Source organism: Arachis hypogaea, chromosome 14 (assembly GCF_003086295.3).
Source record: "Arachis hypogaea cultivar Tifrunner chromosome 14, arahy.Tifrunner.gnm2.J5K5, whole genome shotgun sequence".
Lineage (NCBI taxonomy): Eukaryota > Viridiplantae > Streptophyta > Magnoliopsida > Fabales > Fabaceae > Arachis > Arachis hypogaea.
Window position 1 is genome coordinate 37,612,977 of NC_092049.1, and position 72,089 is coordinate 37,685,065.

The 72,089-nt window shown below is 35.0% G+C and overlaps 4 protein-coding genes across 34 annotated transcripts; 3 read left to right on the plus strand and 1 right to left on the minus strand.

Moving 5' to 3' along the window:
• Window positions 1-1,485: 1,485 nt before the first annotated feature.
• On the minus strand, window positions 1,486-3,447 carry LOC112742525 (uncharacterized). The gene has a single exon (XM_025791764.1). It carries the CDS (start codon window positions 3,445-3,447, stop codon window positions 1,486-1,488), a length of 1,962 nt encoding a protein of 653 aa, XP_025647549.1.
• Window positions 3,448-26,266: 22,819 nt separating this feature from the next.
• On the plus strand, window positions 26,267-28,087 carry LOC112741991 (protein C2-DOMAIN ABA-RELATED 7). Its single transcript, XM_025791194.3, has 3 exons — window positions 26,267-26,654; window positions 27,099-27,194; window positions 27,641-28,087. Exons 1-3 carry the CDS (start codon window positions 26,544-26,546, stop codon window positions 27,944-27,946), a joined length of 513 nt encoding a protein of 170 aa, XP_025646979.1. The 5' UTR covers window positions 26,267-26,543; the 3' UTR covers window positions 27,947-28,087.
• Window positions 28,088-28,668: 581 nt separating this feature from the next.
• LOC112741992 (uncharacterized) lies at window positions 28,669-32,267 on the plus strand. Its single transcript, XM_025791196.3, has 7 exons — window positions 28,669-29,478; window positions 29,771-30,034; window positions 30,461-30,977; window positions 31,055-31,260; window positions 31,341-31,453; window positions 31,686-31,826; window positions 31,954-32,267. Exons 1-7 carry the CDS (start codon window positions 28,942-28,944, stop codon window positions 32,033-32,035), a joined length of 1,860 nt encoding a protein of 619 aa, XP_025646981.1. The 5' UTR covers window positions 28,669-28,941; the 3' UTR covers window positions 32,036-32,267.
• A 2,328-nt stretch (window positions 32,268-34,595) lies between these two features.
• Window positions 34,596-41,138, plus strand: LOC112741993 (uncharacterized). 31 transcript variants are annotated; one of them, XM_072214075.1, is made up of 8 exons: window positions 34,609-35,237; window positions 35,322-36,012; window positions 36,099-36,369; window positions 36,470-37,304; window positions 38,263-38,388; window positions 38,666-38,801; window positions 39,161-39,427; window positions 40,577-41,138. In XM_072214075.1, the coding sequence occupies exons 2-4, from the start codon at window positions 35,992-35,994 to the stop codon at window positions 36,571-36,573; spliced, it is 396 nt and encodes a 131-aa protein (XP_072070176.1). In that variant the 5' UTR covers window positions 34,609-35,237; window positions 35,322-35,991; the 3' UTR covers window positions 36,574-37,304; window positions 38,263-38,388; window positions 38,666-38,801; window positions 39,161-39,427; window positions 40,577-41,138. The 31 variants fall into 31 exon arrangements, with proteins under 31 accessions (XP_072070162.1, XP_072070152.1, XP_072070172.1 ...); XM_072214068.1 differs by lacking the exon at window positions 39,161-39,427 and having other exon boundaries at window positions 34,609-35,451; window positions 35,818-36,012; XM_072214066.1 differs by lacking the exon at window positions 39,161-39,427 and having other exon boundaries at window positions 34,609-35,451; window positions 35,818-36,012; window positions 38,288-38,388.
• Window positions 41,139-72,089: the final 30,951 nt, after the last annotated feature.

Genomic DNA, 72,089 nt, shown 5'->3' on the forward strand with positions numbered 1-72,089 from the left:
AAACAACACTTTGCGCTCTTAAATCAGATACACTTTCCTGATAAAAATCATTACTATCAGCATGCTCATTGTTGGGTTCTTCATCTGGATCATGCAAAGTCTCAATCATAAAGAGCTTGGCTCTGACTTTACAAGCCGCCCACCATTCCCCACTAGATTTATACCCACTATGTGGGTATTTTGTGTAATATACCTGTTGTGCTTGCTCAGCCAAAACAAATGGCTCGTTTGATTGTAGTCTTGATTTATACTTTATGTCAACTAACCCATATCTCTCGTCAACTTTTACTCCATTAATTGGGTCAAACCAGCAGCATCGAAAGATAAATACAGTATTTCCATAGCCTAAGTATGACAGTTCCAAGATCTCCTCAAGAATGCCATAGTAGTCTAAGTCATTTTCCCCATAAATATTTCCTTTAACACATACTCCACTATTCATAGTAGCTTTATTTTTGTCGTGATCCTTAGTATGAAATCTATATCCATTAACTTTTAAGCCGTTATACGAAGTGACAGACTTGGAAGGACCATGAGCTATCTGTTGAATCATTCTACTTTCAATGTGACCTGTATCTACCTACAAATGAATATAATAACAATTGAAAGTTATACATTCTTGCAATACAAATAATTTTAATTGTTATAAATATTTAACTTCAAAAATCACTCACCTGATTCTTTATCCATCTACTAAAGTCTTTATCGCGGGCAATTAGTATTTCATCGTCGGAGATATTTGGATCTAACTCTTTCAGGGAATCCTTAAATTGTCTAATAAATAAAGTAATCAATTAACATTCAATTTAGTTGTAAAATTAGTGTGTATATAATATGAATATATTAACTAGTTCTAACTTACTGGAGATAAGGTTCTATTTCTTCGCAGTTGACAAGAATGTATGTGTGGACGATATGAAGCTCTTCATCAGTTAAGTATTTTTTTGAACCTCGCCCGATGGAAAGGCATGGGTATCTAAAAATAGACAAGTGATTCTCATCCATATTTGAACCACCATCATCGTTCCTGGGAACTTGAGTCCGCCTTGTTTGTACTGTTGACTCAAAATACATGGAAGTAAAGTTTGAAATTTCTTCCAAAATATATGCTTCACAAATAGATCCTTCAACTCTTGCCTTATTTCGAACTTTTCGTTTTAAGTATAACATACACCTTTCAAATGGATACATCCATCGATACTGCACAGGTCCTCCAACCTTAGCTTCATAGGGAATGTGGACAACTAAATGCTCCATCACATCAAAGAAAGCCGGCGGAAAAATCTTTTCTAGCTTACAAACTGTTTTAATAATGGAAATCTCTGCCTTCTCCACAGCATCAGGGCGTATTTCAGTAGCACAAATTTCTTTAAAGAACAAGCTGAGCTCTGTTAGCACTCCCCATATGGATTTTGGCAACACATCTCGAAATGCCAACGGAATTAGTCTTTCCATGAAAACATGACTGTCGTGACTCTTCATTCCTTATATCTTCCCATCCGCTAGATTAACACATCGTGAAATATTTGATGCATAACCATTCGGAAATTTTAATTGCTTTATCCACTCACATACTATCCTCCTTTGTTGAGAATCTAGGACATATGTGGCTTTTGGTTTTTTGTATTTTCCATTCTCGAATACCAACTCCAAGTTAGGGCGTTTGCATATTAGCTTCAAATCTTCTCTTGCATTCGCATTGTCTTTTGACTTTCCCTTTACCTCCATAACAGTATTAAAGATGTTGTCAAAAATATTTTTTTCAATGTGCATAATGTCCAAATTGTGTCTTATCAAATTAGTTGACCAATAAGGCAACTCCCAAAATATGCTTTTTCTCACCCAATTATGAATGGTACCAAAGCCACCATTTTTTCCTCTCGAATTTGCCCCAAAGTTAGCTTCATCGAGTTTGTCCAACTCATTTAAGATTTCAACTCCACTCATTCGTTTTGGTGGAAAAGACTTTTCCACAATTGACTTTTTAAAAGAATATCGATCACGACGAAATGCATGACCAACAGGCAAGTACTGTCGATGACAATCAAACCAACAGGGTTTAGCACCATGTTGTAGTCGAAACGATTTAGTGTTCTTCATGCAAATCGGACATGAAAGTCGGCCGTGAGTACTCCAACCAGACAACATTCCATAAGCCGGAAAATCGCTTATAGTCCACAATAATGCTGCCTTCATGTTAAAATTTTTCTTTTCCCATGCATCGTAAGTAGTAACACCATTGTCCCACAAAACCTTTAACTCGTCAATCAGCGGTCTAAGATAAACATCTAATCTTTTTCCGGGAGACTTCGGTCCAGGGATCAACAGACTGAGGAATATGTACTCTCTTCTCATGCACATACTTGGAGGAAGATTGTAAGGTGTAACAAACACAGGCCAACATGAGTATGGAGTCTTCGAGCCAGAAAATAGATTAAAACCATCAGTGCAGAGTCCAAGCCTAACATTTCTAGGTTCTTGGGCAAATACTTCATGGGTGGCATCAAATTGTTTCCAAGCATCAGCATCAGCCGGATGTGTGATAACCGATTCATCGTGGCGTACTCCATCCACGTGCCACTTCATATATTGCGCAGTAATTTTAGACATAAACAAACGTTGAAGTCTTGGAGTAATAGGAAAATATCTCAATATTGAGTATGGCACATCTCTACTGCTATTAACTGTATCCCCTGCCTTTGGCTTAAATCGTGGGTGTCCACACATTGTGCAGGCTACATAACTAGTCTTGTCACTTGTTTCTTTATAATATAGCATGCAGTGATTAGGACAAGCATCAATTTTCTCATATCCTAATCCCAATTCTTGAATCATTGTCTTTGACCGGTAGAAATCTTCTGGCAACTTCTCTGATTCTGGGAGCATGCTCTTGATTATGGCAACCATTCGATTATAACAACTCTCACTCATGTTGAATTCTGATTTCAAGTTCACTAGCTGGGTTACAGCTGACAATATTGTGTGCTTGGTGCAGCCATCCCACAAAGGTTCGTCAGCACTCCTCAGCAACTTATAAAACTTCGACGCTGATGGATTTGGATCCTCTTCTAAACCTTCCATTACGTTTAAGTTATCACCTGCAGCATCAATAACCATGTCTACATATGGATTTGTAATCTCTTCTTCATGTTCTTGGGTAACATTTGTTGCGTCCTGTTCAACCCATCTTTCCTCACCATGAGCAGTCCAGTTTATATAACCCTCCATAAACCCACGATCACACAAATGCTTTTCGACCCAAAATATTTCATCCCTAATCCTGTTCTTACATTTTGTGCATGGACAAAGAATGCGACCTAAACTATCAATGACTGTCGGGTTTCTTTCTACAAAATCTACGAATTCCATAACACCTTTCTTAAATTCCTCACTTAGATGACCAGTGCAATCTTGCCTTCGTGACATCCAACTCCTATCAGGCGCCATGATTATCTGGACTAAAGTTTCATTTTAGTTGTAATACCAATGTTTAACATGCATATAAATCACATAGTCTCGTGTATTTTTTTCCTAAATTTCATTAATGCGTGTTTTTATTCACAATCACATTAAATAACCCCTTCTACAAGTTATAAAGTAACAAACTTAATACATTCAATTTGAAAATAAAGATATAAATCATAAAAAGATAATATACAAAGCTTGAAGGAAATTGTAATAAATAATTTGAACCATTAGAAAGCCCAAAAACAATTGGGTATCATTAATCTCATGCCAAGAACTTCAACTCATGAGGTTAAAAAGTACAGAGATATGCCGGGTTCAATAATCAGAATATCAGTTATATCTTTTAATATAATAAGAATCCAAAAGATTGACAGAACTATCATAACATCAAGAAAATAGGAACTTAAAATTTATGACAATATGAAGCAAGACAGCAAAAAACTCAAGTTCAATCAGTTAGCAAGAAAGTAAATTTAAGTGATCATTTTATTTTAGAACACTAACAAATTCAAGGTTCCAGCAACAAATTTCAGCAGAACATTCAACTTTCAATAAAAATTCAACCTTCAACAACAAAATCAAGTTGCATTCAAGTTCAATCCGTGACAAATTCTTTCGGCAATGAACAAAATTAAGTAATCATTTTGGAACAGCAACCAATTCAAAGTTCTAATAACAAATTTCAGCAACATATTCGACTTTCAACAACAAAATCAAAGTGCATTCAAGTTCAATCAGTAACAAATTATTTCAGCCATGAACACATTTGAGTGATCATTTCATAACAGCAACAAATTCAAAAGGTTTCAAAAACAAATATCAGCAACAAATTCAATTTTCAACGACATCATCAAAGTACATTGATGAATTACAGCAACACAACTAAAACAAAAAGAAAGGGGAAATTAATTATATTGGAACTGACCAAATCGGGGTGCGCCGCAAGAAGCTGACGGCGAGGCTCAAAGTAAGACGACGAATGAAGACCCGCCCACCGGGACCTGCTACTCTGCTGTCGGTGACGACTTGCACAGCGGCAGGGACGGCGTGCTTCTGTGGACGAGGGGATGACGAGACAGAGAGCGCCGGAACCTTCTTCCGCGGCTGGGTGTGAGACGGTGACAGTGAAGAAAGCTAACCAACTGGCGGCGGCGACTGAGCTTGAGGGAGAGAGTGGTGTGAGCGAGGTGAGAGAGCTGGAGGGAGAGGTGGCGTGAGCAAGGTGAGAGAGCTTAAGGGAGAGAGACGTTGGGGCTCTTTCAGATCAGGATGGGTAAGAATAAAAAATTAATTTTTATGTTTTTTAAATCATAAATTTAAAATAAAGAATAACAATTTTATAAATAATAAATTATTAATAAATAAAAAATAAAAATAAAAATAAATTTTTTATGAGTTATTTAATTTTTTGGGCAAAACACCTCAATAAACTAAATACACATCAATGTTACCTGAATGTCTCAAATAATCAGAAAATACAAGTCAAATTCTAAAAGGATATTTCTATATAAATCGAATTGATTAAATTCGATTTAATGAAACACGTAGTAAATCGAATCCTTCCGAATCAGGTGAAAAACGTTAATGGAATGAAATTCGAATCAAGTGGATTCGAATTAAGTGCATGGTTAGAATGTTAATAAATTAAATGGATTGACTTCGATTTACATATTTGTTTCGTCTCCCCTAATTCGAATCTAATAGATGCATGAAATTTTGGCTATAAAGTTTATGTCTTGAAAAATAATTTATTAAATTATTTTTTAGAAGATAATTTTTAAATAAATTTTTAGTATTTATTTTTGATAAATTAAACTAAAAATAATTTTCAATAAGCACAACTAATAATATTTATATTTAATAATAGTTTTTTAATTTTAAAAATATTATAACAAATATAAATATATAAAAATTAAATAAAGTTATATATTTATCAATATATAAAGTAAAATTAAATTTTTTAATTTCAATAAGAACAAATTAATAACTTGCAGGAATATTTCTATAAGAAAGAGAAATAAAAATATATTATACCCACTTTATTATAGACTTATTCACTCAACATACTCTTTTAGTACTCTTTTAAAGTATTCTCAATAATTTTATTATTATTATTATTATTATTATTATTATTATTATTATTATTATTATATGATCAATTTTTTATTTACTTTGTACAAAAAAGTTAACAATTCATACATAATAATCTTATTATTGAGAGTACCTAAAAAGAGTATTAAAATATGTTATTTTATATGTTATAAATATTTATGAGACTTTTTTTTTTAAGTACTCTTTTTAGGTACTCTCAATAATAAGATTATTATGCATGAATTGTTAATCATTTTTAGATAAAATAAATAAAAAATTGATCATATAATAATAATAATAATAATAATAATAATAATAATAATAATAATAATAATAACTTTTTAAGTGCTAAAAGTTTATTTAAAAATTATCTTTTAAAAACTAATTTAATAAATTATTTTTCAAAACAAACACTTTATAGCCCAAAGTCCAATCAGTAACAAATTATCTCAACTATGAACACATTTGAGTGATCATTTTAGAACAACAACAAATTCAAAAGGTTTCAAAAATAAATATCAACAACAAATTCAATTTTCAACGACATCATCAAAGTACAATGATGAATTACAGCAACACAACTAAAACAAAAAGAAAGAAAAAATTAATTATATTGGAACTGACCAAATCGGGTGCGCCACAGGAAGCTGTGACGACGAGGCTCAAAGTAAGACGACGAATGAAGACCCGCCCACCGGAACTTACTACCGCTGTTGCCGGCGACGACTTGCACAAGGATGGCGTGCTTATGAGGACGAGGGGATGACGAGACAGAGAGCACCCGGCACCTTCTTCCCCGGAACCTTTTTATATTTAATATCTTAAATCATCTTTAATACCTTTTTATATTTAATATCTTAAATTATCTTTAGTTTTATTATTCTTTTAAAGTTTTTAATTTTTTTTCATAATTTTTTTAACCATTTTTCATACACATATCTATCGTTATCTTTTTTTCATTAAGCATTAAAAAGATAGAAAAGAGTACTACATGTACTCATTAGAATAAAAAAAAGGACAAGAATAGAAGTTATGTATAAAATAAAAAAGGTAACGGTAAAAATAAGGAAGAAAAATTAACTGATAATTATATTTTTGACCAATTTTTAAAATGCTAGTTCTATTAATCAGAGACAATAATAGTTATATATGTATATACAAGGATAAGAGAAAATGGTAGTGTATAATATGATGAGATAATTTAATAAAAATAAAAATTAAATAATTTTTAAAAATAAAAAAATTAAAAAAATGATTTCGATAGGATTTTTTAGCTATTAGAATTATGGATGGAGATAAAGGATAATTTCGATATAAATTTTTAAATTTGTTTCTAATAAAACAAGATTGAGTAAATAAATAAATTTAATAATATTTATAAATGACTAATCTATATATAATATTAATAAGTGTTTATATTCATTTTGTTACATATAATAATAACAAAATATTTTTTTCATCTTGTTTTTCATTAAAATTTATTTATTTTACACAATTTACATGTTAAATAACTGAATGTATTTTTTTAATATTTATTTTTAATTATTAAAACTAAATCAACTAATTTTAAAAATAAAAATATAAAATTAATTTCTTAAACTCAATAGAAAAGCGGCTGAACAGGCACGTGAGCCACTAGTTAAAGTAGTGAGAGAATAAGGACTAACGTATTTCCTCACAAATTAGTAGCAACATGAAATAAGTGAGGAAAGTCTATCAGTTGTTAAGCGGCAGCTAATTCCTCACTAAATAAGCTTTTGATTAGTGACTCAATTGCGACCAATTACTTCTAACATTTTCTCGGTTAGCTTTGGATTTACTACGATTCTGCGACGGATTTCCAACGAGATTAGCGAGTAATTTACTACAAATTAGGTAGGATATAGATTTTGCTTTGCGACAATATTGCCGTTGCCAAGTCGCTCGCTAAATTAAACTTGCGACAACTTAGCGACAAATGTATTTCGCTCGCTAATCAGCGACTTGAAATCAGCGAACGAAGTGTGTCGGTTGTTAAACGGTCGCAAATTTCTCACTACTTAGGTTCTAGGCATTCAATATCTGTATTTCCCCTTTAGCGACTAATTAGCAAGGAACACTTCCGTAGCTGAATGATTTTCCGTTGCGACGGGTTAGCGATGACTGTTTTCTGTCACTGAATTTTTACAATATTATGCGACAAATTAGCGAGAAACTAGTTGCTCGCTAAAAATAAAAACTTTGGTGACAAATTAGCTAGGAATTTGTCCATCGCAAAATGCATTTCAAGTCTTTGTGACGGATTAGCTAGTAACATTGTTCCTCACTAATTAGCCTTTTCGCACAAAGTTTATTTAGCGACGAACTAGTATGTGAATTATTTCTCGCTAATTGTATATCAAACACTTGCGACGGAATAGTGACAATAATATCCCTCGCTATTTTTCTTTTATTCGATTGAACTTCCAAGTGACTGATTTGCTAGAACATTGTTACTCGCTAATTATTTTGTGACAAATTAGCGAGGAAATTATTCTCGCTCTTTTTTTAGCTACGAAACTTAATTTGCGAGAAACAAACTTACTCGTAAATCTCTCGCTAATCAGTCGCTTTTCTCAAGTTCAGATATTTTGTGACCGCTCATTAATTTTGTCGTTAGTACGTCACTATTTCCTCGCAAGTTAGTGACGGATTAGTGACAAAAAATATTTCTCGCAAAAATTCGTCGCTAATCTGTCAAATTCTTGTAGTGTGAGTTCTGGTTATATATGCTTGTTGATTTTAATAAAAAGTATTTCCGGTTTTTAAAATGAATAGTTTATATGGTTCAAGTTTTGCAAAGACTCCTATTTTATTATTAAGTATGGAAGTCGTCGTAATACTCTTCACTATCAGAGTGGCGGAGACGGAAGCGTGACATTTTGGTAGTAAGGGTGTTACAAGAATTGCGTCAACAGGTTAGGGTCGTTTTTCACCAGCAGCTTCCGCACCTCCACATTGGTGGCTTCATCTGCCTCTACCTCTGCCACCAGCCTTGCTGATCCCGAAAAAGTTATCGACTTGAGAAAAGAGGTGCAGAAGCTCACATAGGAGCTTCACCAACAAGCTTAGCAGTCTGAGGAGAGATACAACAAACTTCTTGCACGCGTGGGAGACACCGTTGCCATCAGGTCGGAGCTGACAGAGAAGCTGGAACGGCTAGAGCATTTGTGAGACCAATTGACGGTGTACTACAAGCAAATGCACACTGGAGGCAATGGGGCATCGACATCAGCACCTAGTCCGCCGCCTCAGCAGGAGGAAGATGAAGATGACGACGATTACCAGGATCCGTAGAGTTTAGGGATTTAATTTATTTTATGTCTATTTCATTGTATTTTATTTCTTTGACTTTTTATTACATTCAGATACTTGATATTTAATAAAATTATTAGTTGATTTCTGGTATTTAAAATTTGTGCACTAATTTTGTAAAAAAAAAATTAATTTGACTACTAATTGTGCAAAAAAAAAATTGCATACTGTCGAATTTATTGGCGGAATAATCCGACGGTAAATGGGTGCCATAAAACATAATACGGCGCTAAAATTATCATAAAAAAAATTCGACGGTAACCAACCGCTTATTTTTATCATATTAATTGTAAAATTCGACGCAAAATTTGCTGGTAATTAACATTGGACAAAATAATCTGACGATAAACTTCGACGGTATTCAGCAATTTTCTTGTAGTGTAAAAAAAATTATAATAAAAATATTTCTAAATTCTAGGAGCAAAAGATTATTATGAAGCTTATGTATTAAAGATATAATTATTTATATAGATATTTTTATTAATTTAAGTTTTTAAAATAAAAAATTTTATGATATTATATTACAATTTCTTTAGGCCAAAAAATCTAGATAGAGTTGGATTCTTAATATATAAAAAAAAGTTACCTAATCTCAAAAGTCAAAAGAGACTCTTATATATACAAAGAAATTAAGTAACTTAACTTTACGGGAACACAGTCTAGTCTCGCAGGCCTCAGCTCCTCCCTCCTCCTCTTTGCCGTCTCGCAGCCTCGCCTGCTCCCCTGCTCATGCTCGTCTCCCAGTGACCTAGCCTCGCCCAACCTTGTCTCATCCTCCATTTGCCGTCAAACCTCCTCCCCTAAGCCTTGCATCCTCACTCAACTCCCTGCTACACCACCTCCTCACTTTTCCGTGACTAGATACTATTGTTTTTTTTATGTAGTTTAACATTGTATAAATTTTAGTTTATATTTAAAAATGATCAATGATTATATAAATTTTAAATTTTAATTTTATTTATTAAATTTTAAAATTAAAGTTATAAAAATGAAGTACATTAGAGTGTAAATTTTTACTATCCATAAATAAAAATAAAACGAATTATACATATATATATATATATATATATATATATATATATATATATATATATATTAAAATAGAACAGATAGAATCAGATACAATAAAAATCTACTATAACTTCTCTCATTGTCATCCCTACATGTAATTTTATATAACACTCTAAAACAATCAAAGAAAAATCCAAAAAATTATAATATAATAGCAAAGTTTAAGTTTATAAATCGTTTCTATATATATCTATCATGCATGCATCTTCTCAAATAATTTTAATTAGTCTACGTGACACAAAACCTTTACCGTACGACTTAGGCATATAAAATCACCCAATAAAATTGAAGGAGTAATCAATTTTGTCACTGTCAAATGAATAGCAAATCTAACGAAATCAACAAGTTGTCTTGTCAAAGCATTGGAGGGCATATAGACAATATGTGTAGATAACCATTAACCTTCCTTCCTTTGATTCAACCATGCATCATATCAATATATCTAGCTAGCTGTGTATCAATAATAAACATTTACAATGCGAGATAGGGTTTTAATTTTATTTGGTACCTTTTGGACTTCACTTTTAATTTCATCCAGAGCCTAACAAAGATATTTTATTATTTTTCTTTTCATTTTTATTTTTCAACTTCTTTTTCCCTACTTGAAACTAAATGGCATACCCTTATGGGTGGTAGCATGTGTCCTACTTGTCCAATTCGATTCTATTCGATTGAGTAAGATTGTCAACTAATCTGCATTGGATAGGATAGAGTGCAGATAAAATTTTTGTGCGGATTGAATAGGATGCGAGTTGAATCTCAATATAATTCTATCCGACCAACCTGTACAGAATATATATATATATATAGGAAAAATTATTCTAAAGGACCGTTAGAAAGATTTAATTATTAAAAAGGATATACTTATATAAAAACATGTTTTAAGTAGATGCTGAATTAAAGATCTCTCATTAAATATAAAAGATCCTTAGCTACTAAAAGAAGATTACTAATTGATAATTTAATACTTTTATTTTTTACATAAAATCAATTTTATTTTAAATTATCATCAAGTTATATAATAACATTATATTCTTTTTATAACCCAATAATAAAATCGAGTACCCATAAATTAAAAACGAATAGAATTAGAAATAGAATATTTTTAATTTATAAATAAAATAAAATAAATTTTATACAAAATTTTTCAACCCGCATCTAACATTAAGATTGGCTTCTAATCACCCCAGGCCTTGCATGTGATCTCACTGCAAAAAGATATGAAGAAAAATAAAAAAGGCAAAGCTTACGTCTCAAAAGGGTCTTTGACTCGAATACAGATCACTGATTCTATCTATATCTACCTGTGAAATTATTACTCGAATTGTTAATTTGGTTTATGTTAGATCCTTCGCTTACAAGTTTTAGAATTTATTGAAATAACAATAATAATAGACATGAACCAATTAAAGGTAGAAAATATTCTACTTGCTTTATTACGTAATCTTTAATCATCTGAAAACTACAAATGAAAGATTCAAAAGTTCTCAATCTCATTCTAATAATTAAGATAGTCTCATCACATTCTTTAAATAAAGATATGACTATTAAATCTTACACATTTCTTAAAATTATATATGGCTATAATACTCTAATGTTAAAAGAATTAAAGAAAGTCTTGAAAACGAATATTGTTGCTAACATTTAATGTAAGAAAAAAATATAAAATTTTTAAAAATAAAAATATTTAAAAGTCAATTAAAGAAACATCAACAAAAGTTTATTTTTAGTGTACTTCGTACTGAACTTATTTACCAATCTGCTACAATATTGATTGAAATTGATTGTCATAATATTAATTTTCTAACATTATTTATAATCTTAATTAAGCTGTCTAATAATTATTCAGTCACTAATTGTTAATTTTACATTTTAGATAGATATCCAAACTTTTATGTAAATGTATGTAGAAGCATGCAGTCAGTAAAAAAATTGGTATTAGTTGAGTTAGTTGGAGGAATGCGTATTTCTGCCATTGATTACTTCTTAAAAAATATATAAAGTTATTTGCAAGTAAGTATCTACTAAGCAATGAAGAGAAATTGTGTTAAGGGGGGCCACTCCATGTAAGTCTTTTGTTAGATAGTCAAATGGTATCTTCTTTTTCTTCCCCTATACTTTATGAGATATGAATCTGTACGTGCAGGTTATTAAATATTTTTCATATAAATTAAAGATGAATTTTGCAATAATAAAAAAACATGCATATAGCTTTTGTTAAAGGAAGCATCATGGGATGGGAGGTTTTTTCATTGCCCTGCACTAAAAAGGAAGTTCCGCACTCCAAAAACACGTTTGTGTTTGTCCAAAGATATTGTTCTTCTTTTTATTAGCATGAGAATTCTTAAGAAATCTTTGAGATTAGTGGGTTGGAAAATCAGTGCGATCTTTATTCTTTCTGTACTGGAAGTTTTCGGTACGAGTTGTGAGATGAATCGAAGACTTGCGAGTTGAAACGGTGGCCAAATCGTCTAATTGGAGCAATGGGGTTAGTACTGCAAAAACACTCAGACGTTTAAGTTAGAATAGATCTAAGAGGTATGAGGTGAGTGGAATGAGTGACGTACCAAAGGGCGTTTAGAGCTCCCCTTTATATAGGTGATGGTAGTTATCTTATCTTATCTTATTTGGCTAAGATAAGTGTTAGTGTTGCAAGTGTGAGAAGTGTTGAAGTTAGTCGCACATCAAAGAAAGCAAGGAAGAGTGAGAAGTTTATAAGATGAGAGACCCATTAACTTGATACCTTAAGATTTTGAGTTGGATATGGTGTCTTCTTATCTTATGTTATCTCACTTGATTCCTCCCCGAAGTCTTCCTGATGGTTGAGAGTTCCCCACGGTTTGCCCAACAAGTGGTATTAGAGCCGATGATTTAATCGGTCTGGTTTTAAGGAGTATTTAAGGTGAAGTATCGAAAGTCTTTCCGACAAAAGTCCCACATCAAAGAAAGCAAGCTCACTTGATTCCTCTCCAAAGTCTCCCCAATGGTCTAAGGAGTATTTGAATTTGAATATGTTGGTTAGAAAATCTAGCAGGCCGGTTGGGGCCTTCTAGTAGGGGAGAACGGGCTAAATTCAGATAGCTGGATTGGGAGGCCGTTCTAGGTGTGGGATTCGAAAATTGGGTCCATAACACTTTCCAATCCAAATATATCTACTAATAAAATTACATTTATTGAGTCTAAGTACAAGTATAACGAACAATTAGGAATAGATTAAAAAATTTCAAAAATTTTGATACAGGAAGATTAAATTTTAGATAATTTTTTAAATTATTTTTTATTATATTTTTTTATTACATAAAAGTAATTTAAACATAATATATAATTATTGAATTGATTTTATTCATATATAAATTTTTTTTAATTTTTTTATAATTTTATCTTTGACATAATAATTATATAAAAGAGACAATAATATCAATAATACATTATAAAATTATAAAATATCAATAATTTATAATGTGTTTAGTTAAAGAATGATCACATATGTTATTAATTAACATTAATTCTTTTAACAATTTTAAGAAAATTAAAAATAAATTATAAATTATTAATTATTTAAAAGACATACCATCTTTATAAAATACGAGATACAAAAATTAAAATAAATTATAGCTGAAATTAGATAAGTCAAAATAAAAAAAAAGGTAATTTTCTCTTTTAAGAATATAAATTTAAAAGAAAATGAATGTCTTTTATAAAAAGAATTTTAAAATTCATAATATAATTATCAAAATATAATTATGTAAGTCATTATTGATATTTTAACTAGATTATAATATAAATATTAAATATGTTGATATTAAAAAGTAAATGAATTTTTTAAAAATAAATATAGAGATGAGTTTATAAAAATTAATTTAAAAAGTATATATAAAGATTTAAGTATATAATATTAAATTAATTAAATAAAAAATAATAATAAATAAAATAATTAGAACATAAATTTATTATACAATAAAAAATAATATATATAAAATTATTAAATTATATAATATTTTTTATTTTCATAAATATATATATTATGTATAAATATAATTCTTTAAAATTTTGAAGAAACCAAGGCCATTAGCCCATTACTCAATACTCAATATCCGTGCTTGACAACAACGATGATATCGCATCTAAGATATATATGCTAAATATTAGAAGAAAAATTCTATGCACATTTTGTCATTTTTTAATTTTGATATTGGGTTTATAGCTAGTAATGTTCTTTAATAATATATAAAATTTAATATATTTTTTTATATACAGATCACAAATTTAACTTTTTAATTTGTAAAGTTTAACTTTTTTTAATTTTTAAAATACAAAATTAATTTTTTAATTTATAAATTTACACAAATTTAACCATATAATTTGTGAACTTTAATTTTTTAAAATTTTTAAAATACAAATTTAATCCTTTAATTTGTGAGCTTCCAAAATTTGAATTCAATTTTTCTCGAATCAGATCATCAGTTTTCTTTTCCCTCCAATTCAATATCTTCGATTTGTGTTTTAGAATTCTTTTAAAAAAAATTGACTCTATATTAATTAAAAATACACAAACTCTCCATATAAACAACGATCCATATAAAAAAAAATGAGGCACATTATGTTGCTATACTTAATATATACTATTTAGAAAGTATATATTTAAGGATAGCTATATATTAGTTAGAAACGATTAATTATTATCAATGAGAAGGATTAATCATTTCTAGAATAGTATGCAACAATCTAGGGTTGGGGTGGAAATATGGATTGATGATTAATGTTTTTTAAAATTATTAGACAAGCCTAAAATTTATAAAGATTTAAATTAATGAATTATTTTAAAATAATTTATTAAAAAAAAGTTAAACATGATATTTTAAATCAAAATTTTAATATTATAATTGTATAAATATTTTAATTATATTATGTATATTAATCCGAATTTCATCAGTGTAATCTAAAAAATATATTTATATTTGAAATTAAAATGACTAATTTATCAATTAGACTGAAAATAAATCAAGCTGAATCAAATTAGGCCAATAAATTAATGAGTTTATTAAAATTTAAATTTGATTTAAGTTTGACTCATCTCAAACTCAAAACCTTAACTTATCCTCTTGTTAACGAGTAATGACAATGACAAAACTTTTCATTGGCATTTGTCATTGGCAATGGAACGATGACTCCCCATATATTTTTAGAAAAATGAGTAGTGCTTCTTCAAAGGTTATAAGTTAGTAACTGGCCCATCTGTCATTGCAAACTCAATTGTATACGTTTGAAACTCACATAATTCATTTACATACCTATGTATTTTTTTTTTTTTACCAAAAATAGAGAGATTCGAACCTACAATCTCTAAATAAGTATAGAAAAATTATGCTATTTGAGTTATAACTCATTGGCACGTACCTATGTTTATTTGAGAGGAAATGAAAAGACAAAAAAAAATAAAGGAAAGAAAATTTAAAAAAAATAAATATTTTTTATTATTTGATTGATAAGAGAAATTAAAGAAAAAAATTGAATAGTATAAAAAAATAAATGAGACTCACCAATTTTTTCTCTCAATATTAAAAAGAAAAGAAAGAGAAAATTTGTTATGTATCTCTATTTTTAATATTATCTCTTTTTTAATATATTTTATAATACAAAAATAAAATTATTTTTTATAATATTTTTTTTTTATTTTCCTTTCATCTAATCACATCTAAAAAAATAAAAAATAAAAATTCATTCAATTTCTTTCTTTTCATTTTTTTAATTTTCTATTTCGTTCCTCTTTATTTCTTTCTTTCTAACCAAACATAATTTTCATCTTAAATTTCGCATAATGAGCTTTTAGACTTTGATTATTTATCTAATTGGTAAGCCTTTTAAGTTGAAAAAAATATTAGCAATTTTTTGTTTTATTGCCAAATTTTTTTTATTAATTTAATTTATTTTAATGTTATTTTAAGTTTTATTGATTTTTAAATGATTTTTTAGACACAAAATTAAGATATTAACGTATATAATGGGCTTTGGACTTTGGTTATTTATCTAATTGGTAAGTCTTTCAAGTTGAAAAAAATATTAGCAATTTTATTTTTATTGTCTAATTTTTTTTATCAATTTTGTTTCTTTTAATATTATTTTATGTTTTATTAATTTTTAAATTAATTCTTTTAGACATAAAATTAAAATATTAAATAAGTATTAGTGTTATTATATTCAAAGTTTCAATATTTCAAATTCCAAACTAAGTTTTAAATAATTATAATTTCATGTATCATTTTTAAAAAATTAAGTAAATTTTTATCTATAATTTAATATTATTTTATATTTGTTAGTTCCTTAATTAAATTTTTTTACTAGTAAAAAAAATTCAAATATTCAATAAGTATATATTATAATTTTTAATATTTATCGTTGTAACTGTAATTTCTTTTATATATTTAACATGTTATATATTTTAATTTTTTCACAACTATAATGATTAAAAAAATTCAAATAATTGATACTTTTTAAAAAGAAGGCTAATGTTCAAGTAAGAAAAAAATACATCTTCTATAATATCAATATCTATTTATAATTTTAATATTTCAATAAATTATAAAAAAATAATCTGATACAATTTTTAAATATTCAAAGAGTCACATTTTATGAGTTTGATCTTAATTTAAAAAAAAAAATCCTAAAAACAAATTTAAATTTAACAACATCATTCAAACGACAACGATGAGATTAAAAGATCTTATCTTAAATGAAATTCATATAAAAAATATTTAGACAATTATTCTTTATCTAGTAAAGATCATTCAAAATAATTTCAGTATATCTAGATTGATGATTGACATATTATTTGTTATTTTTCAAATTATATATCGGTCTCCTAAAAATTCTCTTCAAACTTTACTACTAATTAACGAATTGAACTCAAATAAACAATATATACTTTTCTTGCTTGAAAAACAATATATATATATATATATATATATATATATTCTCAGTAGGATATTTTTCTAGGTAAATGAAACCCGAAGGTGGCACATTGGGATAAGCTAACAGGAAAAGTTTTGTTAGTAAGAAGTTTCAAACACTATTTCATAACAATGGGAATTCATTAAGATGGTAACTTAATCCTTTAATCAATAGATAAGAGTTTGAATTTTGAGAATGGAAAATAATCTTATCAATCTCTATTTTCTATACAGGATGTCGAGTCAAATTAGTCGAATTTATAGTAACAAGACCCGAGTACTGATAGTTCAATTAAGATCTCAAAACATTTATCCTGTTACATTTTATTTTGTGAAATTATATAATCCATGCAGATTGATCATAGAATTTATTTGTATCCAATAACCGCAAATTACTTGAGGACGAAGCAGCCGCAACATTATTGGGCATGTGGGTGCGAGCATCTTCCAATTAAGGTTAAGGTATTCATATAGGGTCACTCATAATTGGTAAGAACTTTTATCCTATCTCCACTTGAAGATCAAAAGTGAAAGTTCCTGAAGAAGAGGAGCAATTGTGAAGATGTGTTATCACTATCAATCAAGCAAGCATGTCTAGATGGTAAATATTGATAAAGCCATGTCTATGTCCTCTAACAAAAAGTTGTATACTTTAATGTCTTTTCCTTGTTCTCTATGTACGAGTACAATAATATGATGAACATTTTCTGCTGGAACCAAGTTGATTATATCCCTTTATTTTGTTTAATGTAATAGGACCAGTTAACCCGGCCTTGCAAAATTTTAAAAAAGGGAACAACATAATTCCAATCTAATGTATGTCTTGTTTGCATTTTCCACAATTAGGAATAATTCAAAAATGGAAAAGTACAGGTAAACAATAAAAATATTAAACAATGTAAATAATAGATATATTGAAAGTTCATTTTACTAGTGTACGGATGATTATTTTAATATTAAAATTTAGAGGGTTAATTTGGAGGTATAATGTGTTTTTATTTAATTGGTAGTTGTTCGTATTGTTCAACAAAATTATTGTCCCCCTAACATTCCTCTTCAAAAATATTAGTGCATGTGAAAAATTAATTAGCAAATCAATCAATATAACAATTATTTCTATCTAGAATGTTTAGTGCTGATAGTGATGGTAATAATGATGGAAAATTATAAAAATTTGGAATTTGAGAAAAAAGTAGTTATGGTATTAGTGGTCAAGGATAAATGGATAAAAATAATTTAAAAAATTTGGTTAATTTTTTAAAAATTCAATGAAAACCGAAGGATTGGATATTTTATCATATGATACTTATTTTTTACGAAATTTCTTGTGTGGTTGGACTTTGATATAGCTTATTTCTAAATTATTATCTTCTAGCTTTCAAATGATACGAGGTATATTTCAATTATAAAAGAACAAAAAGAGTGAGTACCTATAAAAAATACTCTAACACTCAAGTTAATATGTGAATCATAAACTCTTTTTAAAAAAGTAATTTTAGACCCGTATTTTACCTTTTTCTTTTTGATTTACCCTTTTCAATAATTAGAGTATATGGATTAGCTGTTATCAATTACAATCACGCTAATAATAACAAATAAAAATATTTAGAACGTTTTGTATGATATTGATATTAATGGTCGATCTATAATGCATGGAGTCGAATTATAATGTGTAACTGATTTATAATGAACATATCAATAAGTATAAATTTAGTTTCATTTTTTGTGTGGATAAAGATAAATCAACTCTATTTATTGTGGGGCAAGTGCTTCCACTAAAATTTGAAAATAAAACAACTATATTAATTGTATACAAAAGATTAACCACTAATTTAATTATTTATATAAAATATATATTGAAATATAAAATATACATTAAATTAAAAATATATGAAATAAGTTAAATAATATATACATATATATACAAATATATAGTGTTTGATTTAATAGTTAATTTTTAATATATATACATATATTTTAATATATATTTTATATTTTAATATATATTTTATATAAGTAATTGATTTGATAATTAATTTTTTGTGTGTATATAATATTATTATGCATTCGAATATCAGTAAAATCTATATATTACTAAACATCACAATCTAATAATTTTACACAACCTCACGATTTAGTGTTTATATTAGTAACTACATTTTGGTTCTCTAAATTATTAACAAAATCAGTTTTGGGTTTCGTACAAACAAAATATCAACATTTTTCAGCTATTAAATACAAACAACTGAATAAGTACTACCCATTTTTTCAGCTAAATTTTTATAAAATGAATTAAGCATCTCATAAAAAAATATTTTAATATTTTTGATATATTCAATGTATTAAAAACGTAAAAAAATTTATTCTTGTAATAAATAATATTAAAATATATTTTTTTATAATATACTTAACTAATATCCTTATAACATAGAATAGTAAAATCCTAAAATAAAATATCAAATTCTTTTTTTTTTTTGGTCGGTGGATTGGACAACCCCCAATTCTAGGTACCTCAAATGGATTGGACAACCCCCAATCCTAGGTACAACACACACCCACACAGTCCTCATATACTTACCATTTTTTTCTTCCTCGGTTGCAGGGTAGGAGTTGAGCCCGGGACCTTTAATATCAAATTCTTTGTCAAAAGAAAAAAGTATCATCTGGACTGATTGCATTGCTGATCCACTAGCAACCTCAGAAGGGCATATCCAATTTGCATGGACCAACTTATATTCATCTATCAAAGGCAAGCCCATTCGAACCAAAAACTAAAAGGGGCCTTGCTCATAAATATCCTAATCTTCAATCTTAGGTTTGATTTCCGGTCAGTTTGGGGGCTTGGAGCGTCTGTCTTGGGTCTGGGCCAGGTATTGGTCAGGCCCCTGACCAAAAAAAAAAAATGCGATTGACAATGAACAAAACATAAAAATAAAACTGCAATTTAAATACTACCAAAAAAAGGTGCAATTTAAATATGTAAATATGTAATGAATAATCTCTTGCATGTTTTATTTGATTGTTTGGAGTTTGGTCATTTTTTCGATTAATTTTATTATTTTTCGTTAGAAAAAAGGGAAAAAGTAAAATAAATAAATTATAAAAATAAATGAGTTGACTAATAATTTTAAAACGTATAATTTTTTATTTTTCAAGGTACCTTTTAATTGGGTAAAAAATAATTCGTTGTGAATTAGAATTTTATTTAAGAATTTATTATTAATTAATAAATTATTGTTATTATAAAGTAAGATTTGAATTACCAACATTTAATCGAATATTGACCAATCTAAATTAATTTAAACGAGTTAATACTCAAAATCGTCCCCGAAAGATACCTCAATCTCCATATTAGTCCTCGAAAGATAAAGTTAATCAAAAGAGTCCCCGAAAGTTACACGAGTTAATCAGGTTCATCCTTCCGTCAATTTGCTTGATGACATGGCTAACGTCTGCTCACGTGGCACGTTAACTTCCATGCTGGCAGAGAAGGAATACGACGCCGTTTTGAGGGAATGTCCAGATAGACATGAATCGGCGTCGTTTCGTGGAGATAGTGGATTCAAAACGTTGCAGAATGGAGTCACCCTCTTCCCTAACGAGTATCTCCACGTTTGGCTCCAAAATTGTTTCGTCTCCGTCAAGCCATGCCCTAACCCCTTCACGTTGCATTCGAACATCGCCATCGACGTTTGTCCTCGTTGGCTGACGATCAAAGCCGAGTAGCTGTAGGTACTGAGAAGAGCGGTCGTCAGCTGTTAGCAACATTGTTTGTGGAAGAAGCAAGCGTGACGGTTAGAGGTAAGCATTAAAGTTTTTTCCTTTTTTTTGAAGTCAGTTTGTAGGCTGATGTGTTAGGGGTGGCGTTCTGTATATCTCTGTCTTTAGGGGTAGGGGTTTGTGTGAGTGTTGTTTAAGGTTAGAATACATTGCTTTGAATGCCGTTGTGATGATATTGTGTTATGGGTGTTTGATGTTAATGGGAGTTAGTTTTCGTTGTTGCATGTTTGTTTTGGGGTTAGGGTTTCTTATGTTATGATTGAGAATAGGCAGTTGCAATCTGTGTGGGCTAAGGAGGTTTTCTTGTTTCTGCTTGTAGATGGAAGGTCCTCCGATGACCTTTGTGTTTCACCATGGGGGACTGTTTAAGAAGAATGCTGAAGGAGATATGGTATACGAACCCGATAATACAGAGGTGCTGACGGGGGTTGAAGGAGACACGCTTGACGTCTTCTTTGTAAGGGGTTATTATAGGGAGTTGGGTTACATTGAAGCTGGAAGTTGTTGGTGGAAAGATCCTGGAGTTCCTCTTTCATCAGGGTTGAGAAGCTTGGTCACAGACGCAGACTTGGTTGCCATGTGCAGGGATTGCAGGAGAAACCACAATCTGATCAATATCTACCTGGAGCATTGTATCTCTCAGCCTTGTATAGTAGACCAGATTGAGGATGAAGTAGTGAATGTGGAAGCAGCAGGGTTGAAACAGGGGAAGTGCAGCTCCCAACCTGTGAAGAAACCCACAAGAATTGATCCTCAGTCCCAGAAGCAAACCTGTCACCCCAACAGAATAACCCACAGCCCAAGTCACAGCCCAAGTCACAGCCCAAGTCACAGCCCAATCCTAGAATGAAGCCCATATCTGAGTCCAGTGAACCAAAGGTGAAGCCCATGTCTCAGCCCAATAAAGCAGCCCAGCAGCCCAAGAAGACAACATCTCAGCCCAAGAAGACAACTGCTCAGCCCATGAAGCCTGTTTCGGAGGCCAAGAAGACCAGTTATCAGGCCAAATCAGTCCCACCTCAATCAAATTCATCATCAGAGGCAGGCAATAACTCACAAGGGGCAAAGGACAAACAAACTAGCAGTGGATGCAGAGTCACAAGATCTGGAAGACAAGTGAAGGAAGCTCAACTCCAGGAAGATGACACTGACTCTCATGACTCTTATGAGAGTACTGAAGATGAACTGTATAGGCCTCCAAAGGTTGTAGGAGACAACCTCTATAGCAGTGAGAGTGACAGTGACTCTGGAAAGGGAAAAAGAAGTAGAAAAAGGGACAGCAGGTCTGAAGTCAGAGAAAAGCAGAAGCCCCCTAAGAAAAGACTAGCTGATAAAGAGATAGACACCGATGATTCCAACTATGAGGGGTCTGAGGATGAAGAAAGTTCTGAGTCTGGTATGTTAATTCCATTAGGGTTACTTGTTTCCTAAATTATTATGCAAATGTTACGGTTTCTAATGTGTTAAACTTCTTTGTTAGCAGATTTAGAAGATAGTGATGCTGCCTCAGATGCTGACTCCTGGCATTCAGAGGATTCTGATAAGGTGTTGGAGTCTGATGAAGAAGCACCAGCTGTGTTCCCTCAGTTCAATGAAAAAACAAAGTTTGGAGAGTTGAAATTCGAGGTGAGTATGGTATTTAAATCAAAGTCTGAATTCATGCAAGCAACTAGGGATTATACAATCCAGTGGGGTAGAAATATTTTCTTTTCAAAAAATGACAAAGTTAGAGTTAGGGCTGTCTGCAAGTCCGAAGATTGTCCCTGGGTAGTTTACTGTGCATGTAATAAGCAAGATGGTTCTTGGCAAATTAAGACACTAGTAGATAATCACACTTGTCCTAGAAGGAGGAAAAACAGAGCTGCAACCCAAACCTGGACTCTGAGTAAACTAGTTCCTAAGCTTAGAAAACACCCAACCATGAAGCATCGAGAGGTTTATGACTGGTTTGTTAGAAAGTGCAACGTCTATCTCAATAGCACTTGCATTACAAGAGCTTTGAAAGCCGCTAGGAAAATAGTTGAGGGTGATGAGATAGCTCAATATGGGTTGGTGTGGGACTATGCCAATGAGTTGCTGACTAGTAACCCCGGATCCACAGTTCAAGTGTCTGTTATCCCCATGCCTGAGAGTCCTCCCCTGTTTGATCGCTTTTATGTCTGCCTTGATGCCTGCAAGAGGGGTTTTAAGGCTGGTTGCAGACCCTTAATTGGTCTTGATGGAGCGTTTCTGAAAACACTACATGGGGGTCAGATTTTAACAGCTTGTGGGCAGGATGCTAACAATCACATACTTGTGATTGCTTATGCCATAGTCAGTGTTGAAAATAAGGACAACTGGAAGTGGTTCCTTGAGTTACTGCACAATGATCTGGGAGACTACAGGGAGAACAAGTAGTGCTTCATTTCAGACATGCAGAAGGTTAGCACTTTCTTGATTCTGATAAGACAATACTGGGACTATTTTGATTTAATAAAGTAACATTGAGGGATGTATTTGATTTAATGAAGTTATCGTAGGGACGAATTTGACATGTTATCTTCTCGTGTTTGTTTCAACTTGCAGGGATTAATACCAGCTGTTCAGGAAGTATTTCCCAGGGTACACCATCGATTCTGCGTCTGGCATTTATGGCGCAATTTCTCAAAACAGTGGTCTAGTACTGAACTGAAGGATATGGTTTGGGAATGTGCTCGGTCTAGGACAACAGTTGAATTCAACAGAAACATGAACAGAGTGAAGCTCATTAATCAAAAAGCATGGGAATATCTCGAGAAGTGGCCAAAAGATGCATGGACAAAGGCCCACTTCAGTGAACTACCAAAGGTGGATAACATATGCAACAATGCTTGCGAGTCTTTCAACGCAAAAATCAAGCATGATAGGGGCAAGCCGATTCTGACATTAGCTGAGGAAGTAAGAAGAATAATAATGAAGAGTATTGTTGACAATCGGAAGAAGCTAGAGAATTATCAAGGGATTCTCCCCCCTGTTCAGCAGAGCAGACTCGAAGCCATGACAGCGTTGTCTAGCCACTGGGCTCCTCAATGGTCTGGTGATGAGAAGGAAGAACTGTATGAAGTTCATGGCTGGCCAACCAATATGGTGGTTGACCTGGGAAAGCATACATGCAGCTGTCGTTTTTGGCAACTAACAGGTAAAAAATTCAACATTTAGTTACTATAATTTACTTTTATGCACGAGTTTAAAATAATGATTGGTTTCTCTATGTAAGGGATGTCGTGTATGTATGCAATCTCAGCTATACAAGATAAGAATGACAAACATGCTGAAGACTATTGTCACGACTGGTTGAAGATGGAAGCGTACAGGAAGACTTATTGCTTCAATGTGAATCCAGTGAAAGGTCAGGATCTGTGGGAAAAAACTCCACACCCAGCACCCGTCCCACCACCATTTAAGGCAAAGCCTGGAAGACCAACCAAGAAAAGGAGAAGAGAGAAGGACGAACAACCCACTGGGTCAAAAACAAAGATGAAGAGGAAATACAACCCTATCAGATGCATGTATTGCAGTGAGATAGGACACAACAAGCGAAGCTGCGCAAAGAAGAAAGCAACTGAAGCTGAGGAGCATGCTAGGCAGCTGCAGCTGCAACTAGCTCTGGTTGCCCCTGCTGCAGAAGGGGCTGCCCCTGAAGCAACCACTGTCCCAGCTAAACCTAATTCAGCTGCAGCACCAACACAGACCCCGACAGTTATTGATGTTAGCCAGTGTGACAGTATACCACCAACACAAGAAACACAACAGGTAATCAGCCATATGTGATTCATTTTAAACATTAGCTATTTCATAACTCTCATTTATTTAATAAGCTAAATCTAAATCTAGATGTACCATTAATTTGTGTAGGAACAACTCGCTGCTAGGCCATCGAAGCTAAAGGTCATTAAAGGGAAAGCCAGAATTCAGTCGTCTCCTAAAGCTACTGTAGCCGCACCAGTTGCTATCTCTGCTGAGACAATCAAGGGGACTAGTTCAGCCACTGCTAAAAAACTGGCCGACTTTATGACCTTCGTTCCTACTCCGGCCTTCAAGCCCCCAAGAAAGACTGATAAACAACTTTGATTAGTGTTGAATTGTATTGTCGTTGAACTCGTTTTTTTGTGTGAGGATACTTTCTGTTATTTTGCACAGGGCAGTTGGAGTGACATTATGTACATTTTCGTTATCTATGTCAATGCAAGTTGTACTATGCCCTTTTATTTTGGTCTAGGATACTTTAGGTTATGTATCCTCATGTAAAAGCTTATGACTTTGATCTGGTCTGTTTCCTATGTTTACATTATCTACTCAATGTTTAACACTACTTTCACTACTAATTATGTCCATTCCTTAGTACATGTTACTTTAATAGTCAACCGAATTGGTTTGGAACCTTTCAATTGGATTGTGTTGTCTTCATATAAAACAACCAAATGAAACATCTATTCTCATTCAATGGATTCATCTCATTACACCATCAAGTGTTTGGAATTTGCTTTACTTGGAACGACACAACAAACTACAAACAATCACATTAAGCACAACTACCACAAACAGGAAAACTATTAACATTTTCAATGCTTTTACTTCAGCTTCCAAGCTGCCCAGTCTCCATGCCACCTTCAACCTCCATTCATCATAGTCACTATCAACCTGCAGCTCAGCCCCATAATCTTTCTTCGTTGCACCTTGGCCCATCCCTTCATACTCATCATCCTCAACCCACTTAAAGTAGTTGCAGTGACTGCCCTTCTGAAAATTCAGAAATCACAAAACAAAAAATCAAACAAAATCCCAACACACAAAACAACATCAAAAACCCTTAAAATCTTACACCACACTCACCCGGTACCTTGGACATGCACGAAATAGTCTATCTGGGTTCTCTGCTGTCCCAGACTTTCTTATCGCAGCCTTCAACCCACAGAAACATGATTCTTCATGGGGTTTCCTCCGGCTTCGCATTGAGGCGCTGGAACCATTACTCCCGTTCGAGAACAACGACACACCGCCACCACGGCCTCCATTTCCGGCCTCCATCGTTGCCCCAAACCACCAACTTGAACACGAACCCAGCTATATGGCCATCTGATTGATGAAGGCGACCTATTTATCGTGGAATTTAGGATTAGGTTTCAAACACTTAGGGACTCATTTGAACTGTTTTCTCAAACTTACCTTGTCAGCAACACGTCATCACACGTGGGCCTCTTCCACGTTGGAGGCTAACCACACACATCAGCAACAGTTAGCCAGGTCACCAACGCAGTTAATGGAAGGACAAACGTGATTAACTCGTGTAACTTTTGGGGACTCTTTTGATTAACTTTATCTTTCGGGGACTAATATGGAGATCGAGGTATCTTTCGGGGACGATTTTGAGTAATAACTCTAATTTAAACGGTACATTTAAAGCTCAGTTGACCAAACGAAACACATGCACCTGAAAAAAATTGAGAGATTGAGAGATGAAAAAACCCGTGATCCATGAGAGCCACATGTTTTTACCAGTACGTGTAAATAAATTTTGACAATTATTATTGACCCTGTAACTTGTTTATCTACCACAAGAAAAAGAGAAAAAAAGGACAATTCTTTTTTAGGTGTGGACCAAGTTTGAGGATTGGTTTTTTGTCGTGTGCGTTGTTTTAAGATGCTTGCATTTAACAAAGTTGTAAGTGTTCAGATTCATATATATAATAATAACACAAACAAATCAAATTGTGCAGGGTGTGTAAGTGTTACAAATAAAAAATAAGAAAAATAATAAGAATAGCAACTTTTTATTATATTCTTCATCGTTTCATTAGCACATAGCAATTCCGAATAGACAAAGGTGGGTTTTCAATGGAGAACATTCTGGGTCTCATCAAACTACGCATCAAAAGAGGCACTAACCTCAAACCTTGTGATAGTGATTCCAGTGACCCTTATGTCCTTGTCACCTTGGAGGAAACGGTTAGAACTTAGAACCCTTTTCTCTTTTATTTTTTTAATTTCTAATTTATTTTTTATGGCTGCATGCACCCCTGAACCTTGATTAATTGGTTTCAGTTGAGATCATATATTATCATCATGTGGATGTTGATTCTTGTTATTTATGTTATGTTATTCTAATTTTATCATTTTCTGTTTAAGCCATATGTGGAAATGAGCATCTGGGTCTATTTAATGATGCTTTCTAATTCTATTTTAAGATGTGCATTCATATGATTATTTCTTTTCCTGTTTTCCATATGTGTCGCACTTTTTTTTTTAAAAAAAAAAGACATAATAATATACCCTGTTGGCTTATGATGTTGTTTAAAGTGAGCTTGGACGTGAATGTTTATCAATAGTTCAATTTTTCTAATGCTCTAAACTACTTGGTCTGAATATTTTAACTTGTTTTAATTACTGCAGAAACTGAAAACTCGTCATGAGAAAGATAGCTTGAATCCTGAGTGGAATGAAGAATTGACACTCTATATTAAGGATGTTAATATTCCCATTCATCTTGTAAGTATTATAACGATTTTTATCAATGGATTTACCTTTTGTAGAATGATATATGCTCTTGGAAGCAATGCTAAAAGGGGGTGCTTGTTGTACAAAATGGTTGAATGTTGAAACAGAAACAGGGCAATTGTCTTGAAAAAAATTTTTCAGATTTTTTGTCCAACTAAAGAAAAGGCACTGGAGTGTAGGAATGTAAAATTTTTGCGTTTTGCCCTTAACCTTAAACATTTCTTACTAAGTGAGGAGTTAAACAAATCTTAGTTTTTTATTTATTATATTTTATATCAATGGTTCAGATTTAGAACTTATAATTTAAGGTTTAGGGTTTAGAATACAGTTCAGAGAGCACTGCACTCCTTACTTTCTCTAAAACGCATTAGCATTTGCCCTTAAATACTTGCCAAAATAACTTTGTTGATGGGTTTGAATTTTGTTGTTCTTTGAAGACGGTTTGTGACAAAGACACTTTCACCAAGGACGACAAGATGGGGGAAGCGGATATCGACTTGAAGCCATATCTTCTGTGTGTGAAGGTGGGATTAAGCGAGCTGCCAGAGGGCCATGTGGTGAAGAGGATTGAACCAAATGACTCTAACTGCCTTGCTGAAGAGAGCAAGATCATATGGACTAATGGGAAAGTAATCCAATATATGACTCTAAAATTGAGAAATGTTAACACTGGTGAGCTTCATGTGGAAATTAAGTGGCTTGATGTTCCTGAATCCAAGGGCTTATCTGGGGTTCCACTTTAGATCTGTTTTCATTTTCATTATCATTCCCTTGCTTTAGTAGTACTTGTGTTATGTATTTATCATGTTGTTATCACAAACTAAGATTTTGTTAACATATAACCCTTCTTATTATGGAGTGAGAATTAGGATGAGTTGCTGAAATATCAAGTTTTGTTGGTATTTAACTATTTATGATCATAAGGATGATCTTCAAATATTTATATTCATGTTTTACAACATCTTCTAAGTTTATCCCCTTCCGTATTTCATAGTTTCATGAATTTATCAATTAGGTGATGTACTGTGTACCAGTTTGTATACTAATTTACAGTTCATCTAGGTATCAGAAATTAAAACAATTAAAACACCATGGATATACTTTTCACATAATATCAGAAGTCATATTGCGTTCCATGTAACTATATAACTATACTAGAATTATCTTCGTTCTTACTTAGCTATTACCCAAATTATCATTTTCATTTTGTGATGTCGAATCAAATTTTTTTTTCTAAAAAAATATTTATATATTAACTTTAAATAATCGGTTCTTGAATCCAGGGTTTATGTTCAAAACCCAGTAAAGAGAAGACTTTAGAAGCTGCCAGCAGATATGCTGATAATGAGTAGTTGTTTTGGTTCTTCAACTGACACTAGCCACAAAACATGGTCAATTCTCTTTGATCAAACCCAAACAAGTAATGACAAAGAAATATAAATCTCTTAGCACGTTTAATTTAGATAGACAAGCAATATGAAAGAATATGCCAGAGGTTCTCATTTTGGCTCTGAAAATATCATAATTGGAATATAGACAAAAAAACCATAAACAAAAATCTTCTTTGGGTGGAGATATTTCTTTTGTTCTTTTTCATTTTTTGCATTTTCGTTCCTAAGATATGAATTTGTAAGGTTATGGTTTAATGCTTCTGAGTTTGCCTTATCTTCACAAGACTTCAGTTTTATTCAAACAAAGAAAGAAGAGCGCCAAACAAAATTAAAAGCTACTAAAAACAATGGCTGCTGCTTCTACTTCTCCAAACTTCTCAACACCTTTGCATAATAACATTAACCTCAAAACATTCCCTAAATGTTTGAATACCAAACTTAGCTTCTCATCATTCTATGTGTCATACAACAAGTCCATTATTCGAGCAAAATCATTTGGCGCCACGAAATTCGACGAGGTTGTGGTTGATGAAGAGATGGACAAGATTAGGAGGCTTCAGAACGGCTCGGACGTTAGAGGGGTGGCGTTGGAGGGCGAGAAAGGAAGGCCAGTCGACCTTACTCCCCCCGCCGTGGAGGCAATAGTAGAGAGTTTTGGAGAGTGGGTCATAAGTGGTTTGGAGAGTGAAAAAGGACACCCTGTGGAGAATGTGAGGGTCTCACTAGGCCGTGATCCTCGAATCTCCGGCACTAAGCTCAGCACGGCGGTGTTTGCTGGCCTTGCTCGCGCCGGTTGCATGGTCTATGACATGGGACTAGCCACAACACCGGCTTGTTTCATGAGTACATTGTTGCCACCATTTATGTATGATGCCTCAATAATGGTATATGCCACATATAATTTTCTTGATTCTTCTTGTTACCATTTCTTTGCTGATTCTTGATTAATTATCAATCTATATCTATATATAAATTGTATTAGAATATATTTCTATCAATATAAAAGGTTGAAAATAGAATATAACAGTGAACAAAGTATTATATTGCTTGATATGTTAACATGAATACGAATTTAATTTTGATACTTTGTTCGTGTAAAATAATTTACATGAGCAAAAATAATCATATATTAAAAGAACGAAAATTAAAATCATGGGTATAATTTTTTTCCCACAGATGACAGCATCTCACTTACCTTACACAAGAAATGGTCTCAAGTTCTTTACAAAGAGAGGGGGATTGACTTCACAACAGGTAGAAGAGATATGTGACAAAGCTGCTCATAAATATGCAAATAGGTTGGCCAAAGTATCTACCTTGCTCAACGTTCTTCCAACAAAGGTTGACTTCATGAGCACTTATGCAAAGCATCTAAGAGAAATCATCAAGGAGAGGGTCAACCATCCTTTGCATTATGACACTCCACTCCAGGGATTTCAGGTTAACTTCACTAACATGGATCTTTTTTCTATATTTACACTATGCTATTTTGCAATCTGATTCTTCGCTCTTGACATATGTCATTATAGTACATCAAATTTCGGTACATATTACTTCAAGAAATACAATGCTTTTTAACAAACAAATATTTTTTTAAAAATGCTTAATGATCAATAATTTTAATTTATATTTGCCATTACTTTTACTAGCAGCCCAACACTTTTTGTTCAGCAGGTTAATACTATATTTTTAACAAATATCTTTAGATATGGTTGACTAACTACTGACCCTCGTGTTTTAAAATGTTTACGAAAATATTTACGTAGTAAGACGCGCTACGTTATGACTAAAATGGACAAGTTGTAAATTTTGTTGCACAAAACCCAAAAGAAAAATGTATTAAAATTAGAAAATAAAAATATGCAGATAATTGTAAATGCTGGAAATGGATCAGGAGGATTCTTTACATGGGATGTGTTAGACAAACTTGGAGCAGATACCTTTGGGTCTCTGCACCTCAACCCTGATGGCATGTTCCCCAACCACATCCCGAACCCGGAGGACAAAACCGCCATGGCGCTGACACGAGCCGCCGTGCTGGACAACTCGGCGGACCTTGGAATAGTGTTCGACACCGATGTGGACAGAAGTGGCGTGGTTGACAAGAAAGGGAATCCAATAAATGGTGACAGGTTAATCGCTCTCATGGCTGCAATTGTTCTAAAGGAAAATCCAGGTTCGACTATAGTGACCGATGCTCGAACAAGCATGGGACTGACTAGATTCATAACTGAAAGAGGAGGTCACCATTGCCTCTACCGAGTTGGATACCGGAATGTTATTGATAAGGGAGCTCAGCTCAACGACGAAGGAATCGAGACGCATCTTATGATGGAAACATCTGGCCATGGTGCTCTTAAAGAGAATCATTTCCTCGACGATGGTTAGTTAACTCATTCTCAATGTGTATTTTGAATTTCAAACATCTATCTAATACTTTTAGACATCTTGTATGTGAAGGCGCCTACATGGTGGTGAAGATTATAATCGAAATGGTGCGAATGAAGCTCGCCGGATCGGATGATGATGAAGGAATTGGTATTCTCATAAAAGATCTTGAAGAGCCTTGTGAATCCGTAGAGCTAAGAATAAATATAATCTCTGAAGCTAGAGATGCCAAAGCAAAAGGATCAGAGGCTATTCAAACATTTAGAAAGTATATTGAGGTATGTGTATATGTTTAAAGCTTTAAATAAATTGAAGATCCGTATATTGAGATTTCATGGAGTTCATTCTTGTTAAATAGGAAGGGAAGCTTAAAGGGTGGGAATTGGATGCATGTGGTGACTGTTGGGTGAGTGAAGGGTGTCTGCTTGATTCAAATCACACTCCTACACCCATTGATGCTTACATGTACAGGTAAAAACCTCGTATAGAATAATTCTAGTAGTTTGATTTAATTTTTTGGGCACAATTTTCGTTTCTAACTTAGCAAACTAGTCTTCTAAGATTTAAAAATATTAAGGAAGGATAAAATTATTATTTTTTTTAGTTCTGAAGGAAGGCTTTGTCTTTTGCATTTTTTGTAAAAGAACCAAATTAAGCTGTTTTTTTTAATGAAAACTAACTAACCTGATTGTGGAAAATACAGGGCAAAAGTATCTAATGATGAGCATGGAGAACATGGTTGGGTTCACATGAGGCAGAGTATTCACAATCCAAACATTGCCGTGAACATGCAATCATCTGTTCAAGGAGGATGTTGGTCCATGGCAAGAGCTTTTAGAGATAAGTATGTCACATATTAACACTATTTATAATTTATCTCTTTGAAAGCATTTTATTGAACCTGTAATTTGTTTATCTGATTTTCTTTCTTCTTCTTTTTTTTATTTTTGTAATTTTTTCAATCTTTGCAGTTTCCTTAAATCAAGTGGAGTTGATGCATTCCTTGACATTACTCAAATTGATAAGTTTGCTGAAAATGGCACCGTGGCCTAATTTGGAAATGGCATTTCCAACGTGACACCATTTTACAGTGAATTATTGTACATTTGTACCATAAAATTAAGAAAAATAAAATATAAGTATACCACTGCAGTTGAGTACATATAAAATGTAACAAGATATGAGAATAATGTTAGACTCTATAGATCAAATAATAAGGATTTAGAACACCAATTTATATACAATAATGAAACCTGAAAGTACCAATCACTAGTTCATGACAAAATTCTACATTATCCTCATTAGATAATCACTTTTTTATTTTTCTTTTTGTCAGATTTATAGCATCTTCTTAATGAAGAGATTGATAACCGAATGCCAGTCACCAATATCTGCAAACCTTCTCATTAAAACAATAACAAATGTTCGGTCTTTCATTTTGTTGAAATAACATTTTTATAATTTCATGCGAATTTCTCTCCCGTCCCCGTCACGGAAAAAAAAAAAAAAACAGCTTGGCCTAGGTTGATTTTTCAAGTATAATCTCCTAAGTTTTGGTTAATTCTTTATTTGCTTATTCTTATTCTTTATTTTCTTTTTAAAGTTTTTATAGACAATTCATTTTTATTTCTGTTCTTGTGTGGATGAACTTTCGAGATATATATCGTCTTAGAGGAAATTGAACTTATCTCTTCGTTTCCAAAGAATATATACTTCGGCAAAAAGAACACGGAAGGTGGGTACCTGAAAAAGACACTCCGACGCTCAAATCAGTAAGTGTTTAAGAGGTATAAGAATCTTATGATTATAGAATGTTAAATATGAAATAGAATTTATCATGTGTGTGTATGTTTATAATAATTCTATGATTATAGAATGTAAAACATGAAATAGAACTTATCATGTGTTAGTGTTGAGATATAGAAATTGGTGCGTATAGAGTTGATGAATAAAGTTGATGTTATGACCGTTAGTCATTAAATTAGAATAATGGTTATTATTAAGATTGTCCGTTACAAACTTAGAATGAAGGCAAATAAAGTCGAGTTATAACTCATAATGCACAATAAAGACCAAGCTATAAGGTAATGGATAACAATTTCAAATAAAAAATTTTTGTTTATTGTTTTTGTCTTATCTCATGGTTTTAAATATGGTAAAACAATAATTATCACTTTGTAGATCCAATAATAAACAAGATATCGATACAATTTTATATATGTTCCTCAAGGAATTTAAATATTAGAAGCTCAAAATCACATCTATTAATAGACAATAAGAATGTAGTAGATAGTTTATTACTCGACAAGTGGACGTTGCAATTGAATGACAAGTGTCCTGAGCTAAATACATCGGTGATACTGAATAAACCCATTAGAGCCTAGCGCGGTCAAAGATGGTATATTGAGCTTCAAATTTCAAACACCCCTATGTAAGGGTGGTGAAGTTTCTTTTTGTAACAATCTGGGTGTTTGAGAGCAGTTAAGTAAGCACAAACTGTTTGAGAGCAAATTAATCCCTGCATATAGATGGTGGAGGAGTTTGATATGTTAATGGATATTAATGCAAGAAAACTTTAGTAGAACTTCAAGGTTTATGTTGTTCATCTATGGGAAGTTTCAAGCAAGTTCAACGTTAATGAGATCAATGGCATAGAGATGGTTCTTCAAGACACCACGACAAGTTTGTAGTAACACATGGTCATTTTTGGTAGTTTTGGGGTTTTAAACTGTACCCTCATGGCTTTATCTTTTATTTTTGTAGGGTAGGAGAATACAAGCTTCTATCCCAGAACCTTTGGTCAGGACGTAGAGAGGTAATATTGTGGAGTTCAACATGTACATTATGACTAATTTTATGGTGGTTGATAAGAAAGAGAAAATAAGGATAACCACAAATAGGTGGTCCATAAATTTTTCACATAGGACCATTGTCGTTCCAATAGCTCGACCAAGTTTTTCTCTTGAAACTTTACCCTTCAAGCCATTTCCAGAGCTGTTGGCTGCTAACAAGCTCGACGATGCTATCTTAATAGGTATGCTATTCATTATGTATTATGGACATATACTACAAAGTTATAGCATTTTAATTTATTAATTTTTGATCTGGCGTAAATGTGATAGTGGAGGTGGTTGGTAAGAAAGATCCAAGAGAACTAATAACTAGCAAAAGAAGGGAGACTAAATTGAAGACCTTGAGTAAGTTAATCGGAATTTAGTTCTCTTTGTAAGACTTGAAATTTCTGAAAATTAAATAATAAATTATTTATGATTATTATATTTAATTAAGATTATATTTTAAGAAATTTTATATACAAATTAAGCAATTCTTTATTTATGATTTAAAACTTTAGTAATTGAATAATAATAAGAATTTTATATGCTTTAATTTGAATAATTAGATTTTTAATTTTATTTTATAATTTTAAAGGAAATTGATTTTTATTATTTCTAATTCTTGAATTAGAGTAATTATTTAAAAAAAATTTACAAGTTGATGAATAAATGATATTTTTATATATATTTATTGTTGGATTAAAATTAGTTTTTAATTACTAAATTATCCTATTTTTATTAGAAATTACAAAACCATCCTTATACCTTTCAAAAACCCTAACCCTAACATTCCAACATAACTATAGCCGTCAATTCCTCCTTTCCAAAACACAACCCAGTAGCAGCAAATACCAAAAGAAACAAAGAAATGGGAGAAGGGAAGAGAGAGAACGGAGAGCGGAGGAAAGAGAGAGGGAGGGGACGTGCTGCTGTCGTCGTCCAGCCCGCCTTGCCGCAGCCACCGTTCATGTGCCGCCACCGTTGTCTCCAAACTGCGCACCACCATCGTGACAAGGAGAGAGAGAGAGAGAGAGAGAGAGAGAGAGAGAGAGAGAGAAGCCACCGTTGCGTGTTGATTTCTGGTTTCATCGCACCATCTCGCCATCGGTACCGCTACCATCGTCGTCGTCGAACCCGTGCCATTCATTGCTGGTTGCACCGCCGCCGAAGCTCCCCTCATCGCCATCGATGCCGATCTGACCAGAGGAGAAGAGGGAGAACGACATGAGGAGAGAGAGACAGAACGCGTGCAAAGAGAGAGAAGGCGTCGCGAGGTGGTTCCGCCGCCGTTTCTGCCGCCGCTGCTCTCGTTACTATTGTCATTGGTGGAGCTCGCCACCGCTGGAGGTGAACCGGCATCACGTCCTTGCTACCCAGTGCCACTGCTACTCTGTTTCCACGTTTTTCCTTTGTTACAATAAGTACCCCTATTTAGAAATCCTTACTGCTTGCGAATATGTGTTCTATTATAAGTTATTGAGTTTTACGCGACGTTATTATCTCAGGATTGAGTTTTGGTTGTTGCATGCTATGTTTGATGAACTATTGCTGTTGCGAGGATGGACTGAGTTGACGCTGCTGTTGCGAATTAAGGGTTTTAAAGGAACTTTGTCGTGTGGTTAAGTCGCGGTCGAGGTAGGAATTTTTTTTAAAACTTATTTTATATCGCAGAATTGTTATAAATAGATATTGGAGTAAAAAATATATTTTATTTTATGATTTTGTGAGTCTTATGGATTGAATTGAGTTGTTCTAGATGATTGTAATTGTTTGTCTAGTGAAATTATTGACTGTTTGAGAAGGTTGAATATTGTAAGTTATTGATTTTGTTAAATTGGCGGTTGTCGAATTGATTTTCTTGAGATTTGGAAATGTTTTATTATTGAAAATGAGTTGACTTTCTAGCGTGATAAAACATGGTCTATTGAGCTTCAAATTTCAAACATCCCTATATAAGGGGCTGAAGTTTCTTTTTGTAACAACCCGAGTGTTTGAAAGCAGCTAAGTAAGCACAAACTGTTTGAGAGCAAATTAATCCCTGCATATAGGGCAGAGGAGTTTGATATGTTAATGGATGTTAATGCAAAAAAGATTTAGTGGAACTTCAAGGTTTATGTTGTCCATCTATGGGAAGTTCCAAGCAAGTTCAATGCCAATGAGATCAATGGCATAGAAATGGTTCTTCAAGACATTAAGGTAAGTTTGTAGTAACACATAGTCTTTTTTTTTGTGGTTTTTGGTTTTAAACTATACTCTCGTGCCTTTATCTTTTATTTTTGTAGGGTAGGAGAATACAAGCTTTTATTTCTAAACCTTTGGTCCGAATGTGGAGAGGAAATATTGTGGAGTTCAACATGTACATTATGACTAATTTTATAGTGGTTGATAAGAAGGAGAAAACAAGGACAACCACAAATAGATGGTCCATAAATTTCTCACATAGGACCATTGTCGTTCTAGTATCTCGACCAAGTTTTTCTCTTGAAGCTTTACTCTTCAAGCCATTTCTGGAGCTGTTGGCTACTGACAAGCTCAGCGATGCTATCTTAATAGGTATGCTACTCATTATGCATTGTGGACATAAGAGATGTTAAATGCTACTACAAAGTTATAGTATTTCAATTTTTTTTTATTAATTTTTGATCTGGTGTAGATGTGATAGGGGAGGTGGTTGGTAAGGAAGATACAAGAGAACTAATAACTCGCAAAGGAAGGGGGACTAAAAGACTGGCTGTTATGATTGAAGACCTTGAGTAAGTTAATCGGAAAAGTAAGAACTGAGCCACTAATAGTAGTAGCCAATGTTCTGAAAATCGGACCGAACCGGCCGATCGAATCGGTCCAACTGGAAACTAGTGATGAAAACGGTCCGGTCTGCTGCCTATAACCGCTCGATGGCAAACCATTCAGAAACCGTTGAACTGGCCAGGAATCGGCCAGTTGGACTGGACCGGTAACCGGTTGGTTCTAAAGAAACGACGCCGTTTTGTATTTTTTAAGCGAAAAAATAAAGAAAACCAACCCGTCAGCAACTCAGCACCCACTTTCCCCCAACACCCCCTATCATTTATGCACTCACCCCCTGTTCTTTTCTTCCCCTCAAAGAGCCATTCTCTCTCGTACCCTACTCGATGGAGCATGCATTAGGTGGCAGGAAACTGCTTTATGCGAAGGGGCGAAGCGCTAGTTCCTCAATTGCTGTTCTCACGCGTGAAGTGTAGCAAGCAAAAAAGCAAAGCAAATTAGTACCAAACCAAAATCCTAGCCCTAGGTTCCTCCTCATCATGTGTGCCACAGTGCCGCCACCGTCCATGTTGTCGGCACCTCCGCTTCTTCCTCTTCTCCATGTCCGGAACCCAGGCGCCCTCTTGTAGCTCGGCACGTCATCCCCATCCTCCTTGGCTTCTCTGTTCGAGGCTTGGAGCAGCTCGCCGTCTGGTCCCCGTTTGTCATTGTCTTGTCCGTTGTTGTCCATGTCTCCGTCGAAGGTTAGTGGCCCTGCTTTCACTTCTTCGGTTCTTCTTCTTCCTTTTATGCTATGGTTACTGATGGCTCTATTTATTGATGGCTGATTGCTCGGTTCTTCTTCCTTTTAATTTCTGAAATTTTTGTTAAAATTTTCTTGTAATGTTTTGTAATGTTTGTTGCTGTTTTGTAATTGCTGGTTGCTGGTTGTAGGTTTAGACGTTTAGTGTAATTATTGGTTACTGTTTTGTAATGGAAATTAAATAATTAATTTTGTGCTGCTACTCCTTTTTTAATTCCTGAAATTTTTGTTGAAATTTTCTTGCTGCTGCTAAAATGGAAATCAAATCATTATTGAAATTTTTGTGTAGCTTTATTGATTTCAGGTTTAGTGTGATTAGGGATTACTTGTTGCTATTTTGTAATGTTTGTTGCTGAATGCTAAAAATGGAAATCAAATCAAATGCTATTTGTTACTGAATGATAATTTTTGTTGCTGAATGCTGAATGCTGAATGCTGTTGGTAAATGGTATTTTTGTTGCTGAATGTCCTGTTTGGTGCTAAATGATAATTTTTTATTTTTGGCTATGCTGCTGCTATTTTTAATTTTGTGAATAATTTATTAATTTCAGTTATGGATGATAGTATTAATCAAGAAGTAATTGCTGATAACAATGCATCTGTGAATAATAACTTGCCTGCCAATCCTAATCTTCCTATTTTGAATGATGCTGCCAATCCTAATACTCCTGATAACAATGCATTTGATGATTGATAAATCTTCATGTTGACATTTAATATTTAGATATTCTTTTTACTGTTTAACTTTTGAGATTGTATTTTGATAAGATCATATAGATTTTGTTGATGATATTTTATGTAGTGTCTTAAATTTGGAAGATATTTTAAGATTTATATTAGACTATAATTATATTTTAGAATGTTATTTATAATTTATTTAATATTTTATTCTAAAATAGTTTTTTCGGTTGAACTACCGGTTAGACTGATTGGACCAATGAACCAGTGAGTAGAGCGGTTTGATAGCCGGTCCGATTCTCAAAACCTTAGTTATAGCACAAATTTTCAAGCCTAGTAGGTGAATGGTAAGAATGAAAATCACTATTTGTGTTATATGTTCATAGATTTTATAATTAACTACAATTGAATAAACTATATATGTTCGGAATATGTCACTTAAAAAAAAATAACATTGGTACATAGTCATTTCAATGTTTTGAAGTTACGTATTAATCCTGATATGAAAGAGACTAAAAAATTTTGTAGCAGATTTAATTTGGATGCCATTCACGATCTTTGGATATGCAAATAAAAATAGGCCTATTACTTACGATTTCATGTCTTAATTGTGCTATTTTGTAGAAGGCTTTTGAGAAAACCTTCAAATTCAGCTAGGATTAGTCAGGTTTTCTCTCATGGTTCTCAGTTTGGTGTGGATGAACTAAAAATGGGAGATCTGGTGGTCAATACAATAGAAAAAGTGCTAAACTTAACACAGGTAAGGAATTCTCTCTATTTCATCCCATTCATTAGATTCTAAAAAAGAATTATGATTTTTTTTATTAGAACATTTATTTTTAGGAAGGACCTACTTGACTTTTTGGGTCTATTATAGCAATAAACGCTGGAAAGGATGATTGGTTTTATAAAGCGTGCCGCAAATGTCCGAAGAGAGTAGAAACCCCAATTGGCAATAAATATGAGTGTGAAAAATGTGGCCACACTTGATGCATTCATATCTTTAGTATTTTTTCTTTAGAATTTCATTCAATAAACTAAAAATTCTTATTAGATTTCATGGTTAAATGAGCAATACTTTGAATTAGTTGAATTCTTCTGTTACAAAAAAATTGGAAGAGAATTGGCAAAAATCAAGAAAAAAGTAGAGGCTAGGATTCATCATGAGCAAGAAGCACATGAAGGGGAGTCGAACAGAGAGTTCTTTAGGAGAGCTCCCTGGACAAACAAAGTAGAAATAAAGAAGAATGGCCGTGGAAAGTGGCACCCTAGGTGTGGCATGTTGGGAAAAACATTAAGTGATGACATGGTGCACTCCCAGGGACCTCAATTAATTTACAAAAGCTCTCCAATTCTTCAACAATTAAGTGATCTACTCAAGACTCGGTATAAGCCCATGAATTCTATCATTGATTGAGAATTATGAGGAGAAAGATCTAAAGCCTGATTTGGAAAGAAAAACATTAATGAGATAGATTTGATTTCATTTTAAGTTGCTTCTGTTTTAAGTTTCAAATTCTAGGTTTTGTTTGAGGGTTAATATAAAAGGAGAGAAGTCACATACGTGTTTTTTTTTCTTCAGCAATTTTTACAATTGACAATTTTTAGGTTTTCTCTTGAAGCATGAGCTACTAATCTCCTTGGTTAAAGTTAGGAGCTCTGTTGATTCCTATGGACTAATATTCTAGCTTTTCTACCTTTGATTAAGGCATTGATGTTTTCTTAAGAAAAAATTTTTATTCTTCTTCCAAAGGATTTGAATGTGTTGAAAAATAATTCTTTCTCTAACTTGAATTCTCTTGATTTCTTGGAAAAGTTAATTAATTCAATTAAGCTTGAAACTTCTTCTCACAGTTCTTGAGTTTGAAAATTAGACTTGATATGTGACATCAAATCAACTAGGAATAATTCTTGTGAATTGTGTGGCTCTTAAATCAGTGAAAGCATTTCACCTCTTTTTTTAAATAATTGACTAAGGGATTAGCGATTAATTAGGTTAAAGAGAAATTGAATTTTCAAGGGATTGGGATTTGATTACTAAGGATTTTCCATAGATACATCTTTGCATGATCAAGGTGGAAAGTGAAAAGTATTTTTTCGGAAGTCTTAACATCTCTGAAACCTTAACTCTCTTAATCATATTACTTTTTAAACCGATTTCAATTTATTCTTATTTAATTCTCTATTTCATGTTATTTGCTATTGAAACCCTAAGTTGTGCTTGTCTGACTAGGCTAATCAAGTGACTATTGCTTGCTTAATTTATTAATCCTCGTGGGAATGATAACCCACTCCCGTGGTATTACTTGGTACAACTCGGTGCACTTACTGATTATTTGTGGTTTTGTTAAATTTGCATCAAGTTTTTGGCACCGTTTCTGGGGATTAATTAAGATTAACAACTCCCCGTTAATTGATTACCTATATTAGACTCTTTTATTTCCGTTTATTTAATTTTCGTTAGTTACCTCACTTGGAATTCCCCTTTATTTGACGTAGGAAATTTCACTTTTTTTTGTTTTTGTGTTTATGCAGAGAAATAAAGATAAAGAGCCTCTTCACTATGATCTTGAAATTAAAAGGACTCTCTGGCGACAAAGAAAGCAAGCTAGAGAACAGAGGATTGAAGAAGATAGTGAAGTAGAAATTGAAGAAATTGAATTTGACATGGCAGAGAACAATAATGATGTTAGCCACAATGCTCTCAATGCTCAGCTAGTTAGATGGACTCTTGGATCTTTCACTACCACAAATCCTAGGTATTGTGGCAGTAGCATTGTGATGGAGGGCGATCATCGGTCTAGAATTTATCAATGAGAATTGCGTTGCAAGTATAGTTCCAAACTGACAACTAGCTCTCAATCAAAGTTTAATTTGGTTGTCACAAGTTCAACCCAATAAACATTAACCGAGAGTATTGCTCCTGGTTGTCCTCAAGAGAATGGATAATAGTGTGTATCAAAGTTGGTTAGAAATCCAGGGTTGAAAGACATAAGCATGAATTTAAACTAGTAAAGCTTAACTCTTGGCTAAGGCATAGGAATTGAGATCACTATCATTGTCTAATAACCATATATTGACAATTATGAGGCACCAATCCCATCAAGTCTACTTCTATGTTTGAAGTATGTCAAATAGGCTTGATCAACATCAATCCATAAGTCCCAACCTAGCTACTAATTAACTTAGTAATAGACTAGTTCTAATGAGTATCAAATTGACCAACAAGGGTTTCCAAATTATCAATCCAATTAGACCCAATGACTCAAGGTCACTGAATTTCTTTAGCCTAGGCCAAGTGTGTAGGAAACTACTCCATAATTAGTGAAGACAATTCATCAAATACTTGATGTGCAATAGTCAAAGACATAGCTAAATTGTAAAATCAAATAGAAATTAAAGCTACCAACTAACAATTATCAATAATATCAACTCAACTAAAACTCTAACACATAAAAACCTCAATTTATTAATGAAAAATTAAAATTAACAAGGTTCACAAAATGAAAAATAAGAGAAAACTAAGGAGAAGAATACAATACTAGCAAAGGAATTTAGCAAAATTAGAACTAGAAAAACTAACATTAAGACAATAAAACTAGAATTAACAAGCTCCAATTCAGAAATTAAAGCAAAAGATAATCAAAGAGCACTAAAACCTAGAGAGAAGTAAGAGTTTCTCTCTCTAGAAGAACTAAGAGCAAAAATTAGCTAAATTAAGTCTTAATGTGTTTATGCTTGGTTGCCTTCTTCCCCCTTCAATTCTTGGCCTTTCTCCCTTCAGAATTAGCTTGATTTGGGCCCAAGAAAGGTCCAGAAATTGCTGGCACGTGCAATTCTAATGAGATCACGTGCTACATGTCCCGTGTACGCGGAAGTTACGCATACGCGTCAGTCAAACTTTGCAAATGTCACGTGTACGTGCAAGCCACGCGTACACGCGAGAACTAGCTTCTCAAAACTTCTATTCGCCATGTTCTTTCCACTTTTGCATGCTTCATTTATGTTATCTAAGCCATTCTTGTCTTATAGATCCTGAAATCACTTAACAAACGCATCACAGCATCGAATGGTAATAGGAAGAAATCATAAAAGCATGCAATTTATATGAATAAGTGTGAAAAGAATTGATGAAATCCACCAAATTCAACACAAGATAAACCCTAAAATTCGGGTTTATCAACCTCCCCACACTTAAACACTAGCATGTCCTCATGCTAAAGATTAGAAGACCAAAGAATATAGGGATTGGGAAGACTTATGGAATGCAACCTATCTATATGGGTGCAACTAATGTACCCAATGCAAATACTTCTATTCACTTGGTTAGAGTAAATGAATTTCCAAGAATATATATGAACACATAGGGCTAAAATATTTTGATGATCAAGAAATTCTACTAATTCAAATTTCAAAATAAAGTATGAATAAACTTGCAAGATGAGAGCTTATGAAAGTTAGGAACATATGATTGAGCATTGAATCCTCACTGGAAGTGTTTGCACTCTAATATCTCTAGTGTGAGGGTCGATTCTCGCAATTCTCTTCTAATCTCACTTTCTAAGGCTTGTTCTTGTTCTACCAATCAACATATAGGATACACATATCAAGAGGTCTTTCCAAGAGTTGTAATGGGGTTAGGGTCATGGTAGGATTGTATTTGGTCAAGTGGACTAGAGTTTGAATCTTTGATTAACCTAAACTTCCCACTTAACCTAAGACAATCCATGTAACTATAATGTAAAGCCTAACCATCCATTATTTATCCTTTTCTATATACTCATGCATCCCATTTTTAAGCACAACACATATGCATTGTCATCACTACTTTACTTTGGGGCAATTTGTCCCTCTTTTTATTGCTTTCTTTTTCTTTTTCTTTTTCTATTCTTTCTTTTTTTCTCTTTTTTTTACATGATATATACACAAGATATTAATGCATATGGTTTAAATATTGAATGCATGAATATGTATCCAATTTTCTAAAAGTTTTCAACAAGAATCATAAAATACCCAATTCACCCAACCAATGTTCCCAATTCCAATTTCACTACACTTAATTCATGCACACTCTCACTCGTCTAAGTTAACCAAAGATTTAAATTAAGGACATTTATTATTTTTCACTTAGAGTTAGTGATGTGCTATTATAAAGAACAAAATGGGTTAAATAGGCTCAACATTGGTTTACAAGGGTTAATAAAAGGGTAAGGCCAATTTGGGTATGTGAGCTTTAATGAAACAAAGGCTTCAATCACATAAATGCATTTATAAATTAAACAATGAACATATAGAATCAAGCAAGCCAAGAATTATAATCTTAGAGAGAACAACACACACCAAACAAAATATTGGTTGAAAAGATGCAACCAATCAACTAGGCTCAAAATAGTTTTCTTGAAAAAGAAATCATTACTTCAACCAAGTAGTCCTAGTAAGAAGTGGTTGGAAGAAAAATAATTCATCTAATTCGTATGCATCCAATCACTTAACAAGGAGAGGTAAAATATGTATAAAGCTCTAGAGATATTTACAAATAACTGTCATGCACAAAGTACTTAAAGATGAATTCTAGATACTTAAATGTAAACAACTAACTACAAAATACAAATTATCCTAACTAACAAAAGAAATTAAGATCTAGGTGTTGGAGAGAGGAGTTGTTACCCATGAAAGTCGGTCATCGACCTCCCTACACTTAAACATTGCCACTTCCAATAGCCTTAGGATGGTGTGATAGGGGCGCCTCCATGTCCACCTCTTGATTGCTTTCTTCGTCAAGATCCGAAGTGGACTCCGGATTGTCGGACTCCTCCAAGGGTAGGTTGGCACAGTTGATGAGCTTCTTTAAATATTCATAGCGTCGCTTGTTGTGACGCTCACTCTGCTTGATCTTTCGGCCTTGCCGGTCTATGTTCTCAGTGAGCTCAATCAACAATTCGTGGACAGCTGTCATGGTGGAGCTGATGGTGTTGGGACATCTGAGTGTGGATCTTTATCCTTGCTCTTGGTTATAACTTGAGGCTTAATCCATTTCCCATGCGGAACAAATTCTTCGCCCGGAAAAATTTTTGCCTTCACATCATTAGCCTCATGTGGAACGCCAGCCGTAGATGCTAATTCCGTAACCAAAGTGGGAAACGAGAGGTTGTCAACTGTCTGAACTCGGCCCATAGCTTGTCGGATGAATCTTGGGAGGTTGAGAGATTTCTCTGTCAGAATACACCAAACAAGGACGGCCATATCCATAGTGATGGTAGACTCATGAGTACTTGGTATTACAAAATGAGACATGATTTGTTGCCATACTCTAGCCTCCATAGTCAACGCATGCACCGAGATGCACTTGGGTTTACACTTGCTTGCCACATAGATCCACTTACTTTCAAGATGAGCAATGACTTTAAGGACAACATCCCAGTCAAAAAAAATCTCTTGCGGTCAAATTCTGCTTGTTGATAAGCATCCATCCTATTCGGACTTGGTGGAAGGTTAAGTGCTTGTTGAATAACGGCTTCAGAAATTGGGACTTGCTCCCGACGTAAATAAATTGACTCAAGAGTGGGTGTGTGATAATTGGCATAAAATTCATCAACCTAAGATAGGTTGGCTCCGCTTACATCCCAGTTTAAGAACCCCCAACGTTGTCTCTCGATGCGGTCCACCACAAATTGAGCTAAGTTCTCCGAAACAAGTAGGTGGTGCTCACAGTGGGGATTTCTATCAAGCAACTTGGAGTACATCCGCTCATAATAGCGGTTGACAAATCTTGCGGGATTGATTGCGAGGACGTCTTTCTCCGCCTCATCAATGCAGTTAGCCATCTTCGTTCGTTTAGGAGGTGGTGAATTGACGGTTGGCTTGGGAGCTCGCACCTTGCTAGGCGCTTTCTGATTTGCTGCTTTGGTAGGTGTCTTCTTGGAAGCTTTTTTCTATCATTTTTTGGTGGCCATCCTGAAAAGAAGAAAAAAAGAAGAAACATTAAGCTTAGAGAGAAAGACATTAACATTAAGAAAGTGCAAGTGGAAAATAATGCCAAACAAGAGTAAGGGGTCTCAAGTACATGGTAGCTACAACATGTAAGTGAGAAATCAACAAAAGCATTGAGGCATATCACTAGCACTTGATGCAAGAGTGACGGAAGTATATAAGTATTAAGCATGAAAAGAGCAACCTCAAGCATCAATGTCAACAATGATGAACACATGCAAGATTAGTTAGGACATGAAAAAAGTACTATCTCAAACTAACTCCAAGATAATGAAACACAAAAATTGGAGAATATAGAGCTAGAGAGGATTAAACCACTAATTCTTGCATGATGTTACAAGGATAGCAAGCCATAAACAATAAAATTTTGATCATGAAAAAGAGTAGAAAATTGGATCAATGCACAAGGAATGCAAGTGTTATGATAAAAAAAAGAAGCATTGAGTTGAAAGAATAAGACCAAAAATAAAGCAAAGTCTCATTGGTTCCTTTTCACAAACACTTGGTGTGCATGTTATGAACAAGTAAATTGACAAAACCAAGTGTGTAGTGCACCCAAAATAAAATGCCAAATACCATAGCATCACCAAACAATATAAAACAAGTCAAGAGGTACCAAAACAATCCACTAAATTCACAAAAATTAAATTTAAAAATCCAACACCAATGTAAGAATAGCAAGCCTAGGAAAAAGAAATAAGAAGAAGCTAAAAAAAACAAAACAAATATGCAACTAATAATAATTAAATTATTCAAATGCAACAATCAAAAGAAAATTAGAGAGTAGAAGAGATTGAGAAATGAGACATTGAAAAGAGGAAGAAGAAGATGAGAAGAATTGCAAGTGAGAATAGGAGGTGAAGAATGAGGAGAGGGGAGAGAAGAGAGGAGGTGAGACCACCGGTGGTGGTGGCCGCTGGTGGAGGTGGCGCCGGAGGTAGAAGGAAGGAAGAAAGACAAGGAAGGAAGGAAGAAGAAGAAAGAAAGAAAGAAACAAAGGTGTGGGAGGGAAAGAAACAGGGCAGCGCACCCTGCAGGTGAGGGCGCGAAGGCGACGCGTACGCGTGGGTCACGCGTATGCGGATCATAGAAAAATGGGAGGTGACGCATACACGTGATGTGTAGTCATGCCCATTGCAGAGTACCCGCATGGTCCTGGCACAACTCTCTGTCTAGGCCATGCGGTAGTACAGTTCTAGCATAGCAAACACATTATCAAAGTTGATGGTGCGACGCGTACGCGTAGGTCACGCGTATGCGTGGCTGGTGCTCGTGCTCATTGCACATTACCCGCATGGTCCTGGCACAACTCTCTGTCCAGGCCATGCAGTGGCACAGTCCACGCACCATTAACGCATGGTCAAATTTTGGGGGTCACGCGTATGCGGGACATCTTTTTTTTTTTAACATGAAGAAAAGCAATTATAGCATCTATGCAAGCAAATTAGCACAAAAAACACCTAGAATTCAATGGTACTAACCAAAATAGCAAAACTAACCAAGCTAACAATAGTGAAAGCCTCATAAAACAATCATAATTCAAACCCAACTAAACAAACTCAAGAAATTCAATCAAAGAGTTTAAAACTAAGTGAAAAAAGTTATATACCAGGAAGATCATACCATGGTGGGGTGTCTCCCACCGAGTACTTTTCTTTAACGTCCTTAAGTTGGATGATGGTCATGAGCTTATGTTCATCTCTTTGGGACATCCTCAAGGACATCCATCTTATCCTTCTTGTTTCCCTTGGGTGCATCCTTGAGGAGGTATACTTCCAACTCCTTTGGTGACTTATAACCATGATATTTCTTCATTCGGTGACCATTCACCTTGAAAGTTGCCCCACTATGAGGATGAAGAAGCTCCACTACGCCATAAGGCTTCACTTCTTTAACTTTATAAGGGCCATCTCATCTTGAACGAAGCTTGTCCAGCATGAAACGAAGTCTTGAATTGTAGAGGAGAACTTCATCGCCTTTTTAGAAGTCATTCTTGCGGATATGGTGATCATGGAATGCCTTAGTTCTTTCTTTATAAATTCTTACATTTTCATATGCTTCCATTCTAAGGCGTTTTAGTTCCTCCAATTGTAGCTTCTTTGCAATTCCCGCCTTTGTAAAATCCATATTGTATTGCTTAACTGCCCAATACGCCTTGTGTTCTATTTCAACCAGGAGGTAGCACGCCTTTCCATGGACAATCTGGAAGGGACTCATCCCTAACGGAGTCTTATATGCTGTCCTATAAGCCCATAAGGCATCACCTAACCGAGAGCTCTAATCTTTTCATTGTGTATTTATCACCTTCTCTAAAATTCTCTTTATCTCCCGGTTAGATACCTCCGCTTGACCATTGGTTTGAAGGTGATAAGCAGTTGTAACTTTATGTATCACACCATATCGCTTTAGCAATGCTTCCATTTTTCTATTACAAAAATGAGTCCCTTAGTCGCTCACGATTGCTCATGGTGACCCATAATGGCAAACAATGTTGTTTCTTATAAAAGAAACAACTGTGTTAGCATCATCAAGGCGGGTTGGAATTGCTTTCACCTACTTTGGTGCATAGTCAACTGCCAAGAGGATATAAAGGAACCCATTTGAATTAGGAAACGGTCCCATAAAGTCAATACCCCAAATATAAAAAAATTCACAAAAAGTATAGGTTGTTGAGGCATTTCATCTTTTTGGGATACATTTCCTGATTTCTAATATTGGTGACACAAAAGACAATATTGATTTGCATCTCTAAATAATATCGGCCACCAGAATCCATAATCTAATACCTTTTTAGCGATCCGTTGGGGGGACAAAGTGGCCTTCGCTAGTGGATGAATGACAAAACTCAAGGATAGATTAGAATTTCGATTCCGAAACAGACCTACGGATTACTTGGTCGGCCCCACGTCTTCATAAGTGAGGGTCATCCCAAATATAGTATTTGGAATCACTCCTCAATTTGTCTCTTTGGTGCTTAGAAAAACTAGGAGGAAAGATTTTTGCGACAAAGTAATTTGCCATAGGAGCAAACCAAGGGGTGCTATTAGAGATTGCATGCAAATCATCTAACGGAAGTGAATCATCAATAGGGAATGGATCATACTTAATATGCTCAAGACGGCTCAAATGGTCTACAACTAAATTTTGTGATCCACTCCTATCTCTAATCTCAACATCGAATTCTTGCAAGAGCATGATCCAACGGATGAGCCTAGCAAATATGATCTGAACTTGTCTAATGCAAAAACAACTGCTAGAATCCCCTTCTCGGTAGTAGTATAATTGGATTGTGCCGCATCCAATGTATTAGAAGTGTAAGCAATGATATAAGGAAGCTTACCCTCGCGCTGTACAAGCACGGCACCACATCGTGATTAGAGGCATCACACATGATCTCAAAGGGTTGTGTTCAGTCAGGTCCTCTCACAATGGGGTTGTGGTGAGGGCTTCCCTTAGCTTTTCAAACACCTCTTTACAAGCATCACTAAACTCAAACTCAACATCCTTTTGTAATAGATTAGACAGAGGTAAGGCTATCTTACTAAAATCCTTGATAAATCGCCTGTAAAAACCTGCATGTCCTAAAAAAGAGTGGACTTCCCTCACAGAATAGGGGTAAGGCAGACTAGCAATAACATCAACTTTAGCTAGGTCAACTAAAATGTCTTCATTAGAAATAACATGTCCTAACACTATACATTGCGTTACCATAAAATGACACTTTTCAAAATTTTAGACAAGGTTAGCGTTAACACATCTTTCCAAGACCTTAGCTAAGTTGTCTAAACAACAATCAAAGGAGGTTTCGTACACATTAAAGTCATCCATAAATACCTCCAAACAACTCTCCATAAGATCAGAAAAAATATTAGTCATGCACTGTTGAAAAGTAGCGGGTGTATTGCATAAACCGAATGACATTCTTTTGTAAGCAAAAGTGCCAAAAGGACAAGTGAAAATAGTCTTTTCCTGATCTTCAGGAGCAATGTATATTTAGAAATAACCAGAAAAACCATCAAGAAAACAATAGTGAGATTGACCAGACAATCGGTCCAACATTTGGTCTATGAACGGCAAAGGGTAGTGATATTTTCTTGTTGCAGTATTTAGTCTCCTATAGTCAATACGAACCCGGCAAAAATTTTGCACCCTTGTTGTGGCCATCTCACCATCTTCCTTCTTTATAGTGGTGATGCCCGACTTCTTAGGAACAACTTGGACTGGACTCACCCATTCACTATCCAAAATCGGATAGATGATGTCCGCATCCAGCAATCAAGTAATTTTCTTCTTCACAACATCAAAAATCGTTAGATTGAGCCTTTGTAGTGGTTGTCTTACCTGCCAAACTCCATCTTCAAGAAAGATTTGGTGCATACAAGTGTGTGGGCTAATCCCGACAATATCGGCTAGACTCCAACCAATTGCCTTCCTATGTTTCCTTAGGACTTTAAGGAGTTTCTCCTCTTCTTGAGTTGAGAGCTCACTAGCTATGATCACTGGAAACTCATGGTTGTCCCCAAGAAAAGTATACTTCAAATGAGAAGGTAAAGGCTTCAATTCAGTATTCAATTCAAGTTGTGGTTCCTTTTCACCATGATCATGGAAAATAATTTCATCAATTTTTTCATGTTTATCTGCACCTTGAATCTTGGGAAAACACACCTTTCAATGGGCTTCTCTTTGCATCTCTGTCACTACTTCATCAATAATATCACACCGGAGAATAGAATGCTCTTCCGATGGATGCCTCATTGCTTCTTCCAAGTTGAATTTGATGGTTTTGTCACCCACCTCAAATGAATATATGCCAGTAAAGGCATCCAACTTGAACTTTAAGGTCTTTAGAAAGGGTCTACCAAGTAATACGGATGAGGATTTCCCGTTATCCATCGGAGGCATCTCAAGAATGTAAAAGTCAACCGGAAATACCAAGTCTTTGATCCTTACAAGCACATCCTCCACTATACCCACCACAGTAATGACACTTTTGTCGGCTAAAACAAACTTAGCGGCCGACCTCTTCAATGGTGCTAACTTCAACCTTGCAAACACGGAAAGGGGCATGATACTCACGCATGCTCCTAAGTCACACATACAATCATAGAATGCAATACCACCAATCCAACAAAAAACCAAGCTTGGCCCCGAATAACTACATTTCTCTGGAATGGAGTTCATTAATGAAGATATAAACTACCCAAAAACAAAGTTTTAAGGTCACCAATCTTATCCTTATGTGTGCACAAATCTTTCAAGAACTTGGTATATTTAGAAATTTTTTGAATAACATCAAGGAGGGGATTTGTTACCTCAACTTTCTTGAAGACTTGCAACATATTGAGATCAAATTTCGGAGTCTTCTTAGCTTTCTTCACCATGGAAGGATAGGGAATAGGGATGGACTCATCCATCACGGCCTTCCTTTTAGGTTCTTTGAGGTTCACTTCATCTTCTTCTTGCCTTGTCTCCTCTTCCTCATCATCATTTTGTACTTCAATAACTATCTCCTCCTCATGGATGTCCTCCATAGTCTTGGGAGTCACTTCTTCCAACATGGTTCTGTACCTTAAAGTGATGGCATTAAGGCCATCCTTTGTGTTAGGAAGGGGTTGGGAAGGAAGACTAGAAGAACTAGAAGTTTGGGAGGTGTTGTTAGTGTTGGTAGAAGAAGGCAAGGACATTCTAGAGAGCATCTCGACTATAGAGGCCATTTAGGTTTCTTGTCTCTCCACCATAGACCGGATTCTTTCTTGTTCTTGGAGGAATGGACGAAGGGATTCTTCAATAGATGGTTACGTTGTAGAAGAAGAAGAAGGTTTGTTGGTAAGGGCTTGTTGTCTTTGATGAGGTGGTTGGTATCTTTGGTTATTAGGTTGGCTTTGTTGTGGATGTTGAAATGGTTGATTGTGGTGATTTTGGTTGCCTTGGTAAGAGTTGTTGCTAAATAATGGTTAAGAAGAGGATTGGTAATTGTGTTGGTATTGGGAAGGAGGATTGGATGGCCCTTGATTCCACCTTTGGTTGTAGTTATTTCCTTGAGAGTTGTCCCACCATCCTTGATTATAGTTATTACCATGAGAGTAATTGCCTTGATTTTGAGGGTGGTAGGAAGAATGGTTGTTGCAAGGGTTAGCTACCGCAAGAGTGTAATCTCCTTGGACTTGAGGACATTGATCGGTGTAGTGTGAAGTGGAAGAACACACACCACACACCCTTGGAGGTCCCTCAATTTGTAGGATTTGAGGTGAGGCTTGAATGGCTTGGATGGATAAAGATAATTTTTGTCCTTGATGAATTTTCTTGAGAAGAGTAGTCATTTTCCCAAGTACATTGTTTTTTAAGAAGACACTTCCGTCACACTCTTTGGAGGATAGTTTCTCACTCTAGCATGTTGAGTGGCTTTGGCAATGGTGCACAAAATTGTGATGTCCAGGCTCGAACAATCCCCGGCAACGGCGCCAAAAACTTGGTGCACGAAATTGTGATGTCCAGGCTCGAACAATCCCTGGCAGCGTGAGCAACTTGGTACGCGTAATCGTGATTACACTTTAATTATGTAAAATTCATGGCTCTTTCTTTCCCTGGCAATGGTGCCCATAACATGGTGCCAATACCATGTTTCACAACTTCGATACAACTAACCAGCAAGTGCACTGGGTCGTCCAAGTAATACCTTACGTGAGTAAGGGTCGAATCCCACGGAGATTGTTGGTATGAAGCAAGCTATGGTCACCTTGCAAGTCTCAGTTAGGCAGATATAAATTGATAAGGGTGTTTTCGAATAATAATTAGTAGAATAGGGATAGAAATACTTATGTAATTCATTGGTGAGAATTTCAGATAAGCGAATAGAGATGCTTTCGTTCCTCTGAACCTCTGCTTTCCTGCTATCTTCATCCAATCAGTCTTACTCCTTTCCATGGCTGGCTTTATGCAAGGGTATCACCGTTGTCAGTGGCTACATCCCCTCCTCTCAGTGAAAAATATGCTCACATGCTCTGTCACAGCATGGCTAATCATCTGTCGGTTCTCGATCATGCTAGAATAGGATTCACCCTCCTTTTGCGTTTGTCACTAACGCCCAGCACTCGCAAGTTTGAAGCTCGTCACAGTCATTCGATCATTGAATCCTACTCGGAATACCACAGACAAGGTTTAGACTTTCCGGATTCTCTTGAATGCCGCCATCATTCTAGCTTACGCCACGAAGATTCCGGTTAAGAGATCTAAGAGATATTCATTCTAGCTTATTTCATGTAGAACGGAAGTGTTTGTCAGGCACGTGTTCATAGGGGAGAATGGTGATGAGCGTCACACATAATCACCACCTTCATCACGTTCTTGGGTGCGAATGGATATCTTAGAAGTGAAATAAGATGAATTAAATAGAAAACAGTAGTACTTTGCATTAATCTTTGAGGAACAGCAGAGCTCCACACCTTAATCTATGGAGTGTAGAAACTCTACCGTTGAAAATACATAAGTGAAAGGTCCAGGCGTGGCTGAGAGGCCAGCCCTTCTGATCTAAGAACCAGGCGTCCAAAGATATCTAATACAATAGTAAGAGGTCCTATTTATAATAAACTAGCTACTAGGGTTTACATGAGTAAGTAATTGATGCATAAATCCACTTCCTGGGCCCACTTGGTGTGTGCTTGGGCTGAGCCTGAATGTTACACGTGCAGAGGTCCTTCTTGGAGTTGAACGCCAGCTTTTGTGCCAGTTTGGGCGTTCAACTCTGGTTTTGGCTCCTTTTCTGGCGCTGGACGCCAGATTTGGGTAGAAAGATGGCGTTGAATGCCAGTTTACGTCGTCTATTCTTGGCCAAAGTATGAACTATTATATATTGCTGGAAAGCCCTGGATGTCTACTTTCCAACTCAATTGGAAGCGCGCCATTTTGAGTTCTGCATCTCCAGAAAATCTACTTTGAGTGCAGGGAGGTCAGAATCCAACAGCATCAGCAGTCCTTCTTCAACCTCTGAATCTGATTTCTGCTCAAGTCCCTCAATTTCAGCCAGAAAATACCTGAAATCACAGAAAAACATACAAACTCATAGTAAAGTCCAGAAATGTGAATTTAACATAAAAACTAATGAAAACATTTCTAAAAGTAACTAGATTCTACTAAAAACATACTAAAAACAATGTCAAAAAGCGTATAAATTATCCGCTCATCACAACACTAAACTTAAATTGTTGCTTGCCCTCAAGCAACTGAAAATCAAATAGGATAAAAAGAAGAGAATATACTATAAATTCCAAACTATCAATGAAACATTGCTGCAATCATATGAGCGGGACTTATAGCTTTTTGCCTCTTGAATAGTTTTGGCATCTCACTTTATCCATTGAGGTTCAGAATGATTAGCATCTATAGGAACTTCAGATTTCGAATAGTGTTATTGACTCTCCTAGTTCAGTATGATGATTCTTGAACACAGCTTCTTTATGAGTCTTGGCCGTGGCCCTAAGCACTTTGTTTTCCAGTATTACCACCGGATACATAAATGCCACAGACACATAATTGGGTGAACCTTTTCAGATTGTGACTCAGCTTTGCTAAAGTCCCCAATTAGAGGTGTCCAGGGTTCTTAAGCACACTCTTTGTTTTTGCTTTGGACCTTGACTTTAACCGCTCAGTCTCAAGTTTTCACTTGACACCTACACGCCACAAGCACATGGTTAGGGACAGCTTGGTTTAGCCGCTTAGACCTGGATTTTATTCCTTTAGGCCCTCCTATCCACTGATGCTCAAAGCCTTGGGATCCTTTTTATTTCCCTTGCCTTTTGGTTTTAAGGGTTATTGGCTTTTTCTGCTTGTTTTTTCTTTTTCTTTCTATTTTTTTCGCCTATTTTTTTTTTCTGCAAGCTTTGTTCTTAGCTGCTTTTTCTTGCTTCAAGAATCATTTTTATGATTTTTCAGATTATCAAATAACATGTCTCCTAGTCATCATTCTTTCAAGAGCCAACATATTTAACATTCTTAAACAACAACTTCAAAAGACATATGCACTGTTCAAGCATTCATTCAGAAAACAAGAAGCATTGTCACCACATCAATATAATTAAACTAAGTTCAAGGATAAATTCGAAACTCATGTACTTCTTGTTCTTTTGAATTAAAACAGTTTTTATTTAAGAGAGGTGATGGATTCATAGGACATTCATGACTTTTAAGACATAGTTACTAATTACTAATGATCATGTAATGAAGACACAAACATGGACAAGCACATAACATAGAAAATGAAAAACAGAAGAAATAAGAACAAGGAATGAATCCACCTTAGTGATGGTGGCATTTCCTTCTTGAGGAACCAATGATGTCCTTGAGCTCTTCTATGTCTCTTCCTTGTCTTTGTTGCTCCTCCCTCATTGCTTTTTGATCTTCTCTTATTTCATGAAGCATGGTGGAGTGTTCTTGATGTTCCACCCTTAGTTGTCCCATATTGGAACTCAATTCTCCTAGGGAGGTGTTGATTTGCTCCCAATAGTTTTGTGGAGGAAAGTGCATTTGAGGCATCTTCGGGATCTCATGGTGATGAGCTTCATACGCCTCTTGAGCTCCATGAATGGGCTCTCTTGCTTGCTCCATCTTCTTCTTAGTGATGGGCTTGTCCTCTTTAATGAGGATATCTCCCTCTATGTCAATCCCAGCCGAATTGCATAGGTGGCAGATGAGGTGAGGAAAGGCTAACCTTGCCATAGTGGAGGACTTGTCAGCCACCTTGTAGAGTTCTTGAGGTATAATCTCATGAACTTCCACCTCTTCTCCAATCATGATGCTATGGATCATGATGGCCCGGTCTATATTAACTTCAGACCGGTTGCTAGTGGGAATGATTGAGCATTAAATAAACTCCAACCATCCTCTAGCTATAGGCTTGAGGTCCAATCTTCTTAGTTGAACCGGCTTGCCTTTGGAGTCAATCTTCCATTGAGCTCCTTCTACACATATGTCCATAAGGACTTGGTCCAACCTTTGATTAAAGTTGACCCTTCTAGTGTAGGGGCGTTCATCTCCTTGCATCATGGGCAAGTTAAACGCCAACCTCACATTCTCCGGACTAAAATCTAAGTATTTCCCCCGAACCATTGTAACATAGTTCTTTGGATCCGGGTTCTTACTTTGATCATGGTTCTTGGTGATCCATGCATTGGCATAGAACTCTTGAACCATTAGGATGCCGACTTGTTGGATGGGATTTGTTAGAACTTCCCAACCTCTTCTTTGAATTTCATGTCGGATCTCCGGATACTCATTTCTTTTGAGTTTGAAAGGGACCTCAGGGATCACCTTCTTCTTGGCCACAACATCATAGAAGTGGTCTTGATGGGCTTTGGAGATGAACCTTTCCATCTCCCATGACTCGGATGTGGAAGCTTTTATCTTCCCTTTCCCCTTTCTGGAGGATTCTCCGGTCTTAGGTGCCATCAATGGTAATGGAAAAACAAAAAGCTTATGCTTTTACCACACCAAACTTAGAAATTTGCTCGCCCTCGAGCAATAGAAGAATGAATAGATGAAGAAGAAGAAGAAATATGGAGAGGGAGAGGGAGATGTGGTTTCGGCCAAGAGGAGTGTAGAGGGGTGTGTTGTGTGAATTTGATGAAGAATGGAGGTCTTTATATAGGGAAGGGAGGGGGGAAAGGTTTCGGCCATATGGGTGGGTTTGGGTGGGAAATTGGTTTTGAATTTTGAAGGTAGGTGGAGTTTATGAGGTAGGTTTATGGGGAAGAGTGGATGGATGTGAGTGGTAAAGAGGTGATGGGGAAGAGAAATTGAGGTGATTGGTGAAGAGTTTTTGGGGAGGAGTGTTTATGGGATTGTGTGAAAGAGAGTGGTGAGAAGAAGTGAGTGGAGGTAGGTGGGGATCCTGTGGGGTCCACAGATCCTGAGTGGATCCTATGGGGTCCACAGATCCTGAGGTGTTCAAGGATTTATATCCCTGCACCCATTAGGCATGTAAAAATGCCTTTGCGCATAACTCTGGGCATTCAACGCCAGGTTGGTGCCCATTTTGGGCGTTCAACGCCCATTTGTGTGCCATTTCTGGCGTTCAGCGCCCAGAAGCTGCCCATTTTGGGCGTTCAGCGCCAGAACCATGCTCTGTTCTAGCGCTGAACGCCAGACAGATGCTCCTCCAGGGTGTGATTTTTCTTCTGCTGTTTTTGATTCCGTTTTCAATTTTTATATTTATTTTGTGACTCCACATGATCATGAACCTACATAGACATATAACTAAGAAAGAAAAAAAATATAGTTAGATAAATAAAAATTGGGTTGCCTTCCAACAAGCGCTTCTTTAATGTCAATAGCTTGACAGTGGGCTCTCATGGAGCCTCACAGATGTGCAGAGCTTTGTTGAGACTCTCCAACACCAAACTTAGAGTTTGGATATGGGAGTTCAACACCAAACTTAGAGTTTGGTTGTGGCCTCCCAACACCAAACTTAGAGTTTGAATGTGGGGGCTCTGGTTGACTCTGCTTTGAGAGAAGCTTTTTCTGCTTCCTCTCCATGGTTGCAGAGGGAGATCCTTGAGTTTTAAACACAAGGGAGTCCTCATTCCATTGAAGGACTATTTCACCTCTGTCAACATCAATCACAGCTCTTGCTGTGGCCAGGAAAGGTCTTCCTAGGATGATGGATTCATCCTCTTCCTTTCCAGTATCCAGGACTATGAAATCAGCAGGGATGTAAAGGCCTTCAACCTTTACTAACACGTCCTCTACTTGTCCATAAGCCTGTTTTCTTGAGCTGTCTGCCATCTCTAATGAGATTCTAGCAGCTTGCACCCCATAGATTCCCAGTTTCTCTATTACAGAGAGGGGCATGAGGTTTATCCCTGAACCAAGGTCACATAGAGCCTTAAAGATCATGGTGCCTATGGTACAGGGTATTATGAACTTTCCAAGATCTTGTCTCTTCTGAGGCAATGTCAGTTGATCCAGATCACTTAGTTCATTAATGAACAAGGGAGGTTCAACTTCCCAAGTATCAATGCCAAATAATTTGGCATTCAGCTTCATGATTGCACCAAGAAACTTGGCAGTTTGCTCTTCAGTAACATTCTCATTCTCTTCAGAAGAGGAATACTCATCAGAGCTCATGAAGGGCATAAGGAGGTTCAATGGAATCTCTGTGGTCTCTAGATGAGCCTCAGAGTCCCTTGGTTCCTCAGAGAGAAGCTCCTTATTGATCACTGGACGTCCCAGGAGGTCTTCCTCCTTGGGATTCACGTCCTCCGCTCCCCTTGTAGGTTCGGCCATGGTGCTTATGTCAATGGCCTTGCACTCTCCTTTTGGGTTCTCTTCTGTATTGCGTGGGAGAGTACTGGGAGGGATTTCAGTGATCCTTTTACTCAGCTGGCCCACTTGTGCTTCCAACTTTCTAATGGAAAATCTTGTTTCATTCATGAAACTTACAGTGGCCTTAGACAGATCAGAGACTAAGTTTGCCAAATTAGAAGTGTTTTGTTCAGTGTTCTCTGTCTGTTGCTGAGTGGATGATGGAAAAGGTTTATTATTGCTAAACCTGTTTCTTCCACCATTATTAAAGCCTTGTTGAGGCTTTTGATCTTTCCATGAGAAATTTGGATGATTTTTCCATGATGAATTATAGGTGTTTCCATAAGGTTCACCTAAGTAATTTACCTCTGCTATTGCAGGGTTCTCAGGATCATAAGCTTCTTCTGCATAAGAAGCCTCTTGAGTACTGTTGGATGCAGCTTGCATTCCATGCAGACTCTGAGAGATCATATTGACTTGCTGAGTCAATATTTTATTTTGAGCCAATATGGCATTCAGAGTATCAACTTCAAGAACTCCCTTCTTCATAGGCGTCCCATTGCTCACAGGATTCCTTTCAGAAGTGTACATGAACTGGTTATTGGCAACCATGTCAATGAGTTCTTGAGCTTCTGCAGGCGTTTTCTTTAGGTGAATGGATCCACCTGTAGAAGTGTCCAATGACATCTTTGATAGCTCAGATAAACCATCATAGAATATATCCAAGATGGTCCATTCTGAAAGCATGTCTGAAGGACACTTTTTGGTCAACTGTTTGTATCTTTCCCAAGCTTCATAGAGGGATTCCCCTTCTTTCTATCTGAAGGTTTGAACATCAGCTCTAAGCTTGCTCAGATTTTGAGGAGGAAAGTACTTGGCTAAGAAAGCCGTGACCAGCTTATCCCAAGAGTTCAGGCTGTCTTTGGGTTGAGAATCCAACCATAATCTAGCTCTGTCTCTTACAGCAAAAGGGAAAAGCATGAGCCTGTAGACTTCAGGATCTACTCCATTAGTCTTAACAGTATCACATATCTGCAAGAATTCAGTTAAGAACTGAAAAGGATCTTCAGATGGAAGTCCATGAAACTTACAGTTCTGCTGCATCAGAGAAACTAATTGAGGTTTCAACTCAAAGTTGTTTGCTCCAATGGCAGGAATGGAGATGCTTCTTCCATGTAAATTGAAATTAGGTGCAGTAAAGTCACCAAGCATCTTCCTTACATTATTATTATTTTTGGCTGCCATCTCCTCTTCTTGTTTGAAAATTTCTGAAAGGTTATCTCTGGATTGTTGTAATTTAGCTTCTTTTAATTTTCTCTTCAGAGTCCTTTCAGGTTCTGGATCTGCTTCCACAAGAATGTTCTTATCCTTGCTCCTGCTCATATGATAAAGAAGAAGGCACAGAAAAATAATAATAATAATAGAGATCCTTTATACCACAGTATAGGGATTCCTTTGTGAGTGGAAGAAAAGAGGGAGACAAATAGTATGATGTAAAGAAAGAAACAAAACTGTGAGGATGGCAGAGATGTAAGATGAGATGTTAGTAGATGAATAAATAAATAGAATATGATGGGAGAGGGAGAATTTTTCGAAAAATATTTTTGAAAAAGAGTTAGTGATTTTCGAAAATGGTTTTTGAAAAATGTTAGTGTTTTTCGAAAATTAAGATTTAAAAAATAAAATAATTAATAAATTAAAAAGAAATTTTGAAAAAGGGGGAAGATATTTTCGAAAATGAGAGAGAGATAGAGAGTTAGTTAGGTAGTTTTGAAAAAGTTAAGAAACAAACAAAAAGTTAGTTAGTTAGTTGGAACAAATTTTGAAAAGATAAGAAGTTAGGAGGTTAGAAAAGAGATTTTGGAACCAACTTTTTGAAAAAGGTAAGATAAGAAGATATTTTAGAAAGATATGATATAAATTAGTTTTTGAAAAAGATTTGATTTTTAAAATCACAATTAATGACTTGATTCATAAGAAATCACAAGATATGATTCTAGAACTTAAAGTTTGAATCTTTCTTAACAAGCAAGTAACAATCTTCAAATTTTTGAATCAAAACATTAATTGATTATGTTATTTTCGAAAATTTGATATAAAAATAAGAAAAAGATTTTTGAAAAAGATTTTTGGAATTTTCAAAAATAACTAAGAATTTTGAAAAAGATTTGATTTTTGAAAAAGATTTTGAAAAAGATAAGATTTTCAAATTGAAAATTTGATTTGACTCATAAGAAACAACTTGATTTTAAAAATGTTTGAAAAAGTCAACTCAAATTTTCGAATTTGATGAGAGAAAAAGGGAAAGATATTTTTTTGTTTTTTTGAATTTTTATGATGAGAGGGGAAAACAGAAAAATGATGCAATGCATGAAAATTATGGATCAAAACAATGAATGCATGCAAGAATGCTATGAATGTCAAGATGAACACCAAGAACACTTTGAATGTCAAGATAGACATCATAGACATAATTTTGAAAACTTTTTAATGCAAAGAAAACATGCAAGAAGACTTACCAAGAACAACTTGAAGATCATGAAGAACACTATGAATGCATGAATTTTCGAAAAATGCAAGATGCATATGCAATTGACACCAAACTTATAACATGACTCATGACTCAAACAAGAAACACAAAAGAAATATTTTTGATTTTTATGATTTTCTAATTTTTTTGGATTTTTATTTCGAAAATTATATGAAAAAGAAAAAATAAGGATTCCAAAATTTTTAATATGAATTCCAGGAATCTTGCATTCTTAGTCTAAAGCTTCAGTCCAGGAATTAGACATGGCTCACTAGCCAGCCAAGCTTTCAATGAAAGCTCCAGTCCAAAACACTAGACATGGCCAATGGCCAGCCAAGCTTCAACATGTAATTCAGACATGACACGCCCAACATACTCATTCCCAAAGGAATTAAACATGGCTTTACAGCCAGCCAGGCTTCAACATGCTTCATGAAACACTAGAATTCATTCTTTAAAAATTTTGAATAAAATTTTTGAAAACATTTTTATATTATTTTCGAAAACAGATGAGAAAATTTTAGAAATATTTTTGAAAATTTTTTTTTTGAAAATAAAATAAAAAAATTACCTAATCTGAGCAACAAGATGAACCGTCAGTTGTCCAAACTCGAACAATCCCCGGCAACGGCGCCAAAAACTTGATGCACGAAATTGTGATGTCCAGACTCGAACAATCCCCGGCAACGGCGCCAAAAACTTGGTGCACGAAATTGTGATGTCCAGGCTCGAACAATCCCTGGCAGCGTGAGCAACTTGGTACGCGTAATCGTGATTACACTTTAATTATGTAAAATTCATGGCTCTTTCTTTCCCTGGCAATGGCGCCCATAACATGGTGCCAATACCATGTTTCACAACTTCGATACAACTAACCAGCAAGTGCACTGGGTCGTCCAAGTAATACCTTACGTGAGTAAGGGTCGAATCCCACGGAGATTGTTGGTATGAAGCAAGCTATAGTCACCTTGCAAATCTTAGTTAGGCAGATATAAATTGATAAGGGTGTTTTCGAATAATAATTAGTAGAATAGGGATAGAAATACTTATGTAATTCATTGGTGAGAATTTCAGATAAGCGAATAGAGATGCTTTCGTTCCTCTGAACCTCTGCTTTCCTGCTATCTTCATCCAATCAGTCTTACTCCTTTCCATGGCTGGCTTTATGCAAGGGCATCACCGTTGTCAGTGGCTACATCCCCTCCTCTCAGTGAAAAATATGCTCACATGCTCTGTCACAGCATGGCTAATCATCTGTCGGTTCTCGATCATGCTGGAATAGGATTCACCCTCCTTTTGCGTTTGTCACTAACGCCCAGCACTCGCGAGTTTGAAGCTCGTCACAGTCATTCGATCATTGAATCCTACTCGGAATACCACAGACAAGGTTTAGACTTTCCGGATTCTCTTGAATGCCGCCATCATTCTAGCTTACGCCACGAAGATTCCGGTTAAGAAATCTAAGAGATATTCATTCTAGCTTATTTCATGTAGAACGGAAGTGTTTGTCAGGCACGTGTTCATAGGGGAGAATGGTGATGAGCGTCACACATAATCACCACCTTCATCACGTTCTTGGGTGCGAATGGATATCTTAGAAGCGAAATAAGATGAATTGAATAGAAAACAGTAGTACTTTGCATTAATCTTTGAGGAACAGCAGAGCTCCACACCTTAATCTATGGAGTGTAGAAACTCTACCGTTGAAAATACATAAGTGAAAGCTCCAGAAAATCCACTTTGAGTGCAGGGAGGTCAGAATCCAACAGCATCAGCAGTCCTTCTTCAACCTCTGAATCTGATTTCTGCTCAAGTCCCTCAATTTCAGCCAGAAAATACCTGAAATCATAGAAAAACACATAAACTCATAGTAAAGTCCAGAAATGTGAATTTAACATAAAAACTAATGAAAACATCCCTAAAAGTAACTAGATCCTACTAAAAACATACTAAAAACAATGTCAAAAAGCGTATAAATTATCCGCTCATCAGGCAACATCATTAATCAATCTCCATGCTTCATCTGCCATCATGTATTTAACAAGAGAGCCACCACTAGATGCATCAAGGAGCCTCTTTTCTTGTGCACAAAGGCCTCTACAATAGTAACTAATAAGCAAATGGTCATCCATCCTATGATGAGGACAAGACTCTAGCAATCTCTTGAAACGAGTTAAATACTCATAGAGTGATTCTTGGTCCCTTTGCATAATACCAGAGATTTCCTTCTGAACATAATTAGTTCTTTCCGAAAGAACTTGTTCAAGAACTCCCTTCTCAATGAATCCCAATCAGTTACCACTTCGTCAGGTTGAGAATAAAACCACTCCTTTGCTTGCTCCTCAAGAGAGAAGGAAAAAATAAAGACCATAATCGCAACTTCATCGGAGCCATGTCTCCTAGCAGTAGAACAAGCCACTTGGAAATCCCTTAAGTGTCTAATAGGATCTTGGCCTGGCAATCCATGATACTTAGGAAACAAATTGATCAAACTATTCTTTAATTCAAAATTAGCATATAAATTTGGATACCGTGCTTGTAGTGGTTGAAGAACAAGATCCGGTGCTCCTTGCTCATGCAAGGTGATCCTTCAAGGTTTCGCCATATGATTATCACCTACAGTACTCAAAGGTATGTCAATAGTCCCAACAGAGGAATAATATGTTTCTTCATTGAATGACGTTTCTAAATCACTCTCGGATTGAACTAGTGTTTCAGAAGGTCCCTCAAAAGAGGACGATGCACTAGCTGTATAATCCAACCGATGTCTAGCTTGCCGAATGTGAAGTAAAGTTCTTTCAAGTTTATGATCAAATTTGGCTAAATTAGGATCCGGTTGTGACCGAGGAATTCAACTTGGAAACCATAAGCTCATGCATTAAAAAGACTTAAAATAAAAACAAACTAAAGCAAGTAAACTATGTACAATATCTACATATTCACATAATCAACATTAAAACACACAATGCAACCATTCCCCGGCAACGCCGCTAAAATCTCGATGGAGGGCGAATGTCAGTCTAGAATTTATCAATGAGAAATGCGTTGCAAGTATAGTTCCAAACCAACAACTAGCTCTCAATAAAAGTTTATTATGGTTGTCACAAGTTCAACCCAATAAAAATTAACCCAGAGTATTGCTCCCGGATCGTCCTAAAGAGAATGGGCAATAGTGTGTATCAAAGTTGGTTAGAAATTCAGGGTTGAAAGACATAAGTATGAATTTAAACTAGCAAAGCTTAACATGCAAGAAACTTAAATCGCAAGAAATTAAATCAAGATAATTAAAGCAATATCTAAGAAAATGACAATCTAATAAGATAATATATGAATCTAATTCTATTCTAGAACTAATTAAACAACTAAAACTAACTAAAGCAAGAATTGAATAATTAAAATTTGGATTTTCAATTATGAATTGCAAAAGAACTCTTGGCTAAGGCATAGGAATTGAGATCACTATCCTTGTCTAATAATTATATATTGACAATTATGAGGGACCAATCCCATCAAGTCTTCTTCTATGCTTGAAGTATGTCAAATAGGCTTGATCAACATCAATCCATAAATCCCAACCTAGCTACTAATTAACTTAGTAGTAGACTAGTAGTGTTAATGAGTATCAAATTGACCAACAAGGGTTTCTAAATCATCAATCCAATTAGACCCAATGACTCAAGGTCACTTAATTCCCTTAACCTAGGCCAAGAGTGTAGGAAGCTACTCCATAACTAGTGAAAATAATTCATCAAACACTTGATGTGCAATAGTCAAAGACATAGCTAAATTGTAAAATTAAATAGAAATTAAAGCTACTAACTAATAATTATCAATAATATAAACTCAACTAAACCTATAACACATAAAAACCTCAATGTATTAATGAAAATTCAAAATTAACAAGGTACACAAAATGAGAAATAAGAGAAAACTAAGGAGAAGAACACAATTCTAGCAAAGGAATTAAGCAAAATTAGAACTAGGAAAACAAAAATTAAGACAATAAAACTAGAATTAACAAGCTCCAATTCAGAAATTAAAGCAAAAGACAATCAAAGAGCAATAAAACCTAGAGAGAAGTAAGAGTTTCTCCCTCTAGAAGAGCTAAGAATAAAAAATTAGCTAAATTAAATCCTAATGTGTGTATGCTTGGTTGCCTTCTTTCCCCCTTCAATTCTTGGCCTTTCTCCCTTCAAAATTAGCTTGATTTGGGCCCAAGAAAGGTCTAGAAATTGCTGCCACGTGCAGTTGTAATGAGATCATGTGCTGCATGTCACGCGTACGCGGAAGTCACACGTACACGTACACCCTCTAAGCCATACTTACCCTATAGATCCTGAAATCATTTAACAAACGCATCACGACATCGAATGATAATAGGAGATGATTAAAAATTAGCATTTTTTTCTGATCTAAAAAGCATGTTTTGAACTATAAGACACAATTAGGAAGAAATCATAAAAGCATGCAATTTAAATGAATAATTGTGAAAAGAATTGATAAAATCCACCAAATTCAACACAAGATAAACCCTAAAATTGGGGTTTATCACATTGTCACTCCAACTGTGAATGCTAATAACTTTGAGTTAAAGCATTGATAAGGAGAAAATTAGTGTTGATCTAGAATTTCTCAAAATAGGATCACTTCATTGCAAGTATAGCTAAATCAACAACTAACTCTCAACATCAAATTTTAATCTAAAAATGTCACAATTCAAAATAAATATATAAATCGAGAGTATTTAACTCTCGGGTCGTCTTCCATAGGAGTTGCAATAAAATGTTCTATCATTGGCTATGGGGGATTTTTGGGGTTTTGGTTGAAAGAGGCAAGAAATAAAAATGGTAATGAATTAAAAAGACATGCAGTGAATTAAATGGTAATCAAGTAAAAACAATGAAAATGGAAATTAAATACTAAAAAGGACTCTTGGTAGGAATTGGGGAACTTAGGCTTCCTATCCTAGTTATGGACCACAAACATGGTAATTGTGTGGAATTAATCCCAATTAGTCAATCCTAACATCGAGAATTAGTCAAAAGGGCATAATTGATCTCAATCCACAAGTCCTTACCAACTCTATTAATGGAAGGCTTAGTGTTAGTGGAAACCAAATCAATTAACAATCCTCACACAATATGGAATGGACATCCACCACTCAAGTTCACCCAATTACCCAATTTCCCAACCAAGAGCGGGAAAAACTAGGCAAAAACCCAACCAAGCATTTTATCAAACACCTGGTGGGCATGAAAAGAAAGCATGATAAAATAACAAGAAATAATAAATGCTACAACTACTAAGCAAGGAAAGTAAAAATATCAACTCAATTCAACAATAAAAGGGCATGAAACATAAATTGCATTAAATGTAAATCAAAATAACAAGAGTGCTCATAAACATAAAAAGCAACAAAAATGAGAAATTAACAAGATAACATAAGAAAATTAAGGCAAAAGAACAAAGAAAGGTAGAACAAACTAGATGAAAACAAGAATTAAAAGTAGAAATTAAAAGGAAATTAAACTAAAAAACCCTAGTTCTAGAGAGAAGGGGGAGCTTCTCTCTCTAGAAAATAACCTACATAATGCTAAACTAACCCTAATTTCTCTCCCCTTTTCACATGGAATGATGCCCCTTTGATATAGCAAGAATCAGCTTCAGAAAGTCCCAAAACTGGGCTCTGGAGGCCCAGAAATCGCCCCCAGCGATTTGCATTAAGTGAGTCACGTGCTGGGACTTGTGCGTACGCACAGGTGTGTGCGTACGCACACATGCTGATTTTCTTCTTGTGCGCGCATAGGCTGATGTGCGCACGCACACACGGCTGTGTGGTTCTTGTGCGTACGCATAGGGGGTTGTGCACACGCACACTCCAATGTGTGCTTCTCCTTTGTTTTCTTCATGTTTTCTCCCTCTTGCATGCTCTTCTTCCATCTTTACCAAGCCATTCCTACCTTCTACATCTGAAATCACTCACAAATAACATCAAGGTATCGAATGGAATGTAAATGGAATAAAATTGATTAAATTAAGCACAAAAGAGCATGTTTTCACAATTAGGCTTAATTAAGGGAGAGAACATAAAAGTATGCTATTTGGATGAATAAATGTGGGTTTAAGTGATGAAATCCACTCAAATCAAACCAAAATATATCGTTCAATATGGATTCATCAATTTCTCCACACTTAAATAATAGCATGTCCTCATGCTAATCACAATCAAAGGAGAAGGATAAGGAGGGTAAGCAATTTATTCAATGCATCTAACTACATGCATACAACTATGCTAAATGCTATCTATCTATATCTATACTAAGGTTCCTACTGAGTTTGGTAAAAACAAACAAAAGGATCTCAATCAGTCCAAAACAAGTCTTAGGGCCAAGGTAAGAAAACATAGCAATATGACCAATGTCCAAAGATTTGATTTGAAATTTTCAAAAATCAACTTAGCAACTTGCAAGAAGACACAAAATAAGGGATGGAAACATAGAATTGAGCGATCGAACCCCTCACCGGATGTGTATACACTCTTATCGCTTAGTGTTTAGGGCTTAATCACTCAATCCTCCTTTAATCATGTTTTTCAAAGATTTGCAAGTTATCTAACAATAAACTAATACTTGATGAATGAATGCAAATATCATGAGGTCTTTGGAGGGTTGTAATGGGGTTAGGGTAAGGGTAGGATTAATATGGTTAAGTGGACTAGTAGATTGGATCTTTGATTAGCTCAAGTATCCCACCTAATCCCATATCATCTCATATACATAACAAAACAACCTAACTACCCATTTATCCTCTTTTCTCACATTCACTCATGCATCTTCTTTCTAATTCACACACATATGCATCCTTTATTTAACATTCTTATTATCATTTCTTTTTTTTCTTTTTTTTTCTTCTTCTCTTCTTTTTTTTTGAACAAAGTATGTACACCAGAATTTTTCTTTTATTATCAAAAAGAGATGCATATATTTTAAGTAGTAGATGCATGAGTGTTTACCCATTTCCTAAAATTTCACAATGAGAACCCAAAACACTTATTACCAATATTTCACACAAATTCCCTCCACACTTAGTTGACACACACTCTCCAGACCCAAGCTAATCAAAGATACAATACATGGACATTAATGGTTTTTCACTTAGGGCAAAAGATGTGCTTAATATTAGAACAAAAGGGGAATTAAAAGGTTCAAAAGTGGTTACAAAGGTAGATATAAGGGTTGGCCATATAGGTTAAGTGAGTTCAATTAAAAAAAATGGCCTCAACCATACTAAATGCATTTAAAACATCAAATATAGGACATATAGACTAAAGCAAATTTAAGATCATAATCATGAAAGGAGTATAACACACAAGAACAAAATTTGTGGTTGAAAATGTATAACCACACAATCAAAGCTCAAATCTCACTTGGTATTTTGTTCAAGCTCTTTTCTATGTTCCATAAAAAGAATACTTCAACCAAGTTCAAAAACAAGTTTTCAAATCTAATCAATGGAACGCCCTAAAAAAGATTTCTTGAAAATTTTTTGTTGTTTCTACCACTTTTATTTCCTATACTAAGCAACATGCAAATATTTACTACAATAAAACTATAACCAAACTAAGATATATACAAGCAACTAAGAAAAATGAAATGCAATGAAATAATAAAAAAACATTCACAAAACACCTAATAACTAAGAACTAAAAATTAATGCAAAGTGTTGAGAAAGAGAAATTTATGCCCCGAAAATTGCGGATCCTCTCTCACACTTAAACATTGCACGGTCCTCCGTGCATGCACTCAATCTAGGGGGTGAAGAGATGTGAGGTTTCACCTTCAGCTGGTGGGCACTGGGGCTCAAGGTTGCTGTATAAACACATAAATAACAATTGAGGAAGAATTCATATGTGTGTGGTATAATAAAACACAATGTGTGTATTCGAAGTGTGCACGATTTAGAACACACACCTTGGCTGGATAAAAAAAAAAAATAGAAATCACACAATAAAAAATAGCATGTTCCTCAATCAAGTAGTCCTAGGTTGCGAGTAAAGAATAAGTAAAAGTTAAGGCACAAACAAACCTAGGTGACTACAACTAAAGTGAATTGAACATTTGATATTGGATATTGAAGTTGTGCAAGTGAAAGCGCAAGGTGAATAGAAAATGGCACAATCAATAATAACCAATTCATTGATGAAAAGAAGACTACTTATTCATCCTCAAACATGATGCAATAGTCACATAATAAAGGTACTTGTTGCAAAAGGTGACAAGCTAGATAAGAATCAAGTCAAGTCACTCAAACAAATGCAAAGTATTAACAAGAAATAAGTTCCTTGTAATGTGCTTGTATTGATTTTAAAACCACGATGAACATGTAATTCGACTCAATTCACTAAAGTTAAAATGCACAATTCAAGATGCCACAAAAGGATATAGTCTAATGCATATGGTAGCTACAATATATGAATCAAACTCATAATTCATTTAGGCAATTAAACAAAGACTTAATGCTCAGTGCACATATTCATAAAAAATTAAACCAAAATTTAAGAAAGCAAGAAGCAACCCAATCAACATCAATCAAACACTTGCAATTTATTTAATTAACAAATAACTACACCAAACTTAATAAAATTACTAAAAATGAAAAAGAGATGCAATGGAAACTAAGTAAAACAGGCAGAAAAGCAAGGGAAGAGCAAGAGAAGGGAGGGATGGAGGGGTGTGGAAGTGTGTTAGGGTTTAAGAAAAAGTGCAATAAAAATTTGCCCAAAACAGCACTTGTGCGTACGCACAAGCATGTGTGCATACGCACACTAGGTAAAACAGAAGAGGTGTGCGAGCGCACACTCTATGCGAGCGCTCCGGGAAGAAGAGGAATTAAGAAATGTGCGTGCACACAAGGGTGTGCGCACTCATAGACGACTTTTTATTTTGGGAAAGGATCATGTGTGTGTGTGCACACAGGTCCATGCGCACGCATAGGAACGAAAAGGGGTAGGGGTTCATGCGCACAGGCTGTGCCAGCGCTCCCAACAGAGTGGGTGTAAGGGGGTGTGCATACGCACAAGGGGGTGCGTACGCTTAGGATGAGCGAAAAAGGTTTGTGTGCATACACACAGGCTCAAGGAAAAAGAGGGGAGCGCCCACGCACAAGCTGTGCTGGCGCTGCGAACAGAGGGCATAACCATTAGTTTGCGTGCGCACAGGTCGGTAAGCACGCACAGGTCGCAGAAAATAGAAGTTGGGTGCGCGCACGCACAGATGTCCTGTTTTCCAAAAATTTTTCTCAATATTCCTAAGTTACTCAACCTTAGCTCAATTAAAATCTCAACACCAAAACATGCAAGAACCCATAAATTCATGATCTAAACCAAAATTAACCTATATAAACTCAAAATTAAACTAATTCTAAGCTAACCAAGCTAAACAAACATGCAATAAACCAAAATTATGAACAAGGAAAGAGTAAGAACAATGTTACCATGGTGGGGTGTCTCCCACCTAGCACTTTGGTTTAATGTCCTTAAGTTGGACTTATGGAGAGCTCTAATGGAGACTTGTGCTTATATTCATCTTGGAGCTTCCAACAATGCTTGAATCTCCAAAATTCCCAATTGATTGCACCAAGCTTGGATGGAGTGTCCAACAAGTTATGAGCTCCCAATAAGATAAACAAAAAGCAAACAAGAAAAACACATTCACAATATCAACATATTCACAATAGCAAACAAAAAACAAGATATTCACATATCAACATATTCACAATAGCAAAAAATAAGCAAGCAACATATGCACAATCAACCAAAAATAAGCTATTCAATATATTCACAATATGCACAATAGCCAACAATAAGCACATATTGCAACTCTCCGACAATGGCACCAAAAATTTGATAAGGAACAAAATAGTGTTGATCTAGAATTTCTCAAAATAGGATCACTTCGTTGCAAGTATAGCCAAATCAACAACTAACTCTCAACATCAAATTTCAATCTAAAAATGTCATAATTCAAAACAAATATATAAACCGAGAGTATTTAACTCCTGGGTTGTCTTCCCTAGGATTTGTAATGAAATGTTCTATCATTGGTTATGGGGGATTTTTAGGGTTTTGGTTGAAAGAGGGAAGAAATAAAAATGGCAATAAATTAAAAAGACATGCAGTGAATTAAATGGTAAGCAAGTAAAAGAAATAAAAATGGAAATTAAATTCTAAAAAGGACTTTTGGTAGGAATTGGGGAACTAAGGCTTCATATCCTAGTTATAGACCACAAACATGGTAATTGTGTGGAATTAATCCCAATTAGTCAATCCTAACATCGAGAATTAGTCAAAAGGGCATAATTGATCTCAATCCACAAGTCCTTACCAACTCTATTAATGGAAGGCTTAGTGTTAGTGGAAACAAAATCAATTAACAATCCTCACACAATATGGAATGGACATCCACCACTCAAGTTCACCCAATTACCCAATTTTCTAACCAAGAGTGGAAAAAACTAGGCAAAAACCCAACCAAGCATTTTATCAAACACTTGGTGGGCATGAAAAGAAAGCATGATAAAATAACAAGAAATAATAAATGCTACAACTACTAAGCAAGGAAAGTAAAAATAGCAACTCAATTCAACAATAAAAGGGCATGAAACATAAATTGCATTAAATGTAAATCAAAATAACAAGAGTGCTCATAAACATAAAAAGAAAAAAATGAGAAATTAACAAGATAACATAAGAAAATTAAGGCAAAAAAACAAAGAAAGGTAGAAGAAACTAGATGAAAACAAGAATTAAAAGTAGAAATTACAAGGAAATTAAACTAAGAAACTCTAATTCTAGAGAGAAGGGGGAGCTTCTCTCTCTAGAAAACAACCTACATAATGCTAAACTAACCCTAGTTCACATGGAATGATGCCCCTTTGATATAGCAAGAATCAGCTTCAGAAAGTCCCAAAACTGGGCTCTGGAGGCCTAAAAATCGCCCCCAGCGGTTTGCATTAAGTGAGTCACGTGCTGGGACTTGTGTGTACGCACAGGTGTGTGCTACGCACACATGCTGATTTTCTTCTTGTGCGCATGCACACTCCAATATGTGCTTCTTCTTTGTTTTCTTCATGTTTTCTCCCTCTTGCATGCTCTTCTTCCATCTTTACCAAGCCTTTCCTACCTTCTACATCTGAAATCACTCACAAACAACATCAAGGTATCGAATAGAATGTAAATGGAATAAAATTGATTAAATTAAGCACAAAAGAGCATGTTTTCACAATTAGGCTCAATTAAGGGAGAGAACACAAAAGTATGCTATTTGGATGAATAAATGTGGGTTTAAGTGATGAAATCCACTCAAATCAAACCAAAATATATCGTCAAATATGAATTCATCAAGCATCAACTCATCACTTTGTTTCAACAAAATTGTCAATTTGGTGGAAGTCCTGAAGAGGAACCCAACCAACGCATCTCTAACTTCCTCCAAATTTGTGACACGGTCAAGACGAATGGGATCCTTACTGATGTTTACCGGCTATTGTTGTTCCCATTTTTGTGGCTTGAAACACAACCTAAGGAGAGTATAGTAACTTGGAAGGATTTGGTGAGTAAATTTTTAACTAAATTCTTCCCACCTCAAAGGTTGACAAAGCTGAGAACTAACATTCAGATAGCAAGAAGGAGAGTCTCTTTATGAGGCTTGGGAGAGGTACAAGGAGATGCTGCAAAAGTACCCTCCGGACATATTCTCTGACTGGGTGCAACTCCAGATATTTTATAATGGAATTACCCCCACTTCAAGGATCTCATTGGATAATTCAGCAGGAGGTTCTTTGTACATGAAGAAGACCACTAATGAAGCATTGGAGTTGATTGAGATGGTGGCTAACAATTAGTATCTATATTCTTTCGAAAGAACAATGAGGAAGGGAGTCATGATTTGATGCCCTGGATACCCTTTTAGCCCAAAACAAGGTCATGTCCAAATAAATCAATGCTATTACTCAACAATTAGGAGGCATGCAAGTCTCAGCCATGAAACCGAAGATGTTTCCTATGACATGAGTGGTGGAAGACCTCAATTTGAAAGCTTTGAGTATGGCCAATCTCCTCTGGAGCAAGTGAATTATATGGAGAATTATTTTAGGCCACCTAAGAATGATCCTTTCTCTGAGACTTATAATTTCAGATGGAGAAATAATTCCAATTTTGGATAATGTAATCAAGGA

What these genes read in the sequence shown, in the direction of transcription:
- LOC112741991 (XM_025791194.3), top strand. Translation starts at nt 26,544, where the DNA reads ATGGAGAACATTCTGGGTCTCATCAAACTACGCATCAAAAGAGGCACT. An exon ending in TTGTCACCTTGGAGGAAACG is followed by an intron (nt 26,655 to 27,098) that starts GTTAGAACTTAG and finishes TAATTACTGCAG; the next exon opens with AAACTGAAAACTCGTCATGA. An exon ending in TTAATATTCCCATTCATCTT is followed by an intron (nt 27,195 to 27,640) that starts GTAAGTATTATA and finishes TGTTCTTTGAAG; the next exon opens with ACGGTTTGTGACAAAGACAC.
- LOC112741992 (XM_025791196.3), top strand. Translation starts at nt 28,942, where the DNA reads ATGGCTGCTGCTTCTACTTCTCCAAACTTCTCAACACCTTTGCATAAT. An exon ending in CATTTAGAAAGTATATTGAG is followed by an intron (nt 31,261 to 31,340) that starts GTATGTGTATAT and finishes CTTGTTAAATAG; the next exon opens with GAAGGGAAGCTTAAAGGGTG. An exon ending in ATTGATGCTTACATGTACAG is followed by an intron (nt 31,454 to 31,685) that starts GTAAAAACCTCG and finishes TGGAAAATACAG; the next exon opens with GGCAAAAGTATCTAATGATG.
- LOC112742525 (XM_025791764.1), bottom strand. Translation starts at nt 3,447, where the DNA reads ATGGCGCCTGATAGGAGTTGGATGTCACGAAGGCAAGATTGCACTGGT.
- LOC112741993 (XM_025791199.3), top strand. Translation starts at nt 37,162, where the DNA reads ATGTCCGGAACCCAGGCGCCCTCTTGTAGCTCGGCACGTCATCCCCAT. An exon ending in TGTCCATGTCTCCGTCGAAG is followed by an intron (nt 37,305 to 38,665) that starts GTTAGTGGCCCT and finishes GCTATTTTGTAG; the next exon opens with AAGGCTTTTGAGAAAACCTT. An exon ending in AAGTGCTAAACTTAACACAG is followed by an intron (nt 38,802 to 40,576) that starts GTAAGGAATTCT and finishes GTGTTTATGCAG; the next exon opens with AGAAATAAAGATAAAGAGCC.